The 72,089-nt window shown below is 43.5% G+C and overlaps 1 protein-coding gene across 1 annotated transcript; it reads right to left on the reverse strand.

Moving 5' to 3' along the window:
- Positions 1 to 3,818: 3,818 nt before the first annotated feature.
- On the reverse strand, positions 3,819 to 25,154 carry LOC310789519 (protein NLRC3-like; the record flags this gene model as incomplete). The annotated part of the gene is made up of 6 exons (XM_083651156.1): positions 3,819 to 4,655; positions 11,136 to 11,182; positions 12,365 to 12,535; positions 13,550 to 13,723; positions 13,823 to 15,614; positions 24,878 to 25,154. 6 exons carry the CDS (start codon positions 25,152 to 25,154, stop codon positions 4,084 to 4,086), a joined length of 3,033 nt encoding a protein of 1,010 aa, XP_083507282.1. The 3' UTR covers positions 3,819 to 4,083.
- Between the last annotated feature and the right edge of the window lie 46,935 nt (positions 25,155 to 72,089).

Raw genomic sequence — 72,089 nt, forward strand, 5'->3', positions numbered from 1 at the left:
GAATTGAAATAGAGTCGCCGGATTATTATTTTTTATTTATTTTTACACCACAGACAATCTTAAGGGTCTTTCACACCGGCCATGAAAGCCGAAAAATGCGCGGAAATTAGGATTCGCGGCTCCGATGTGAAAGGCATAAACGCGCGTTGGTGGGTAATTCTTGTACGCCTTTTGTCCCGGCACCAAAGGTTGTCACATCGCCGTATTGGCGGACAACCCGCTTCCACTTGAAAGGTCGTCGCAGCGAGCCGGAAAAGGTGCGAATGGTCAGCTCATTCATAAAAAAAATTACAGGGGAAATCACCTCATGTATCAAGAAAGTGACGAGTGAAAGTAAAAAAAGTAGACTGATAGACAGACCTATCTCCACACACCACACTGTGCGAGGCAGCGCTTCATACGAATCGCTCATAAGATCGTGGTGTTTTTGCAATGTCAGCGTAGGTAATTATTATGTATATTAACCTTATTACAACTTTGGCATGACAATATCTGCTGCTTTACCTTAACACAGTGTGAGTGTTACAGTTACAACAGCCAACTAGTCCGCTGCTCTCGCTTCAGGCAGCCTCGCACTGTCCCCCTGTCTAGTGCAGGCTGCGGCTGAACAGAAAGCACTGAGGTGAGGTGTCAAGATTTCATCTCTGAGCTCTCTGATAGGCTATTGCTTGATGTGTAACCAATCAGATAGCGCTGTGGGCGGGACATTGCTCCAGACACAGAACTACTGTAGGAGGGGATTCTTCCAGGTGCAGCAGCCGCAAATTAGCGCATTTTTTTTATTAAGTTATGATATCGGCAAACAGCCAATGAAAATGCCGATACAGATCTCCTCAGCGGACTAGGAGAAGGAGGAAAGTCTGTTGTTGAATTGAATTCGTTCATCATACAGTAGCCTAGGCTACACTAACCTATGAAAATATTAATTTGGGCTAGGAGGAGCTGGAAATCCCTCTGCTCGCCTTTCAATGCGGGAGCGGGGGATTTCACCTGAAAGTACAGAGCAGCACGGTAATGTGGCCGTGCTGCTTGGCTCTGTGTGAAAGCAATTTCTGTGGCGAGGCGGCTCGCTTTACGGGACTCCTAAACGGATATTTTTCCGCGATCTGTGTATGAAAGAGCCTTTATATTACCGAAGATGATTAGGGTCACTTGCATTTTTTTATTTTTTTATTTTTTAGTTTAAAGTGATAATCTCTAAGATTTCAGTTTTGTTCTCTTGGGTGACACCTATGGCGGTGGGTGGTAATTGCAGGTGAGATCTAAACAGTGTAATGTTGTCACATAATGTCACTATACTGCAAAGGCTTCATCCAAATGGACATAGCCTCAATCAACGTGAGTGACTCTTTTTTTTAGATGAAAATCTTTTAGATTATAACTTTAAATCAAAAAAGTCCAAATTCTTAGATTAAAGTCAGAATTCTCAGATTAAAGTCAGAATTATGCGGGGAAAAAGAAGCATATGTGACATCACTGATGTCACTGATGATATTATCGATGGTCTACCAGAATTTGAAATGTCTCGGGTCCCTAGATTTTTGTGAATAGCCTTGTAACCAAAATAGGGTCACAAACAAAAAAGTTTGGGAACCCCTGTTTTAATCTGTTGTTGACAAAATTGATTCTAGCTTCTGATCGTCCTACACAGCATGCTTTCTGTTTGCTATTTGAACTTGTTAGGGGACAGTTTCAGCGCAAGCAGCAGTTAATTACACACACACCTCACATTTCCTCATGCATAAAATACATAAGTAGTACTGAAATAAACAGTTATGGATAAGATTTGTTTAATGTCAACTGTCACTACTTTTATGCACACACTCATCTCCTCCTCCTTATACAGTTACATTATGGAACAAGATATTAATTGATTTTAGCAAAATTATAATCACATATGAAGTAAAAAAAAACTACAATAAAAATGAAATACAATTTTTGTTTCTTTATACAATCAATGCTATTTTTTTATTTTTTAGAAAGAAGAGGTCCAAATGGCTCAGAGGTTCAAACAGGTGTTATGAAGGTGGTCTTTGGTGGCGATAAAAAAATATAACAAAAGAAAGGTCCAATAAGGCTCTTCTGGCAAACGCATAGCTGCACAAACAGCCGGTAACCCACACATAGAGGCACAAACAGCCAGTACATTAACCCACATATAGCAGCACAAACAGCCAGTACATTAACCCACACATAGAGACACAAACAGCCAGTACATTAACCCACACATAGAGGCACAAACAGCCAGTACATTAACCCACACATAGAGACACAAACAGCCAGTACATTAACCCACACATAGAGGCACAAACAGCCAGTACATTAACCCACACATAGAGACACAAACAGCCAGTACATTAACCCACACATAGAGGCACAAACAGCCAGTACATTAACACACACATAGAGGCACAAACAGCCAGTACATTAACACACACATAGAGGCACAAACAGCCAGTACATTAACCCACACATAGAGGCACAAACAGCCAGTACATTAACACACACACATAGTTAGAAACTTCATTGAACCTGTGGGGAAATTGCTTTGTTAACACATTAAGTGCCAGAGACTGACTAATTCGTCTTACATAATCCAGCGCTTAAGTGCCAAGGACGGACTAACTCGTCTTACATAAAGATTTTTTTTTTTTGACAGTGGGACATCAATCAACCCCTTTTACATCTCTGAGATAACTATTTGGAGCAAGAGCATGTGTGTAATCTATTTTACCGACCACTAAGTGGCGACAGAGACCGAGAGAAGTCACAGCCACGGGACCCAAAAGCCACAAAAGCAGCCGCCTCCCGCGGACATCGCTTGGCGATTTTACAGTCATTAGCCCGGACACACACACACAGAACGGACAGAGATCCCTTCCCCCCAGAGCCGCGCAGCAACGCGCGAACACACACACACACACACACACACACACACACACACACACACACACACACACACACCGCGGAAGCAAGCCATTCAAGGAAATGGCGACGCGATTTTACAGTAATCCAATTCAGACTCGTCTTGCCCGACAGGCAGACAGGCAGGCAGGCAGCACAACGCGCTTCTGACACGCTCCTCCTTCCTCCTGGCTCTAGAGCCAGGAGGAAGGAGGAGAAGACACACGGAGGGAGGAGTTTGAATGAGAGGGGTGTTTCCTGTTGTTATGGAGGAAATTACTGTTCAAAACTATTGTTTAGAATGTCTGACGGTCTTACTGATGCCAAAAATGAATGGTTAAAGTGACTGTTTCACAAAAAGCCATTTATCTCTGAATAAATTTCCAGACGCTGAAACCATGCTGTACTCAACGGCTAATATCTACATAACTACTAACTCTGCAAACTAACTCTTTTAGACAGAGAAAGCACACATTCTATTAGTTATTTTTAGATGATTGATGTTCATGAATTCTTAACAGAAAAGAATCCTCGGCTGTTCTAAAATGAGCCAGAATCGTCAAAAACACCCCTGGCACAACTTACCTACAGGAATGAAAACATGGCTGGCATTCAATGTGTTAAAAGGAAACAACACAAATGGACAATTACACCATGGAACAAAATGAACTACAGCTCTACCAGGTGAGCCACCGGGGGGCGCTCCAACACAGACATTTTCAAGCATCCTGAAGTGAATGTCTCTGAGGGCGGAGACTGTCCACTGTTACACCCAAATCTGCACGTGTGCAGCAGCCAGTGTCACAATCACAATGATTTATTTCACCAAGGAAATCCACTTGGTGTGGTTGGTGCACAAGTAACATAATGATAAATCAGAACAAATATACAAGATATCAACTAATGTGAGATATAAAGAATATAAAAACATTTAAAATGTATCAACAGATATAAAGATATAGACAGTATTAACAGATATAAACAGCCTTATCAACCAAGTGGTAGCCTAACAGTGTTGGGGGTAACTCATTACAAAAGTAACACATTACATATTACTTTTAGCAGTAACTCAGTCATCTAACAAACATTAATTTAATTTTAATTTAATTTGTATTTATTTATACAGGGGGAGTGTCACTGAGAGCAATGCTGTCTTTTTCAGGAGCGCCCTGTTCACATTCACAGCTGGAAGCTGACCAGTACAACCACAGTCTGATCTGATGGCCACTGAGCAGCTCCACTGGGAGACCTGTCTAACCTAAACCCAGGGTACAGAGGTTCAGTGAAGGTGGAGTTGAACGTGTGGAGATGAATCAGTTTGTCAGAGGAAACGTTGTAGAAGGACAGAGAGCCAGCAGGCCAGTCAAGATACACTGCGACTCTGTTAGAGACAGAGGAGGAGGAGAGAGGTATGGTTGTGTCTCTGTTATTGTGCCAGGCTCTGTAACTGTTATCAGAGCAGCTCAGACTCCAGGACTTTTCATTCCCTCCAAGCTCACAGTCAAGACCCCGTCCTCTCCTGCTGATTCCTCTGTAAGTCACTCCTATATAAACCCCTCCTTCCCTCTTCACCTCCCAATAACAGCGACCAGTCAGACCATCTCTACACAGCAGCTGATGCTTGTAGTCAAATCTCTCTGGGTGATCAGGATATGGCTGCTCCTCTTCCACCCCCGTCACCTTTCTGTTGTCTTCAGACAGGAGGAGCTCTCTGTGTGCTGTGTTTGGGTCCAGTGTGAAGTTACAGGCATCTGATGAGAGAACAAGACTCAATACAGAAACTATTCATACTCTATTTAGATCTGTTGATGATGTGTTGATTTATTAACAGCTCAACCTTTAACTTCTTCAGTTTCATGATGACACATTATATCCAACATCTTCATTCTCAGTAGTAGAGGTCTGCACATGTGTTTTGCTGAAGCTTGTGATCGTCCTACACAGCATGCTTTCTGTTTGCTATCTGAACTTGTTAGGGGTCAGTTTCAGCGCGAGCAGCAGTTAATGAAGCTGCCACAGGTGTCTTCATTACACACAGTCTGTCTGAACCTTCTTATCCTGCATCATTGGATTTGACCTCTGGGTAAAGTGTGAATTATAACTGATGCATCTGTGAGTGTCTGTGCGTCCAGTTTTCACCTGGCCGTGCACACCCCACACCTGACCTGGCTGGGCGGACAAAGTGGAGATCTTTAAAATAACGCTCACTTCAGAGAGGAGAAACCTGCACAGAGTATAAAGCTCAAAACGTTTTCTCATCAGGATTCTGTGTCTCTCATCTCCGTGTGACAGTTCATACGTTTAAGAATTCAAGCTTGAGTCATTGAGTTTTCCTTATTGTTGTACAGTGAAGAACATTAATGTACCATAGAAGAGCGCTTGTGTCTCTTTTTTGGAGTGAAGATGTGACTGTTGCTAAATAGCAGCTCTCTCATCTCATCTCCAACATATCAATTATTTAAGCCACATTGATTCATGTTTCCTCTATTTTCTTATAGCTGACATGGTGATAAATCACTAGCAAACTTATTAATATAGCCTTGACTTATATGGCTAAAATACAGAACAGTGGGATGTAGACTGTCAATCAGTGCATCTGTTAAAAAGCTCAACACATTTCTGATAAATGTTTGATCTGATATATTTAATATTGATAATGCTTTGGAAGTGTTTTGTAAGATTTTGATTTAATAAGTAATTTAAAATTGATCAAACAGGTTTAGCTTTAGGCTGTGTGAACGCCCACACACACACACATGCGCACACGCACGCACACACGCGCACACACACATGCGCACACACACACACGCACGCACGCACGCACGCACGCACGCGCACGCACGCACACACACACACACACACACACACACACACACACATACACACACACACAAAGTGGGTTGGGGTGCTGCTGTCTTGCACTGAAGATTCTGGTAAGCGTAAAGCCAAATGTCCAGCAGCTCCATGTGTCTCTGGTACCGCTGCCTGAACAGACCCACGCTGCATGTTAACACATCTATACCAATCATGGTCCAGTGCTGAATCATCCTGGATGATTTCTTCAGCTGAATCAGCGTCTGGACTCGCTAGATGTTTTTACCACCTTTTGCTGAGGCCAGTGTCTTCAGTTCTCCCTGTGGCTGCTATAGGGGAAGTCTCACTACTGAAAATAATCTATAGTCGAATGTAGAGAATGGAGAAGAATGACTGTTGTGATCATAGTGTCTCTGTGCTCTGTGTTTTATCTGTACAGTCATGGAACTCTGGACAAATTGATATCAGAAAAATATTCTGATTTTGCTTTGAGAGAGGTTTGGGGTTACTGTAAGCAAACACATGTTCAGAACTATGTGCTGTTTTCTGGTTGTGCATAAAATGGCCCCAAAACTTGCAGTAGCCTATGTGGTGCCATGGGATGGAGCCCTGTGAAGTGCAGTATGGGGGTGACATGGTGCGACTGTGGAACAGATTGATTAATATGCCCGATAACACACTTATTAAACAAATCTTTCTCTGGGATCTTTCAAATAATTATTCTTGGGCAAGTGAGCTTACAAAAATATTTGTTATGGCAGGTCTTCAATGTATAAATAAATTAGCTTGTTCTTTTAGTCAAATTAAAACAATATTATTTGAAAATTATAAACAGAAATGATCAGAAGAAGTTCTGTGTAAACCAAAACTGAGAAGGTACAGTCTGATTAAAGGTACCTACCACCCAGAGCACTATGTCATCTTAACCTGAGCAGAGCTCAGAGGTCAGTTTGTGCCCAGCTGAGATGTGCTATCCGGCCTCTGGCTCTGGAAAAACAAACACATTCTCACTCTGAAGTCGTCAAGCGTCAGACGTTATGGCCACACTCCTAGTCGTCACTTTCAGAAGAGAAAGGTGCCCCTTCTTGTCAGAGGACGATTGGGGGCGGACATTTTAGTTGTGACTTCGGAGTGAGAATGTGTTGGGAAACCGGACGCTTCCACTCAATCCCTGAGGAGGACAGAAAGTGTCACCTGTGATCTGGGGAGGTTGAAAATGAAATACACTTTTTGTTCTACTGTTTGTTCCATTATATCACAATCTTAAACAGAGGCTTTTTTGTAAAATTTCATTTGATGAAGGTCCTGATTTTCTTTCTATGTTTGATGATTGTGGACATATGAAAATTTAATATCACGATTATAGTGACCAAAATGATCACGGTTATCAGTATTATCAAGTATTATTTGTTAAAATGTGCTGAAAATGTTCAAAAAGTACTAATACTGAAACTGAAATCACTGAAATCATTTCTCCAAGGCTGCACGTTTGCATCTGGGAGACTGTTACCAACTTTGGTTGATGATGGACAGTATTGACCATGTTTTTCAAAGCACTGTAATCATGAGGCTCTTTCATACACAGATCGCGGAAAAATAGCCGTTTAGGAGTCCCGTAAAGCCAGCCGCCTCGCCACAGAAATTGCTTTCACACAGAGCCAAGCAGCACGGCCACATTACCGTGCTGCTCTGTACTTTCAGGTGAAATCCCCCGCTCCCGCATTGAAAGGCGAGCAGAGGGATTTCCAGCTCCTCCTAGCCCAAATTAATATTTTCATAGGTTAGTGTAGCCTAGGCTACTGTATGATGAACGAATTCAATTCAACAACAGACTTTCCTCATTCTCCTAGTCCGCTGAGGAGATCTGTATCGGCATTTTCATTGGCTGTTTGCCGATATCATAACTTAATAAAAAAATGCGCTAATTTGCGGCTGCTGCACCTGGAAGAATCCCCTCCTACAGTAGTTCTGTGTCTGGAGCAATGTCCCGCCCACAGCGCTATCTGATTGGTTACACATCAAGCAATAGCCTATCAGAGAGCTCAGAGATGAAATCTTGACACCTCACCTCAGTGCTTTCTGTTCAGCCGCAGCCTGCACTAGACAGGGGGACAGTGCGAGGCTGCCTGAAGCGAGAGCAGCGGACTAGTTGGCTGTTGTAACTGTAACACTCACACTGTGTTAAGGTAAAGCAGCAGATATTGTCATGCCAAAGTTGTAATAAAGTTAATATACGTAATAATTACCTACGCTGACATTGCAAAAACACCACGATCTTATGAGCGATTCGTATGAAGCGCTGCCTCGCACAGTGTGGTGTGTGGAGATAGGTCTGTCTATCAGTCTACTTTTTTTACTTTCACTCGTCACTTTCTTGATACATGAGGTGATTTCCCCTGTAATTTTTTTATGAATGAGCTGACCATTCGCACCTTTTCCGGCTCGCTGCGACGACCTTTCAAGTGGAGGCGGGTTGTCCGCCAATACGGCGATGTGACAACCTTTGGTGCCGGGACAAAAGGCGTACAAGAATTACCCACCAACGCGCGTTTATGCCTTTCACATCGGAGCCGCGAATCCTAATTTCCGCGCATTTTTCGGCTTTCATGGCCGGTGTGAAAGACCCTATGGTAACACGGTAATCATGGTAACACAGTTTTAATGATAATGACAATTTGAAACGGTACAGTTATCATAAGGAATTTTATCAGGGTTATCATTAAAACAGGTTATCATTAAAACAGGTTATCATTACATCCTTAGTTGACTTCAGTACCTGTTTACTGAAGAAGTGTTCCAGGTAGCCCTAACCCTTCATCTCTCTCTCTCTCCCTCAGTCTCCCCCCCCCTCTCAATTTTAAATTTCAATTTCAAATAGCTTTATTACCCCTCTCTCTCTCCCTCAGTTTCTCCCCTCTCTCTCTCCCTCAGTTTCTCCCCTCTCTCTCTCTCCCTCAGTCTCCACATCTCTCGCTCTCTCCCTCAGTCTCTCCCCCTCTCTCTCTCCCTCAGTCTCCACCCCTCTCTCTCTCTCTCCCTCAGTCTCTCCCCCCTCTCTCTCTCTCCCTCAGTCTCCACCCCTCTCTCTCCCTCAGTCTCCACCCCTCTCTCTCTCTCTCCCTCAGTCTCTCTCCCCTCTCTCTCTCTCTCCCTCAGTCTCTCCCCCCTCTCTCTCTCCCTCAGTCTCTCTCCCTCAGTCTCTCCCCCCTCTCTCTCTCTCTCTCTCTCTCTCAGTCTCTCTCCCCCCTCTCTCTTCCTCAGACTCTCCCCCCTCTCTCTCTCTCCCTCAGTCTCTCCCCCCCCTCTCTCTCTCTCTCCCTCAGGGACAGATAGAGAAACAGACAGAGCCATAGCTCCCATTTATATACTGATGATGATAATGAACTAGGGGTGGGCGATATGATGATCTTAGATCGTTAACGATCAGAATGGCTCCACGATCTGCCTTTCCAGACAGATCATTAGAATCGCGCTACATGCAGTGCACATTCTATCAGTTGCATTTCTATGTCTGAAAGACCACTCCAAAGGTCCCCCCCCCTTCACAACACAGAGGAGGAGTTGGTTTGGCTTGTCATGTGAACACTCACACACACTTAACATAGCAGGCTGGCATCTTTGAACAAGTTATATAGTTAAAGTTAAATAATAATAATAATTAGCCGCCATCAGCGGCCACCGTCGCGTTGCCTCCACAGTTCAGACTTAATTTTTCGGTCACGCTGCCTGCTTGATACTGTAGCTGACGAGAGAGAGACGTGCTGCTCGGTGATATGATAGCAGTTCGCTTGCTGTGGTCAGAACCTCAGTCCAGTGATGCAGTAACGTTACCTAACGAGCAGCAGCGCCTTTCATGTTTGCCTCATTTGCTCGTGGCCGCCGCCTCTCTCATGTTCAAAATATTGAATGTTTTCACACAACACAACCTGCATTTTGCTTTGCCTGGGCGGTCTGTTGCAGTTGCCCATGACATGATGTAGGCAGGCTATTTCTCCATTAACCAAGCGGGTAGTCTGCCTGCCTCCCTCACAGAGTTGATGGAACTGTGTCAGGCCACCACCAAACTAGTTTTCAGCTAACGTTATTGAGCGCGTGCCTGCTTGTCAACGTTATTATTTCTTAGTGTTTCCCAAACTATGGGTCGGGACCCAATTTGGGTCGCGGACCCGTGGGGGGTGGGTCGCCAACTGGTCGTTATGGCAACTCATTACAGTATGTTTTTTTCGGCCCGAGGCAGACACAAAATTTATCTTTTGGGTCCCAAGATAAAAGTTTGGGAAACAAACATGAATTATTGTAAACTCAGCGTAAAAAATGAACCACATAAAAATATTTATGAAACTAATTTCCATGACTTTTCCCAAACTTTCAATAACTTTTCCAGGACCTGGGAATTGTATTTAAAATTGGGCTTTTCCAGGTTTTTCATGACCGTACGAACCCTGAAATTAGTTTGGATGTACTTGTACTGTTCAGTAAATAGCAAGATAGTCTTAAAAACCAAGATGAAAAAGAATCGTGATAAGATCGTGGATCGTGATCCTGCCTGAAAAAATCGTGATATATTTTTGCCACCCCTATGATGAACCATATTGTGATATATGTGAGGGTTAATGCCCTACGAGGTGTACATTATGTAAGCGTTAATGCATGACGAGGTGTTCATTATCAGCTTCGTGGAGGCAACCATCCTCGGCTTCGCTTCGGACGGTTCACGCCTCCGCGTCGTCCATTAATTTCTGATAATGGACACCTCGAAGTGCATTAACCCGCTTATACCATGGTCACTTGCCAAAGAAACAAAACAAGACCATTCATTTATATTTTCATGCATTTTGCAATCAAAATCTATTTTTCATAACCTAGGATATGAGTTAAGAACCGGCGAGACAAAATAGTCCCCCCGGCTGCTCAAGATTATCATTGGATAAAATGGCCGCTTAGTGCCTGCACCTGGCAGAATTTCTAGACCATAAACTAACTAATAATTTGGCCAATTGTATGTAACATACAAAATTAAGCAAACGCCAATGTCTAAGAATGCAACACCATGTAACTGCCTGTTAAACTCGCATTCTAGGGAATTACGTTAACGTCCGCAGGTCTTAAGATGTAAGTGGCGTGCGCTGTGCTCAGAGGAGACTGAAAACCATCTGAAGCTTTCTATGTTGGAGTCCAGGTATGTTTTGTACAAGGAATTCTCTCAGTGTGTTGCTGTTAACTGCCCATTTTGTTGTGTGGGTCTGTTCAGACAGCCACATGGAGCTGGTGGACATTTGGCTCTATAGGAGCCAGGCTTCACTGTCTACTCAGTAGGTCTTGAATGAATATGTCACATGCTGCTGTGTAGAGGGACTTTCCATCTCAATTGTTAAATGTGTGTTTTGTTTTATGAATTAACCTAAATACACACTTACATTTCCTCAGACCTGGATTCAACCTCTGGACTCCACCATGGTCCACTCTGTGGGAAAAAACAAAGTCAGAGCAGCAGAATCTCTTTGATGATGAAACATGAACATTATGCTTTCATCTTTAAGTCCATAAGTATCCTTAGCGTATAAGATTGATAATCAATAGCTGTCCTACAAATATTATCTATCAATGTATCTTCAGACCTTTTTTAGTCAGCTAAAACTTGACTAAATAAAAACAGGATGAGGTTGACTAAATATGATAAAAACTAATAAGGATAGACACAGGACTCAGACTAAGACTAAAACAAAAATAATTAACACTAAGTTGCCCCAGCATTATTGGGTTAGACCCCCCTCCGACTGCCCCACTGTTAAAAAAAACAACAACTTTGTAACAAAATGTATTTGTTGTGAAACACAACAGCCAGTCCCCCTGACTCCCCCACTGTAAGAAAGGGGGTAAAACTCTGTAACAAAATGTATTTGTTTTAAAACACAAAATAGAGCAATTGGTGTAAAAAAGTGAAAAACAGCAGCAAACATAGTGCAAACACTGGTGCTTCCCACATAGCACACACCCCCTCCCTCCGCTGAGAGCAAGGACTGTTCGATAGGGTCCACTTGTAGTAACTTGTAGTTGTTACCAGTGTGTAACAGATCTGCCACAGGTGGGCGGAGTCACCAGTTAATATTAAAATGGGCCTTATATTGGTAAAGCACATTATAATGTGACATCATGTGGTGACTTCTAGCAACTTTCTGAGCAGCCATTAACTAGTTTCCTTGGAAAAGAGTTGGCTACACTGCAGGCCAGCTATATACTAACTAGGTTTTACCCAGATAGTTTAACTAGATTAAGTTGTATGAACTGTCTGAAACCCCCCCCCCTCCCCCACATACCCCCCCTATGCCCCCCAACCCCCGCCCCCAACAAATGGGTTAGTGTGAGCTATGTCAAAATCCCATGAAACCTATGGCTGATATATACAGCATGTTACATCTTAAACTGTTTAACATTGACTGAAATATAAGGTAAAACGTCTATATTACTTCAATATTTTTGACAGGTTTTTTTAATGGGAGCAAACGACATGTTTTAAGCTTAATTTTGATGTATAGGTTACGGATGTTTGAAAGAAATCATAGCTACCACACCAGGCTTTCAGAATAATTGACTCGGGTACATCTACTCTCATCCTTCTACAGTAGGTAATGTTGCCTCTCCATACCTGAGAGAGTCCAGTCTGCAGTGTGGATCCTCCAGCCTAGCAGAGAGCAGCTTCACTGAGGCTCCTGGATGATTGTAACTCAGGTCCAGCTCTCGCAGATGGGAGGGGTTGGAGCTCAGAGCTGAGGCCAGAGAAGCACAGCCTTTCTCTGTGAGCAGGCAGCCAGACAGCCTGCGTGCGCATGCGCGCGGGCACACACACACACACACACACACACACACACACGCACGCGCGCGCGCGCGCACGCACGCACGCACACACACACACACACACACACACACGCACACCCACACACAAATGGTAAATCCCTCAAAGTTGACTAGCTGCTCCACATTGTGGTTTAATTTGGTCCAGTTTGAGTTAGTTCTCCACTCACTTTGTGAGAGAATATCAGAAGTCCTTTCTGGTATTTTTGGGGCAACACTATATCTTTCATTTATTTCTTGTACATGTTCTCATGTTTATACATATAAAATATATGAATATATATTTTTTCTTGTTCATGTTCATAACTGATCTGATCAGCTGATCTGTTATCTCTGACATGGTATGCTATATTTTATTTGTTATGTCATGCTGTTACGTTATCTTGTCATGTCTGTCAGGAGTATTTGTTGCTCGCCTATGTGAGCTTTTAAGGTGTTGGCTAGGCTGTGAAAATGAATTGCCCTTCTGGGATAAATAAAGTAATCTGAATCTGAATCTGAATCCAAGGAGATGAAACAATGAAATTTCCTCATTGGAAGTAATTCACATAGAGTAGGAAGTCTTGATAAATATTGGATTCACAATTGGTTTTAAAATGACATGAACAGAGATAATCCTCCACATGATATGTGTTTATGTGAGCTGTACATCATCCTGCTTATTACACGGTTACTAACTAAATAAATCAAAATGCATCTAGGAGAGCCACTCCCATTGTTAATTTGATTATTAAAGCAACAGCATTTACTGGACTTCTTTCTGCAGATTCATATGATCTACGGCCTCTGGAGTCTGTGATCAGAACTGTCTGTTATACATAGTAATGGTCTGATACACAGAAATAACAGACTGTAGAATGCAGTGATTGACCAATCACAATCAAGTATTCAACAAAGCCATATAATAATTGCTGATAGTAATATGTATGTAAAGCAAGATTTAAATGGTTGTCCGTTGAACACGAAGAGGAATACTGACCTGAGAGTCTCCAGTCTACAGTGTGGACTCTCCAGTCCAGCAGAGATCAGCTTCACACCTGCATCTTTCAGGATGTTGTCACTCAGGTCCAGCTCTCTCAGACTGGAGGACTGGGAGCTCAGCACTGAGGCCAGAGCTTCACAACTTCTCTCTGACAGCTGACAGCCACTCAGCCTGAAGAAGAATTAGTGAGAGAGAGAGATACAACAAGTTTGAAAATGTATATATATTTTATTTAATATATTTGATCTACCCACTTATGTATGAACCTACAGAGCTTTATTGGAGGCTTTGACCACTGGCAGCAGCCTCAGAAGGGCCTTGTCTGAAGCGGAGTATTTCTTCAGGTCAAACTCGTCCAGCTCTTCTTCTGATGACAGTAAGATGAAGACCAGAGCTGACCACTGAGCAGGCGAGATTTTGACTGTGGAGAGACTTCCTGATCTCAGGTATTGTTGGATCTCCTCCACTAGAGAACGGTCATTCAGCTCATTCAGACAGTGGAACAGATTGATGCTTCTCTCTGCAGAGGGATTCTTCTTGATCGTCTTCTTGATGTACTGGACTGTTTCCTGATTGGTCTGTGAGCTGTTTCCTGTCTGTGGCAGCAGGCCTCGTAGGAGAGTCTGATTCGTCTCCAGTGAAAGGCCCAGGAGGAAGCGGAGGAACAAGTCCAGATGTCCATTTGGACTCATTAAGGCCTTGTCCACAGCACTCTGGTAGAGATATTTTACTGCTGATCTGCCTCTGAATAGCCTAGACAACCTGGAGGCTTCTGACAGTGGATTGACACCAGTGTTGATGAATGAGACCATGACATGAACAGCAGCCAGAAACTCCTGAATGCTCAGATGGACAAAGCAGAAGACCTGGTCCTGGTACAGCCCACATTCCTCTTTTTTAAAGATTTGTGTGAACACTCCTGAGTAAACTGAGGCTGCTTTGATATCAATACCACACTGTTTCAGGTCGTCTTCATAGAAGATCAGGTGGCCTTCCTCCAGCTTCTCAAAAGCCAGTTTTCCCAGAGAGAGAATCATGTCGCTGCTATGTGTCCAGTGTGGATCTGTTTCAGTTCTCCCATGATACTTGACGTTCTGCAATTTGGACTGAACCACCAGGAAGTGGATGTACATCGCAGTCAGGGTCTTGGGCAGGTTTTCTGTGTCACAAGTTTTCAACAGATGCTTCAGAACTTTAGCAGTGATCAAGCAGAAGACTGGGATGTGGCACATGTTGTGGAGGCTCCGTGAATTCCTGATGTGGGAGATGATTCTGCTGGCCTGCTCCTCATCTCTGAATCTCTTCCTGAAGTAGTCCTCTTTCTGTGGGTCAGTGAAGCCTCTTACCTCTGTTACCATATCAACATACTCAGAAGGGATCTGATTGGCTGCTGCAGGTCGTGTGGTTATCCAGATGTGAGCAAGCGGAAGCAGATTCCCCTTGATGAGGTTTGTCAGCAACACATCCACTGAGGTCGACTCTGTAACATCATCCAGGATCTCGTTGTTCTTGAAGTCTAGAGGAAGCCGACACTCATCCAGACCATCAAAGATTAACATAACTGGGAATTTGTCAAACCTGCAGATTCCTGCTTTTTTGGTCTCAGGAAAGAAGCGGTGAAGAAGTTTCACCAAGCTGAACTGTTTCTCTTTCAGTAGATTCAACTCTCGGAAAGTGAATGGAAATATGAATTGCATATCCTGGTTGGCTTTGTCTTCAGCCCAGTCCAGAGTGAGCTTCTGTGTTAAGACTGTTTTCCCAATGCCAGCCACTCCCTTTGTCAGCACTGTTCTGGCTGGTTTATCTCTTCCAGGTAAGGGTTTAAAGATGTCTTCACTTTTGATTGTGTTTTCTGGGCTCACTGGTTTCCTGGATGCCGTTTCAATCTGCCTGACTTCATGTTCGTTGTCGGCCTCTCCAGTCTCTTCCTCTGTGAGGAAGAGCTCTGTGAAGATCTCATTCAGAAGTATCAACTTTTCTGAGTTTGTGATTCCCTCAAACAAACGCTGAAACTTCTTCTTCAAGTTGGATTTGTGTTTACTCTGGCACTCAGCAAGCATCTCTGAATGAACAGACAAGAATGAGAGAATGGAATAGTAATTATGAGTAATGCTAAGATTTCCTGTTAAATGTCCATATTCTGAACTTATTTAGTCAGCTCATCCTGGCTGAGCTTAAGGTATAAGCTGTTGTACAGTCAGTTATTATTACTCAACAGGGAGTTACGGTTAGCGTCATGCAACAGGGAGTTTCATGCAACCAATCAGATTGTCTAAAGACACTTTTCCACTGTGCTGATAATTCCCACAAACTGTGCTTTATTGTTTGTGTTGGCAACTTTTGTGTTGAACAAGCAGATACTTTCTATACTAAAATGGCAGCCTGCACCTCTTCACAAATCTATTGTCTGGACATAGGCTAATAAAAGTAGACTCACACTCTATATACATTTCATTTAGGGCTGTCAATCAATTAAAATATTTAATCGCTATTAATTTGCATGATTCTCTATAGTTAATCATGATTAATCGCAAATTAATCACACTTTTTTTTTATTGGTTCTAAATCCTTCCTTAAACAGAGGTACCTTAAATCTGGCATTTTCTTGTGCCAGTTCACAACACTTGAGAGTTGCATGGGTAGTATTATCATTAGCTATTATCATTAGTATGGGTAAGTATTTGGCCATTGGTATTGTTATTATTGCTACTAGTTACTGGGAATACGCATCTCTCAGGCTGCACTCTGTGAAGTTAACTGTGCTATCCTCCACATCTCCCGAGCCACAGTGTGTGCAGACAAGAGCAGCTGCATACCTGCTCTCCCCCCCCCCTCTCTCTCTCCCCCTGTCTCTCTCTCTCTCTGCCTCGTTCTATATATATAAGGGCAGAGAGAGAGTCAGATGATTGTAATTGTAATATATATATATATATATATATATATATATATATATATATATATATATATATAGACGGTTTTAACTTGACAACAAAAACATTCTAAATTGAACCCCCGCTCACTTCCTGTTGCAGTGTTTGCTATGGACATAAAAGAAAAAAAAACATTCAAGTGCAGGACTGACTATTCCGTGAAAACCGTCTATACAGCTGAGCGGCGAAAACAAAAGTAACGATGTCGAGTGAATATTTCTGCAGTTTGCCGAATGCTGAGAAAAAGGAAGTGCTGTGGGGTTGCGCTCTGGTGAAAACCGTCTATAAATATATATATTATTTATTAATTAATACACAGGACACGATGTTACTATCCCTTGTGCCAAAATCTGAGGAAAAACACATTTAGAAGCCCAATCCAGAATAAAACAAGCTAACAGGCTAACAAACTAATAAACAAGACACAAATCACCAGTTACCTACCCTAGCCAACAGCAGTATGAAGCATGTCATTGGGGTTTTCAAGTGGGCACCTTCCTTCACCGACGTTTCGTTAAGTTAGGCCCACGACACCTCAAGAAGGCTTAACGGTGTAATCCGGCGTCCTGGAAACACCCCCCTCCATGCTACCACCGCACAACTGCATAATACCTCATTATCTAAGCCTAGCTATCCAGGTCGGTTCGGTATGACATTCCTGACTACACCACCACTGTCAATGATTCAGCCCTGTTGATGCAGACCGTCAATCAGGACCAACAACAAACAATCCCTAACTACACCACCACTGTCAATGATTCAGCCCTGTTGATGCGGACCGTTAATCATGACCAACAACAAACAATCAATCTGACCTGCTATGCTAGCTGGGGAGCGAGCTCCCCAGCTAGCATGTTTCCTCCTTATCCACAGCCATTCACTTGCTCGTTCTGCTGCCTGAGACATGTTGCTAACCGCAAGTTTCAGGCTCCGTCCCCGAATGCCCAACTCAGTAAGGCAATAACGGACTTTGCCACAAAACCACGGCAGCCCACCTCTACAGGCCGCACTCGAGCCCTCCAACCTCGCTGCTCTGCCTCTGCTGCCATTTCAGCATACCTAGCTTTCTTGCGCTCATAAGCCTCCTCAACTCGATCTTCCCACGGGACTGTGAGTTCGATAGAATAAACTCTCTTCTCTACCTCAGACCACAGTAACAAGTCCGGACGTAGCCGGGTGCTAACTATATATGCTGGGATGACTAGCTGTTCATTCAAGTCAACCCTCATTTCCCAGGCTCCACCTACACTTAGCTGCCCTAACTTGTGCCTGACCTTAATTGGTCTAATCTTTTCTCCCTCACGTACAAATTTGATCTGTCTAGTCTGTTTGCTAGCAACTAGAGAATTTACTTCTAGCCGCTTTTCCTCAACTGCAGCTGCCAAACATTTCAACACCTGGTTGTGACGCCAGGTGTATCGCCCCTGGGAGAGACTGACCTTACACCCTGACAGTATATGCCTCAGTGTACATACACTAGAACACAACGGGCAGGCACCATCCTCGCCCAACCACTGATTTAAGTTCTGGGGAGATGGCAGCACATCATAAGTAGCCCCTAGAATAAATCTAATTCTGCTGGCCTCCATGCTCCACAACTCTCTCCACTTCAACTTTCTCTTCTCTACACTCTCCCAGTTCACCCACTGTCCTTGCTTTGCCTGCGACACTGCCTTAGTACATCTTACTGCCTCCTCTTGCCTATGTACTTCTTCAACTACCATCTTCCTCTTTTCTATTACTGATGCCTTGTTCCACACAGGTTTCCCTATGCACAACCCTAAGCCTCCACGCCCATGCTGCACCTGACCTATGATATCCCTGTGTCTAAGAGCTGACTGTGCTTGCTGTACTGCCTCCTTTGGGTTCCACTTCCTCCCTGTTTTAACTGTGGGCGCTACACTCCTAACCACTGGATCCTTTGACTGAGTCAGAGTCATTTCCAGTCTAACTTAGCACACTTGAACTCCTCTGTCAGGCTAGATAATGGCAATTCCAATATGCCTTTCCCATATAAGGCTACACTGCTTAGGCAGTGTGGGACTCCGAGCCATTTTCTAATGAATGAGTTAATCATCCTTTCTAGCTTTTCTACCTTTGAAAGGGGAACCTCATACACTGTCAGTGGCCACATCAACCGAGGCAACAATCCAAACTGCAAACACCACAACTTTAGCTTTCCTGGGAGCCCTGACTTGTCTATACTTGAAATACCTTGAATCATTTCCTGCCTCACCTCCTCAAACTGTCCCTTATCACTGAGACTTGCATCATACCATCTTCCCAAACTCTTGACTGGTTTCTCTAACACTGTAGGCACCACCTCATCATTTATAACAAACTTCTTACCTACTACCCTCCCTTTAATGATTGAAATACTCCTGGACTTACTTGGCTTCACTTTCATTCTAGCCCACTGCAGATTACTATTTAACTTATCCAACAATCTGCTAGTACATGGAGCGGTTTACGTCATAGTCGTCATGTCATCCATGTATGCCCTAATTAGAGGGAGCCGCAGCCCTCCCTGCCGCCTTTCTCCACCCACTACCCATTTTGAAGCCCTAATAATGATCTCCATTGCCATGGTAAAAGCTAATGGGGAAATTGTACACCCTGCCATAATGCCTATCTCCAGCTGCTGCCAAGCTGTAGTGTACTCTGCTGTGGTAAAGCAGAGTTGAATATCTAAGAAGTAGGCTTTAACTAAGCTCTTTATACTACCTGGCACTCTAAAGAAATCAAAGGCCTCCCATAACAGACTATGCGGCACTGACCCGATAGCATTAGCCAGGTCCAAGAATACTACATGCAGGTCTCTCTTCTCACGCCTAGCTGACTGGATTTGGTGCCAGATCATGCTGGTGTGCTCTAAGCACCCGGAGAAGCCGGGAATTCCAGCCTTTTGCACCGAAGTATCTATTAGCCTATTATTTTCTAGATAACTAGACAGCCTCTGTGCCACAACACTAAAGAAAACCTTCCCTTCACATATATATATAAAATATATATATTTGAGAGAGACTGAGAGAGAGTAGACTGAGACTAGTTATTGCGTATTCCCAGTAACTAGTACAGGTAGCAAGCAATAATAACAATAATAATGGCCAAATACTTACCCATATTAATAAAGAAAAAAAACATTGCATGGATGCATAACTGGGACGTATCCTCAGTGATGTACCCTGGGGTCATAGGATGTTTCGGGTCTCGCAACATCATACACCCTCGCCCAGGTGACCCAGCCGGGGCTGGCCAAGCCCCAACTTACGTCCCAGTAGCTACCCACGGTCAGCCCTCTAGGAAGGGTCGAAGGTGGTCACGCGGTCAGGGCCACTCAATCCGCTGCTCCGGAACTACTCTGCCGGGACCGGGGGAGGGGGAGGGCTCTGGTACGTAGAGGGACCGGGCTCTGTGGGTTGCCACCCGGCCGGGTTCCTCCCTCGTCTCACCAGGTCTAGGACCTGTGCGCTGCACCAGACTCCCCCACTCCAAACATCTCATTCCGAGGTGATGGTATCTTGGTGGATACCATGCAGTACCAGTACTTGGTGGTAGGGATGGGCATTTCTAGCAAAAACACTATTCGAAATTCGCTGGCCAAATTCGAATTTAATTCGAATTTCGAAAATAAATAAATAAATGTAAAAAAAAAAAATTTTTTTTTTTTTTTTTTTTTGTGAGTGAAATGTTGCATTGTCTCCCCTGATTCTAAGTCTACGGCTTTATTAATTAATATAAAAAGCTTCTGCTGTGGATTTTTAGCTCAAACAAGCATTGCACCACTGAAGTAAAGAACATGTTACATGACATTGACATTTTCGAAAATAAAAAACAGTTTTGACAATCATGAGTGGTTCATTAAATATTTAGTAGGCTCAGGTCTGAGTGCCAAAGGGGTGCCAAAGTCACCCCCTCTCCCTCTTCATGGGATTTCATCTGCCATTCATTTTTCCATAAACCTTGCTTAAAATGCTTATAAAAATTGTTTTACTTGCTCAAACCAAGCGATTTGACTATACTTAGAATCAGGGGAGACAATGCAACATTTCACTCAAAAAAAAAAAAAAATTTTTTTTTTTTTTTTTTTTTTTTTTTTCGAATTTCGAATTTCAATAATAAAAGTCGACCTTGATAATAACAACGATTATTCGAAAATTCGAAATTCGATGCCCATCCCTACTTGGTGGCACTGCAGTCTCCACTTGCGGCTTGAATGGCCCTCCTAAAAGGCCTCTCGTGGGTTGTTGGGCTTCTTCCTCACGGAAGACGCAGGCTGGGGAGCTAACCCATACTGCTACCCGGGTGCCGTCCCTGTTCCGGCTGTCAACTGACTCTCCAGTAGTCACTAGTCTTTCCTGGTTGTCACGTAGTCTATTCCTATGAGTCACTGGCTAAGCCAGGCTAACTAATAAAGAAAAAAAACATTGCATGGATGCATAACGGGGACGTATCCTCAGTGATGTACCCTGGGGTCATAGGATGTTTCGGGTCTCGCAACATCATACACCCTCGCCCAGGTGACCCAGCCGGGGCTGGCCAAACCCCAACTTACGTCCCAGTAGCTACCCACGGTCAGCCCTCTAGGAAGGGTCGAAGGTGGGCACGCGGTCAGGGCCACTCAATCCGCTGCTCCGGAACTACTCTGCCGGGACTGGGGGAGGGGGAGGGCTCTGGTACGTAGAGGGACCGGGCTCTGTGGGTTGCCACCCGGCTACTAATGATAATAGCTAATGATAATAACTACTCCGCATGCAACATAGTCAGCTGCAAATATGGTTTGACCCTAAAAAAATTGTAACAAAAGGTTTCTCAATGGTTTATTGTAGTATCAGGTGTACTTAATAACATATCAAAAGTCTACACAAATCTGACCACTAGAAAGGTCTAATTTTCAAGATGGCCGCTGCCAGTTCCTTAAAAGACCATTACTCCTTCATTATTCATCCTAGACAAGTCATTTTGGTGCCTAACCCCATGTTTTGGTGATCTAGGAATCCAATAGCATAGATTATAGTGAAGTGATTACAAGTACAAGTATATATTAAAGCAATTGGTTATAAGCATATTTATGTTAAAAGTGAAGAAAATGTTCCAATATAATTGGACATTTCTCCTTTTCCCACGTGCCATAATGCATAATGGTGATTTCACTTATAATTCACATTCTGTTGAAGCTTTCAGGAGATTTCTTTTGATACCAATAAGGAATACATTAATTATTACTGTGTGGTACTGTGAAATTAGTCAAAACAGGGCCACCACTGATCGAACTTAATAATGGGCTGAACATGGTGTTTGATAGCGAGATCACAAATGAAATTCAGCGTGGACAGAATGCATGTCTTGTCCGCAGAGTACAAGTCAATCATAGGCATAAACACAACAGATGATTGGCCTGGGTGTTCTAATCCTTGATGAATGGTATGCATCATTCCCTGCCACCCAGGGGTTTCTTGTTTGAAGTTTAGTGAGAGCTCCCACACTACATCAACTGTCCTATCACAGTCGATCAATGCTGGGAGTAGTTTGAACACGATGGTTTGGCACACGTTTCGCAAATGATTTTGCGATGTTCGGTGATTGGAATTTTACTTTGCAGTGAAAAATCCTTGTTGGTAACGTGTCTCATTGGAATGCCACAATCCTTTCGCCCTGGAGTGAGTGATGCTATGATACCCGTTCAGTGGGAGGTCCCCCTGCCATCGATAGTAAGGATATTGTGGTCAAGATTGTCACCAGCAAAAAGAAGAGCCATGTCATCCGTTAACATATCTGGGGCAACTGAAGCTGCTGCATTTTCAAAATGCAAGACTTCTTCATAAGATTAACTAAATCCCATCCCATGAAGGGTATCCACAAGGAATTGTGACCGATAGAAATGATGTGCCTGCACTGCAAGGCCAACTTAAGGGAGCTAACAACGGCATGTGGTCGAACTGCTTGGACAATTGGCTGTCCAATTGCGGCAACCTTTCGGCTTGTCTCCTTACCCACAAAAAGACAATTTAACAATGTCCGCAGAGTGTCAGAACAAACGAAAGGGCAGAATCAAGCTCAAGCGACTTTGCACTTGGATACTGATTTGTAAGGGACGGAACATTGAACTTTATATAACTTTTAATCAATCCCGCCGCTCTTTCAATGGTCACTTGTTTCTGTGATTCTTCGTCCTTTGCTTGGATTTTGTTTATTTTAATGTTTTTTTTCCCGATTTTTTTATCCCATTTTATCCCCCGTTTAGTGCTCATTTTGATTACTCAATCCTGGTTGCTACTCCATCCTCTGCCGATCTGGGGAGAGCCGAGACTGATTCCATGCATCCTCCGAGACATGGGCAGTCAAGTCAGCCGCTTCTTTTCACCTGCCCGAGGGAGCTTCACCGGTAGGACATAGCACGTGGGAGGTTCACGCTATTCCAACCAGTTCCCCTCCCTCTGAACAGGCGCCCTTAACGATCAGAGGAGGAACCATATAAGCAACCAGGATGTTGCATGTTTTTGTGAAGGGGGTTCCTATATGAAGGAGACCCCCGGGAGGCACGGGGAGAACATGCAAACTCCACACAGAAAGGCCATTTTGCCGACCCCACCCAGGCGGTGGGCACTCGAGGACATGCGGACGGGCACGCATTCCTTCAGTGTTCACATCGGTCCAGGTGGGAATCGAACCCACGACCTTCGAGCTGTGAGGCGATAGTGCTTACCACTGCACCACCGTACCTCCACTTGCTTGGATTTTGAAATAAGATCTCAGTATCTGTGATGTCCTCATTGTCACGATGTCTTGGAGACCTGCCTTTTCCTTCAGCAAAATGTACACTGTCCCCATACTTTTCTTTTTGTCTTGAGGTAGGCCTTTCCAAATGGTTCGGAATCTGTATTTGTCAGAAATACCTCCATTTTATCTCGTAAATGTGTAACTGTCAACTGTTCCTCTTCAGTATTCTCAAGGTAAGAGCAAACCTTCACAAATGCTGCTCCTGATCTTTGTTTTTGGGCTGGCCAGACTTTCTGCGCTTTGCGTCGGGGACTTTGTGGAACTGTAGTGGCCCATTACGGAAATGAACACTGCATGTGTGATGGTAAATCCACTCCACAGCATGTAGATCACAGCAATAATATTCAATCCTGCCTTTCACGGTGAAGGCCTATTCATCTGAAAGATTAGTCACAACACTCAAGAATGGACTTCACGAACGTATCGGTCTTTACATAACTAGAGTCTGCACTTCCATGTGTTATGTAGTCCCAAAGAATAGACAATCGGTTTTGCTGTTGAAAGGACTAGTTGCTACTCTGGCACTTCTCTTTGGTGGCTCAACTTTCTTTTTTATGGCTTTTAATGTCTTTTAGATTGATTTACTGCTTTCAACATTTTGAGTGTGCTTTTTCACCAGCTGAAATGACTGTCATCCCCTCTTTGCACACTTGCACTGTTGATTCCATCAGCTCCCTTCTGATGAACTTCAACCACATAGAAGCATCTCCTAATTCTTCATGGCAGATTTTGCAAGTCTCTTGGTTTATGACACCAGCAGTCATGGTCAGGCTACAATTGTATAGGGTGTATAGTCAAATATGAATTTTGTTTGAGCCAAATTTGATCCACAGAGCTAGCCACAACTTTTCAATAATGCAAACAATATCTATCGACTGCCAGTATTCTCTGCCACCACCTTCTGAATTGCTGAAAATTGTGACAATTAGTTTTGTTCTGTTTAGCTGTTTTTGAGGATACCATGAAGCCTTGTTCCAGTAAAAAAAAAAAAAAAAAAATGTATTTATTACATATTACGTTTTAATAGAGTCACACACAAAATATTGGATTTCACAATTATGTAATTGTATCTCTGCAATTTGGACAAGTCCAATGGATTTCTAGGCCCCAAGAACATAGGGTTAGACACAAAAATTACTTGTCTAGGATAAATAATGAAGGAGTTAGGGTATTTTTGCTCATCTTGGACGCCATCTTGAAAATTACACCTTTCCAGTGGTCGGATTTTAGTAGACTTTTAGTATGTTATTAAGGACACCTAATACTACAAAAAACAATTGAGAAAGCTTTTGTTACAAATTTTTTAGGGTAAGGTGTTTTTTTTCCATATATGCAGCCGCCTAACAGTGCTTCTTTGCATAAAGCTCTCAAGTGTTGTTAACCGGCACAACAAAATGTCAGGTTTAAGGTACCTCGGTTTAAGGTAGATTTACAACAGATAAAAAAAAGTTGTGCGATCAATCGCTCCACAGTTAATCTGACTCACACTCTATGTACATTGTTGGCACAAAGTGTTTTTAAATAATTTTGTCACATAATATGTCATATCGTAGAAATCATGTTAGGTGATGCATGCTTGCATAATGTGCAATTTTATAAGTGTCCCATTACTTACCTTTGGGTCCTGAACTGGTGTTTAATAATCGTTGCAGTAGATCATTCTTGAGGATCTTCCTCAGAACCTCTTTGGTCACCTCCAGAGTGTATTCGCTGTAGGTCTGGAACATGTGATCTACTGTGTCCAGCCTGTCTGCCTTCTCCAGGCGGCTCTTTGGGATGGCTGGGAAGTCTTCCAGGATGCCAGTCTGTTGCAGGAACCACTTGAACCTCTTGAACTCGTCATCTCCCAAATCATCCAAAGTTCCCAAGAGCAGCTCTACGGGCGTCGCCATTATTGCTCCCTGATGAGAAAACATTAGGGTTAGTTGACCATACTATAAATGCAGTAACTGTGAGCTTGCAGATAATAGCGCGCTCATCTGACTGGCAGTTCTCACTTTTGAATGGCTCCGGTTCCAGGAAGTCATTTCCCCATTCATTCGTTTCAGAACATTCTTATCAAGTTTTAATCCTGGAACCAAGCCAACCAGCTAAGATATGAATCATGACTATGAAACAACAACAAAAAGGGGGGTGGGGTAAATGGCAAATGTTTTATTTTTATTGTTTGCCTTTTTTAGTTTTTTCTTTTTTCTTCTTCTTTATTGTGTGGCTCATAATACTGTCAATTAGTGGCGTAAAATTAATTTGTGGTTTATACTGCAGTGCTTATATATCGTTCCCCCACAGAGGTGCTGAATCGAGTCGAGTCGAGTAGTCTTAAGTAATAATCATGATAGTAATAATATAATAAGAATCTCTGTGTGTGAGTCAGCAAATTATGTTCGGCCACAGCTATGCCATCTTATGTGCGACCGTGCAGAGCCGGATTTTTAATTAGGGACGATTAATGTTTGAAAGTCCAAATGCCAGAAATGGTACAGCAGCAGTGCTACACTTGGCGTCACAAAATAAAATAAATACACAGCGTTCAAATTTGCCACCAAGCGCTGCGCTCCAAGTTCAAATTATTTCAACTTTGACCTCGTTACCGCTGACCTTTCATGAGTGCATGACACATGTGGAAGGAACCTGGGTCCAGAGATGGGAAGTAACGAAGTACCATACTTCGTTACTGTACTTAAATTTCGGGTATCTGTAGTGCTGAGTATTTATTTTTCTGACAAGTTTTTACTTTTACTCCCTACATTTTAACACAAGTATCTGTACTTTCTATTCCTTACATTTTCAAAACAAGCTTGTTACTTAAGTTTTAATGCACAACAACAACGATTAAAGAAAGACAGAGAAGAAACGGGCAGAATCAATAGAGATAGCTCATTCCAGGCTCCGCCAATAGTATGGAATGCACTCGTACGGTCCCCTAAATGTCAGCTTGTGATTGGCTCTCTGTCAATGTTACGAAACTTCATTGGCTAGACAGTCTCCTAAGGGGGAGTTGACCTAACCTGGAAAAAAAGTGCAGGTAACGCTTTATATTAAGGTTCTATTAAGAAGCGTTAATTACTAGGTAATAAGGCTCTTATAAGGTGCTTATTAACACTATTATTATGTTAATAAGACTATATAAGTGTTAATAAAAAAACAAAAAAAACGGACAAGCCCGTCTTTTATTGTCACACGAACACCACAATACATGCATGCGGCCACAACACACTCATGCTGACGGTGGCTGGTGAAAAGTGTCCATCTAACCCATCCATTTAACCCATCCAGGCATGTCCTTTCCTCCGGGGGGCAGGCCAGGAGCAGTGGTCGCTTTCTCGTACAGCGCCCGGGGACCAACTTCGGATGTTGTCATCACTGGTCGGATGACGATGACGATCTGATCTTCTGCATGTTTTTAGTGGGGGGGTTATATACGGAGGAACCCCCTGGGGGAGCACGGGGAGAACATGCAAACTCCACACAGAGAGAAAGGCCCTTACGACGAGATAACCCACCTGGGCAGTAGGCACTGAAGATATAGGGGGGGACACAACCACAGCGCCCACATAATCGCCCAAGGTAATCGCCCAATAATCGCATTATAAACATATTTATTGGTAGCTTATAAGACATTTATAAGCACTTTATAACCACCTTTACTAGCTGGTTTTGTTACTTTATTAAGCCTAATAAATAGTTTGTCATTACCTTATTAGCAGTTAACTATGCACTTATTAACAGTTAACTATGCTTTTTGCAGGTACCTCATGAGCCCATGCTCACTTTCTGGATAAGCGATGAAAATTTCAGAAATATCCAAGCGTCGGCTCCAGAGTTATTCAAGAAAAACCTCTTATTGGCTGTTTAGAAGACTCTGGGAGGCTTAATTTGCATTTTTGTCCCATCATGCAATTCTGACCCTCTTAGAGACACAAAACCCTGAGTGAAACACACATCTCTCAGAATCATTCCCCTGGCCGTTTGGCCATTCAGACATCTGCCTCCATTGAGGCAGGATAATAAGTGCATAATAAAGGATGTATTAACCTTAATAAGGCACGTTTCTCGCTTTAGATCTGGTACCTGCAAAAAGCATATATTTACCTGTTAATAAGTGCATAGTTAACTGCTAATAAGGTAATAACAAACTATTTATTAAGCTTAATGAAGTAACAAAACCAGCTAGTAAAGGTGGTTATAAAGTGCTTATAAATGTCTTATAAGCTACCAATAAATATGTTTATAATGCAATTATTACCACTTATATAGTATTATTAACATAATAATAGTGTTAATAAGCACCTTATAAGAGCCTTATTACCTATTAATTAATCCTTATTAATAGAACCTTAATATAAAGCGTTACCAAAGTGCACAGTCCACCCACCACACCACATCATGTATCGATGTATCAGAGCCACACACCAAACGTGAGAACGCTGCCATAAGAGAGACGAGCGACGGACACTTGGTCACACTGAGAAATTACGTTTGTGAATAGTGATGTTCATGTCAGCCAGAGGAACCAGCAACATGAGCGATGCCACTGAAAGTGAGGTTGAAGTTGTCAACACGCCGGTCACACCGCCACTGTTGTCAAAAAGGCCCAACAGCGACTACACGGACTCAGGCGCCTAAAGAAATTTGGGCTAAGGCCAGAAATCCTTAGGGACTTCTACAGAGGCACCATTGAAAGCCTGCTGACTGGCTGCTTCACCACCTGGTACGGGAACTGTACCACCATGGACCGCAGGGCGCTACGGAGAGTGAGACGCGCGGCCCAGCACGTAACAGGATGTGAGCTGCCAGAACTGCAGGAACTGTATAAACAGCGGTACCTCAGGAGGTCCCTGAAGATCATCAAAGACACAAACCATCCCCACAACAGCCTGTTCTCCCTGTTACCCTCAGGGAGAAGATACAGGGTCCCAAAAGCACGCACAAATCGCTTGAGGGACAGTTTCTTCCCGCAGGCCACGAGACTCCTTAACATACACAAATAGTGTAGTAGCTGTACTGTACCGCACTGTAGATGCTACCATTATGTATGTCTAATGTTTAATTGTATGTTTAATTAGGTATATGCTATTTGCACCTGTACGTCAAATACGTCAAATTCAAAATGTCTAAGTATGTCCAAGTATGCACATGACATGTGCACCTATGTGCAGTGAATATGCCACTGTCTCTGACTTGTCTCATCACTCTACTGCCTTATTGCTTGTTGTGTCTTTTGTTGTTTTTGCACTCATATGCCCTGTTATATTTGTACTATGTTGTAAACGGAGTTCACAGCACAAGAATTTCACACGTGATACTTGTACTACGGAGTGACAATAAAAATCTTGAATCTTGAATCTTGAACACTGCAGACTCGAACGAGCCAGAGGCTCTGGCAGTGTAGCTTTTTCTTTTTCCAAGTCTCTTGTGTACATGGCGTAATAATTGTCTGATCAGACACTAGAGAAAGAAACACAGGACAAGCAGGGTATAGTTACATCTTGTCTTGTGTTTTCAAAACTCACTGTTTGTATGTGCTCCAGAGGCTTCAATAAAGTAGGAGACACCTTGTATCCAACAGTTAAACTTTTGTGATTAACGATTTGCATATTCATATATCCTGGAAATATTAATGAGGGAGGATTAGATGTCATTTTAAGGATTTTAATGGAATAATTTGACTGTTTTTGTGGAAAAACTACAGCACACATTATTAATCAAAGTAGAGTTTTAACACATTCACTGCCAGCCGTTTTTTTTTTACTGTAGGTAGCTTCTGCCAATGGGTTTTTTGAGGATTCTGGCTCATCTTACAAGAGCCGAGGATTATTTTCTGCTTGGACTTTGTGAACACAAAATATCTCAAAAGTACTAATAGAATGTGTGCTTTTTCTGTCTAAAAGAGTTAGTTTGTAGAGTTAGTAGTTATGTAGATATTAGCCGTTGAGTACAGCATGGTTTCAGCGTCTGAGACAGAAAGCTGAGATAATCGCAGTTTTGTGAAATTCAATCAAACAGGCAGAACAGTCACTTTAACCATTTATTTTTGGCATCAGTGAGACATCAGACATCTAAACAATATAGTTCTGAACCCCCTCTCCTTCAAACTCCTCCCTCCGTGGGCGTGTCTCTGGTGGCTTTCAGCAGCGTTTGTCACAAGCGAGTTTCTCCTGCCTGTCTGAGCAGCCTCCCTCCCTGGCGGCCCCCTCGTCGGCGAGTCTGGATGGGGCTCGCTCGTTTCTTGGGTTTTCGGTTGAGAGCTTTGATGAAGCTTTGTGCGATTCTAGGCTTTATGCTGCGTGTTTCAAAGTGTGTTTTGCACCGTCTATTTTTGGAACCCCCCACCGTTGTGCGCCACCGTTGTGCACCAGCGCAAAAGCGTTTTCGCCTACAGTATGAGAATGAGGCTCGTTCGTTTTTGGGTTTTCGGTTGTGAGCTCAGCTGGAATGAAGCTGCGTGCGATTCTGGGCTTTCTGCTGGTGTTTCAAAGTGTGTTGCACCCATAATCTATTATGCAAATTTGCAATCCCCCACCGCCAGCTCCCAGCGCGAAAGCAAAAGCGTTTTCGCCAATCCATTTTCATGAGAATGGCTTCCTCAAGCTGCTGTTTTTGCTTGGCTTCCTCTAGTCTGGAGAGCACTGTCGCCACTTAGTGGGTCGGTGGAATGGGTGGTACACGTTCAGTGGCTCCCATATTATAATAGGAGATGTAAAAGGGTTAGATCCACGTCCCACCGTCAAAAACATTTTTTTTTTTTTTTGACGAGTTAACTCGTCCACGGCAGTCAACCGTTGGATTTTTTTTGACGAGTTAACTGGTCCACGGCAGTGAACGTGTTTTAAGATGTATAAAAACACGTTTGTAGGGGATATTTTAAGTTCAATAGTCTTTCAATTATATTATTAATATATGATGTGAGGTTCAGTTAGCTTTGCACAGAAACAGCCGGTAAAAATACTTTTTACTTTTACTCATTGAGTACATTTTATAGCCTGTACTTTTTTACTTTTACTTGAGTAAATAGTTGAATCAGTACTTCTACTTTTACCAGTCGTTTTGCGTCAAATCGTTTAGCGGAGGTATACGGTAGTGCTATGGTTGTGAGGAAATGTAGTGCCGAATGAGAGGGCTGTTGACGGTAAAGTAAAGCACTGAAAATTGTCAAAATAGAGCGTGCATGTACACTGATATTGATTTGTTTAGGTGGGCGTTGTTTTAGGTGGCTAAATTACGTTTTAGTTCTTGGCCCCCTGTACTAGAGAGACAGAGCTGTGGAGCCTGTTGCTTCAGAGTGCTGGGTCTTGATAGACGGTGCGCTCAGCGTCCAGAACACTGTACCTATTTCAGTTAGTGTATGAACTAGCTGATAGGACCCCACTTCAAACAAACCGAACTATCCCTTTAAGTAATATTTTTCAGACACACTAAAGTTCAGTTGGTGCACATTTGTTCAGTTTAAATGTTAGTGTAGAGCTAGTCTCGACGCCAGAGCCATGAGAGTTATTACGCTCATACACTATGTTACTGCATGCTGCAGAGCTCTCTCTGGGTCTGATACACTACGTTACTGCATGCTGCAGAGCTCTCTCTGGGTCTGATACACTATGTTACTGCATGCTGCAGATCTCTCTCTGGGTCTGATACACTATGTTACTGCATGCTGCAGAGCACTCTCTGGGTGTGGGACGCTTTCCCACAGCCGGCTGGTAATTGGAGGGAACCGTTCACTTGGCCAGTCATATGCCAGGGATGGATACAGTCCTGCCCAATCAGCAATGACTTTGCGGTGACGCAAGGTCAACCCACCCACGGGAGGCACAGCCCATTTTTCTAACCACTCCCTCATTGCTGCTACGACCTGTCACTCATTCAATTTCACCCCCCTAGACGCGCCCTCAAACCCCAGCAGTGGCTGTGAAGTGGTACAGACTAATTTATGTAGTATGCAGAGCGCAGCGATTCAACGTAATATTTGAGTCTGGGGAGAGCCTAGTGTAGAGCTGACTGACAGTACAAGACAATTAAGCACACTAATATTCAGTTCGTGCACATTTGTTAAATTTTATTATATAACAGTAACATACTTGAGACACACACACACACACACACACACACACACACACACACACACACACACACGCCAGTTACTGTATGTTAAAAAGTAATGTAATTGTTAAATAAAAAGCTTTCAATATCTTAAGTTTTTGTTTTAATCCTTACTTCATAATGTTACATTTCACCCCAGGGTGTGTTACAACTAACCCAGACTATGGGGTCGATTGTAACATTTCACTCCTTGTGTTTGAGACTAAGCCATGCATTTTCTGTATGTGTTGCAGAGGTAACAGCTACACTATGTGATAGCAGACACATCTAATTAGTTTGTATACAATTTTGAATGCACTGGCTTTAAAGAGCTGCAAGATACAGACAGAAATGTCCAAAATGTTACAACTATCCCCGGTCTCCCTTACTTAAGTACAGAATGTGGGTACTTTTCCCATCTCTGCCTGGGTCTACCATGTCTCTGTTCAAGCTACAGACTAGTTAGCTGTAGGATCCACCTCCTCCACCAGAGCAATTTAGAGAGAGAGTGGCATCAGTGGAGGACCAAAATGCGTGACTCATTAGCCAATGAACAGCCAGGAAGGGGTCTCGCTCTACTTTTGAATGCTAAATGTGTGACTCATTAGCCAATGAACAGCCAGTAAGGGGTCTCGCTCTACTTTTGAATGCTAAATGTATGACTCATTTGCCAATGAACAGCCAGGAAGGGGTCTCGCTCTACTTTTGAATGCTAAAATGAAGCTGGTAACGTACAATTTGATTCTATACACGGCTCTGGCTGTGACTAGTCATCTGTTTACTGTGCTACACTCTGTTCACCAGTAGAGGGTGATATTTCTCATCTCATATGAAGCTCTGAGTGCTCAACACATTTTAGACCCAGTGTGTCAGAAACCCACAATGCTTCAGAAAGTTGCTAATTTCACCATCACTAGTGGTTTCCTGTCTTCACTTCCTGTATTTCTGTGTGCTGGTAAACAGGGCTGAAAGTCACACTTCCTCTTCTAGCACAGAAATCAGCAGAAACAATATACATAAAAAATGAAATCTGAAATCTGAATGTGAATCATATTATCACATGTTGTAACATGCTGCATATCTGAGTGTAGAAACACCAGAACAGCCACTTTCCTTCACATAGACCAACCAGGTCCATCACAAAGAACCATTTTAAAGGATTTTTTTAATGTTTAATGTTAATATATTTATTTATTCTAACTAGTCAGCAGACATTTTTGAAATTAATGCAGTATTGAGCAAGATTGCATCAGCTTTGCAATGGCTACAATGTAATCACATGAGGGAAATCACACTGTACTTCCACTAAAAGTGCTTGTTTCTGCAACTGACTCGGCTCAGATTGTTATTATAAAAGAGACAGAGAAAATAAAGGCTTGTATTTACTTTGTTGACCCTCTCTCTGTCTGCTGTCCATCACATTGAGATATAAACGCTTGTATTTACTTTGTTGACCCTCTCTCTGTCTGCTGTCCATCACATTGAGATATAAACGCTTGTATTTACTTTGTTGACCCTCTCTCTGTCTGCTGTCCGTCACATTGAGATATCAACACGTGTATTTACTTTGTTGACCCTCTCTCTGTCTGCTGTCTGTCACATTGAGATATAAACACGTGTATTTACTTTGTTGACCCTCTCTCTGTCTGCTGTCCATCACATTGAGATATAAACATGTGTATTTACCCTCTGTCTGCTGTCCCTCACATGTCTGCTGCTCTACACTACAGGGTTGGGGAGTCAAGAGCAGGTACATAGACGTCTGTTCAGATGTGCGTTTACTGCGGGTGTTAAATCCCCGATCCTGTCTGCCTGGGCTGGGCTAGCAGCTAAATGCTAATGTAACGGCGTTGTGTCGGTGCTACTTGCAGCAACCCATGTTAAGGGCTTGCCCAGGGGTGGGTACGAACCGCCGACCTTCGGCTTAGGGAGTCAAAGACTCTAACCACTCCACCAAGAGAGCTAGCTCCCTTGGTGGAGCTGATTAACATGCCTTTATACCTGGGAGTGAGTTTAACCAATCAACTCGCTACCACTCGGGACTCACAAGGAATCCGTGCTGATTCACCTCAGTTACACTAACTATCCTGAATGGGAGAACGGGAGGATTTCCCCCCATGTTGACCCATAAACCATGCGTCTATGACAAGACACCGCCTGAATGTATAGAGCATCGCAGGGATGACATATTTTTGTAGGCTTAACCAGAAATCTCCGCCAAGTTGCTTCTAAGGGGGACAGAGATGGGAAAGTATACCAACATTCTGTACTTAAAGTGTAACTAACCCCCAAAACACTTTTTTCAGCTTTGAACCAATATATATGACTTTTGGGGTGGTGTGTGAAGATTTCTGGTCAAAATTTCCACATTTGAGACCAAACTGTTACCATTGTACCATTTGTATAATTTTCAGCTGCAGAAGTGCCCTCTATGGGTTAAAACCTGCTTTTTTTTGCCCTCAAAAATGCCCAAAATGTGGTACAACCTGACATCACAATGAACCAAAGACTATGGGATTTCAAGATAGTAACTCCCGTACTCCCCTTTTCTGGCTCCTCCCAACTCCAAGCCTAAAAGCCACTATAATCATAAATAGAAATAAAAGGAAGGAAATGGCATTGTGTTGCTGTAAATCATTCCCAACCTTTTTCATATTAAGGGACCCTAATTTAGTTCACATTGGGGCAATGGACCCCCATATGATGAGATTTGGTCTCTCAGATGCAAATCAGATTTTATTTTTATTTTTTATGTAGCCTAGATTTTGTCCAGAATTCCATATATATTAGGTTGAGAGATAACAGAGAATCCTGGAATCCTCTCAAGGACCACTGGTTGTCCCCGGACCTGACATTGAGAACCACTCAACCACTTTGATTGTGGAGAGAGAGAAGAGAGAGAGGAGGAAGGAGGGGGGAGAATGTTGTGTTTTGTACTGCGGGCCGCAAACTGTCATGGCGTCGTTTTCCGGTCAAAAATGTCCGAAGTTTCCTGTCTGAGCACAGCCAAAGAGTATAGTGAGACAAGAAAAGACGAACTTCGCCTTCATTTCTTGGTTTTTCCCATAGGTTTTTTCAAATCAAGCAGCATGCCGTTTTGTCACATGTTTGGGGGGGTAAGTCCCCCTTTAAGTAGAAGTACAGTTACTTGTGTAAAAAAACGACTCTGGTAAAAGTATAAGTACCGATTCAACTATTTACTCAAGTAAAAGTAAAAAAGTACAGGCTATGAAATGTACTCAAAGAGTAAAAGTAAGTACCGTAAATTCCGGACTATAAGGCGCACCGGTCTATAAGCCGCACCTTCAAAGGTGACTATTTTTTTCTTATATAAGCCGCACCGGACTATAAGCCGCGGGTGTTTTAATGGTATTTTTTTTTTTTTTACAGTGCACACAGTGTCCGCGGTGTGGTGAAAAGAGGGCAAGAGAGGAAATTAAAACAGAAGTGGATTTATAGTTAGAAAGAGTGCTAAAGAAGAGAGAATTCCGTTTTTTATTTTTTTATTTTAGTTACAGTACTATTGACCAGTCCAACTCAAAAGATATTCGGCAGTTTCACTTTGAGCTCTTGTTCCGCCGCTGTCCATCAATGGTTATGACGAGTCTCGCTGGGTACAGTACGCCAAAGCGATATCCATTGACTTTAACCTTTTCGATGATGCTGTTGTATGTTGCGCGTTTCTGTTGCACCAACGCGGAGAGGTCCTGCCGGACGAAAAAGCGCGTACCCTCCCAGGTGAGGGGCTTCTTCCCCGCAGCCTGGAGGATGAGTTGACGGTCAGGCCAGCGGAGTAGGCAGATGAAGATGGCCCTCGGTGGCAGGCCGGGGTCTGGACGTGGCCGAGGCGCCCGGTGTGCCCTGTCCACCTCTGGTGGTTTCTCGCCTTCCTTCAGGTCCAGGATGTAACACAGGATTTTGCCACGAAAGCGTCCATGTCACCAATCTCAGCTCCCTCTTTTACATTGATCAGGCGAATGTTATTTCTTTTACTCCTGCTGATTAAGTCATCAACCTGCGTGTGCAGCGTTTCGATGTTTTTGCATTTTATCCACTTTCGGACTCACTGTGTTGTTTTTGTCCTCCAGTGCGCTGATGCGCTTTTCCGCATTATAAACTCTGTTCACGGTTGCATTATTTTCTTTAGTGAGTGAGTGGATGGACTTCTGCACGTTTTCAAACTTGTTTTCAAGCTGCTCAAACCTCTGAGCGATGTCGGACTTAATCGATAGTGTTTCACGGAGTAAAAGTTTAGCCCAAGCCGTGTATCTCCAGCCTCCAGCAGGTGAGTAATTTCCTCATTCATGGCGGTGATTGCTTCTTTCTTTCTTTCGTCTTTTTCTTTCTGCTTACCTGTGTTGTGTTATGTTATGTTATGTTATGTTATGTTGTTAAAAGAGGGCAAGAGAGGAAATTAAAACAGAAGTGGATTTATAGTTAGAAAGAGTGCTAAAAAAGAGAGATTTTTTTTTTTGGGGGGAAAAAATCCATAGATAAGCCGCACCGTTATATAAGCCGCAGGGGCCAAAAAAGGCCAAAAAACGGGAAAAAAGCCGCGGCTTATAGTCCGGAATTTACGGTAAGTATTTTTACCGGATGTTTCTGTGCAAAGCTAACTGAACCTCACGTCATATTAATAATATAATTTGAAGACTATTGAACTTAAAATATCCCCTACAAACATGTTTTTATACATCTTAAAACTCTACTTTGATTAATAATGGGTGCTGTGGTTTTTCCACAAAAACGGTCAAATTATCCCATTAAAATCCTTAAAATGACATCATTAATATTTCCAGGATATATGAATATGCAAATAGTTAATCACAAAAGTTTAACTGTTCGATACAAGGTGTCTCCTACTTTATTGAAGCCTCTAGACTAGAGCACATACACTGAGATTCAAAAACACAAGACAAGATGTAACTATCCTTTGTGCAAGAATTATAACCCTCTGCTTGTCCTGTTTTTTTTTTTTTTTGCTATGCTCACGTTAGAAAGTAGGCTATTCACTTAACGTACCTCTAGCAAAGGTAATTATTTAATAATGAAATTTTAAAAATGCCTGCAAGTTGTAGCCTTTCGGAGATTAACTGCTAAATGATAACATAGTTTAAAACAACATAATAAATTGAGTGGTTCAGCGAGTATAACTGCTGGTCTGGAGTCAGCTCGAGCAGAGCTGAGCTGACCGGGCTCTGCGTATCGGTTCAGCGGGTGCGAGTATGACTGCTGGTCTGGAGTCAGCTGAGCTGAGCTGAGCTGGATACATGCTTTTGAGCGTCGCAATCACAACACAGCCCCCGCGAAATGACTCATTTCACTATCAGAATTTGATCCATTTGGTCAAATAACATTTGGAATGTCTAGAAGTGCCGCATGATTAAATTATTTTAGCCCATTCAAGTTAGCAGACTCAGAGTAAGTCAAGGGCTGAACCGAAAGTTACCCAGCAGACTGCAGAGCCTGGTGAGCTGCTCTGGGCGGGGGAGGGGAGACAGAGAGCCAATCACAAGCTGACATTAAGGGGAATGAGCTATCTCTATTTAGTCTGGGCACCTTTTACTCCGCTTTGTGTCATGGGGGCGTAAACCAAGGAAACAGGAAACAACACCGGAAATAAGCGCGCCAAAAAACGTCTGTTGCCGTTAGCTTGACGCGGCGAGGTTACGTTAGCTAGAGCCTGAAAAGAACAACAACACAAGTTGTATAGTAGCGTTAGCACATTTCTAGTCACTGCCGAGGAAGGTTTCTGGAGAGCCAAAGACAATGGAGTACTCGCCATGTGAAATCTTATGATCAATGTCCATGTCTTTCCCAGCACAGGCAGCAGAGATGCTTGTACTTTTGAACTGTTGTACTTGATCCTCCATTATCGATAACAGCGGACAGACAACTTTATAACTATTCCATCAACTGGCCATTTGTTTGAAAAGTAAAGCTTCTGTATTGGCTTAAAATATGTGATATTGTGAATCCGCGATGATTCTACAAGAACTTCTTCAAAAACTCTGTTCGGTACGTCCATCTTTTGTTTTGTTGTTTGCCGTTTTATTTTCTCATTCGTTGTGTCTGATTGTCAAGTTAACAACCTATTTCCGCTGTTATTTCCTGTCTAGGGTGGGCTCTAGGCCGGAAACAGGCAGGGTGACAAAATCACTTGTAAAGGGAGGCCATGCTCTTTCTCGCCGAGAAGAGCCTGATGACGCGAGGTCAAGGGCGCGGGAAGCTGGGTGCGGTGGGTGCTGCAGCACCCCCTGGTGGCAAGAGATGTAATTTTTTTTTTATTTTTTTTTTACAGTGCACCTGAACGCAACATGCAAAATACCCGCTGAATAAGTGTCCAAATGTTCATGTAATTCTGGCCAATACTCCACTTCTGTTATAACATTTCAGTCTGGAAGATATAATCTTTATGACTAAAAGGCTAAATGAATAGCTTAGAAAATGAATAGCCCCGGGGGCCCATTGTACTATTAATCCGGCCCTGGATATATGGGAGGAATAGCAGGTAGGCTATCACTGTCCCTGATTCCTGAGGGTAAATTGAGTAATGCTGCAGAGAAGAGGAGAAGACACTGAATAATGACATCACAACAGTATAATCCTAATGTTAATTTAAAATTAAATATTCCTCTAAATATGGCTAAAAGTCCAAAAAGGGTGGGAGAGAGAATGAGGAATCCAACACAGCAGTGGGAGCAAGTGGTGACATGGAGGTGAGTGAGAAAAGGTGACTGAATAATGACACAACAGTCTAATCTTAATGTTAATATTCCTCTAATCTGGCGACAAAGTGGCCAAAAATTTGGCCAAACATTTTCCAGCGCCCTCTGGGCGCCGGCAGCCGTCCCCCCCCAATGTTGAATTGGTGGCTACGGCCTTGCAGCACCCCTTACCTAAAAGTACTTCCAGCGCCACTGCGCGAGGTTAATCTCTATTAATTCTACCCCGTTTCTTCTCGGTTTATTCGTTGTTGTCATGCATTAAAACTAAAGCAACAAGCTTGTTTTGGAAATGTAAGGAGAAGAAAGTACAGATACTTGTGGTAAAATGTAGGGAGTAAAAGTCAAAAGTCAAAAGTAAATACTCAGTAAAGTACAGATACCCGAAAAATCTACTTAAGTACAGTAACAAAGTATTTGTACTTCGTTACTTCCCATCTCTGAAGGGGGAAATGTATGGGGTTTTAGAATGGGGATTTCACTTAGCCTAAATCAGGGGTGTCCAAACTTTTTTGAATTGGGGCCAGATTAGATCTTGTGAAAATGTCGGGGGGCCAGGTGCTTCTCGCATTAGGGATGCACCGATGTGAAAATTTTGGCCGATGTCGATAACCGATAATAATATCGGTGTTAGGGCCGATAGCCGATATTTGCCGATGTCGATATTTGTATTAAAAAATATATAAAAAGTTCTTATGATAATCAAATCTTGTAGATACTGAAAAACACATGTAAACAATGTGAATTTGAAGAAGTAATGTCTTTCTTTATTTCCAAAACTTGTGGAAAAGCCCATCTGATGTACTGCATCATTTCCTCAACAAATACAGGGCCACAATAACAAAATAAAATACATTTACATTACATTACATTCAAAAGACAGATCAACTAACAGTGTTAGTTTTCTCTTTAGGCTACTTTCACAACTTGCAGCAAGGTATAACCTAATGAAAGTCCAGTTCAACTCACCAAATCCAGTTCAAAAGTTTGGCTCTCATAAATCAAAAATAAGGATCATAAATCAAAATATCCTGACAAGGTTTTATGAATAATGTCAACCAAACTATTAAATTGTAAAACTGGTTTCAATTCAAGTATATTCTCACAAACAGAATACTTTTGACACTGTAGTCTGTGCAACTTACATTTTGTTCTCAAAAGAAAAGTTCTGAAACACTGAAACTGAAAGTAACACTGCGGTTGCAGTGCAAAAAACAAAGTGCAAATGAGTTTCAACTCACATCTATGAAATAGCTTAATGAAAAATATCAGAAACCTGTCGTAACTCCTCCTGACAATAACAGACACTGTAGTCTTACTCTTTGCACATTTCCCAACTTATGGTAATCTTCTTCTAAAGTAATAAATGTCCCAGACACTGAACTGGTATATCAAACTGCAAAAATAATATAATAAAGTGCAAAGAATAATGTTCTTCTCAAAGTAAATGTCCCAAACACTGACTGAAACAATGTTTCCACCTGACACTGTAGTCTAGGCCTACTTCATGGGGCAGAGAGGCAGGTTTCTTTTGACAAAGAGAAGCATTTCTGCTTTCTCGCATAGGAGCCTATTTCTCTTTTCGTCGACGATATTTGATGCAGCGGAGAAGAGGCGTTCACTGTCCACACTTGTACATGGAGCGGAGAGGTACTTGCGTGCTGCTGGAGCCACGGCGGGGAAGCGGGACATGTTGCTTTTCCAGTACTGCAGTGGGCTCTCACTTGGGTCGATGGGAGGGTCACTCAGGTAGCCCTGCACCTATAGGAAAAATATAGACAAGTGTATAACTATACATGCCTGGTAAATAATCAGGAATCAGAACATTATAACATTATCCACCTCCCCTCTGTTGAACTCTGTTCTGAGCAGATGAGCAGGACTAGAGGTCAACCTCAAGAGGGCACTGCCCCCTTGAATTTGACCTCTAGCCCTGCTCATCTGCTCAGAGCAGAGTTCAACAAAGCTCTTAGGGGGTCAGAGGTGGATAAAGTTATAATTTAAACAAGGAAGAGCCTTTGCACAAATCAGCTTTTTCATTTAGTAAATGATGTGGAAAATGCACAGTATATGCAACTTTAATCCTTGTATACTTTGTTCTTCTATATTATTGTCTTTCTTGTCGTTAATGTGTGTTGTTTTATCAGACTATGTGTGAACTGCTGGACACTTGAATTTCCCCAAGGGGATTAATAAAGTATCTATCTATCTATCTATCTATCTATCTATCTATCTATCTATCTATCTGTTAATAATAACATATAGATAGATAGATAGATAGATAGATAGATAGATAATTTGACTACACAAGGGGATTTAACAGACTTGATTATTTGAATAAAAGATTGTGTATGACAATACCTGCACACCCGTTGCGCTTGTCAGGCCAGCCTGCTCTTCCATGGTCGAGTTTTCCTTCATAATTTCCACATACATGTCCTTCAACGACGGTCCACCTCCACCCCCATCACTTTCTGCACGCCTCCTCTTCTCTTGGGGTTCTTCAGTGGCAGGTTCTGTGGCGGGTGTCTCTGTGGCACTGTTGCTCATCCTGTCCACTTCCTTCTGTAGCATGGTGATAGCCTCTCGCTTGGTTGCTGTGTCAAAATAGAGGGTTTTGTGCCTTGGGTCCAGGATCGTTGCCAAGTAGTACAGTGGCTCAGAGAAAATGTCTGCAAATCTGTCTGTCACAGCTTTAAGTAGAGTGCTCTTTGTTGTGCGGACACCACTATCTGTTTCTACTACTTGGCTCAACAAACGTTTCAGTGCCACAATGTGAGGAATCACGTCAGCAGTAGTAGCCATATGTGAGCTTATCTCTTTGGTCAGCTCTTCGAATGGAGAGAGAAGCGTTTTCATGTTTTCAATGAGGCCCCACTGGTATGCACTGAGAGAGGAGGGAAGCTCGTAATCTGCACCATACATAACAAGTGCACGCTTCTGATCCAGTAGAGTTTTCATCATATAAAAAGTACTATTCCATCTTGTCACTACATCTTGTTGTAGCATAATGGGTTTCAGGTTGGGCAGCTCCTTCTGTATGGCTCTCAGCCGAGAGGTCGCAAGTGGAGAGTGCCTGAAATGGCCGACTATCTTCCTTCCAATAGCCACACAGTCAGAGATGCTACGCTGGCTTAACATTCCATCGTTTACGGCTAGCTGTAGTGTGTGGGCCATACAGCCCAGGCTTGCAACACCACAGTCGTCCATTCCTTTCTTCATATTCTTTGCGTTGTCACGAAGCACGACGTGCACTTTATCTTTCGGGATCTTCCACTTAGCAAACATGCCATCAAACTCAGCGGCTATGGCTAGCCCTGTATGTGAGCCTGAAAACTCTTGCGCGTGCAACACAGCTCGTTTCATTTCAAAGTTGTCATCGATCCACTGAGCAGTAAGGCTTAGCATACTCATTTGACTTACGTCTGAGCTCCATATATCCGTCGTGAAGCTGATGTCATTCACATTGCTGTCCAACAACTTGTGGATATGTGTGGCCACGATATCGTACAAAGCCGGGAGGGACATGTCGGCAAAGTAACGCCGGCTTGGTAGCCTGTAGCGCGGTTCCATGTGGTGTAGCAAGTTGCGAAACCCGCGGTCCTCCACGATGGAAAATGGCTGGTCGTCAACAGCAATCATCTCCATTACTTTGTTTGTGATTGACTTGAATTTCGCGCTATCCCTTGAAAAGATCTTTGCTTTCTCGAGTGCTTCCACTATCGAGTTACCGGCTGCGGCTTCTACTGCTTTCTTCTGCGGCTGCTTGCTAGCAACTTTTTGCTGGTATTCTTGGTACAATTGTGGATGGCGACTCTTCAAATGTGTAATCAAATTGGTGGTGTTGAATGACTTCACACGGCACCCTCCACGCATTACTTCGCCCTCGCAAGTATTGCATATTGCAACGCGAGTGTCGTCTTTTTTCACAGCGAAAAACTTCCAGACAGCAGACATTATTCCTCGGCAATGTGCTAGTATGTTTACGCTCGCTCACAGCCACACACACGCCCACAATCCTGTGCTGCGTGACTGCGTCACTACCAGAGAGTATCAACTAAGAGAGATGTTCAACATCCAGTCACTTCCTGTATCTGTTTCGCCACTGCAACGCCCCTTAGGACACTGGTCTAGCCAATGAAGTTTGATAACACTGACAAGACAGCCAATCACTGAGAGGTGACCCGGAATGGAGCCTGGAATGAGGAATCTATATAGCTGATTGTCTCTGGTGAAACTCTCCATTGCAAAAAATTATAATGATGATAATAAAACACACGTGGCATCATCGGCTGTTCACATCGGCTACTTTTGCTCATCGGACCGATGCCGATGTATTAAAAAATGACCAAAATCGGCCGATACCGATATCATTGCCGATATATCGTGCATCCCTATCTCGCATCATATGGGTTATAAAATAATTAAATCAAAAATCACATACAAATGTACTCTAAATATTTTGTTTACCATCTGAAAACATTAGTTCTGCATGTGCTGTTCCTACTTGGTTCCTGTACAAACTGTATGATAGTGCTGTCATCGTTAGGTGAAGGGAAAAAATGCTAATTAGGCTTGCTTGATTACCAATACTATGTGTAGAGGGGGGCCACATATAGTATATTTTGAGAGACAATCCAATAAGGGCCACTTAAAATCTGTCCGTGGGCCACAATTGGCCCCAGGGCCGGACTTTGGACATGCCTGGCCTAAATGCATCAAATAAGGTCTGTGGCTAACAAAAGTTTATAAGCGTGGTCATTTGTGTTCAGCAATATAATTTTCACACACGTGGGCGACTTTTATGACTTTGAAACATCAATGTTTGTTTTTAACACTTAGTCCAGGTCCTTATGTATTTTCGTTCAAATTTTTTGGAGAGTTTGTAAACTATACATTTTTGGAAAGCTTAGAGTGTGACGAAACCCAAAACCAATGTTGCCATTTTTTTCAAAGTCACTATGGTGGCCATCTTGGCCTTTCAAAATGGCGACCACCAAAATTAAACACCTGCACTGGAAATCCCTATATGACCCAGCAATGTAGTTTCCTATGAGCTTTTATGAATGGAATGTCATCTATAGGCCTAGTGGATGAAATTGAACTTGGTTGCTAAGAGTTGCATGTTGAGAAATTTTAGTAATTCGCATAATGAGCCAATTAATTGCAGAAAACTGGAAAATGGCTATAATTTTGCTTCCAGTTAACTTAGAAAGATGATTTAAGAGTCTAACTCCATGTTTGTTATGTGCAGGAATTCATCTATTACCATAGTGCAGTCATGCAACCTTTCCTAATTAGCATAATTAGTATAAATTTGATTAAAAAAAAGGTAACAATCAGGAAATCTTCTGTTTTGGGCAACTTAGAACGATTATCTTAGAGTCTAAGTCTATGTTTTGATGTCTAGAAATTAATGTCTTGCCATAACTAAATCATGCAACCTTTGTTCATTAGCATAATTAGCATAAATTATATAATTAGGCTGAAATGGACATCTATATTTTGGCTTTAGTCAATTCCATTTTGGATTTTAAAAACGACAAATGTTCAAAACACTTTAAGGAAAAAGGGAAGGAAAATCAATTGGATATAATATAAAGTAAATATATTTATAATTTGAATTCAAGCATCCATAACAAATGGATTGTAACAAAAATCTCTGTACGTCAAGGCATATTGAAATTCATCATTTGCAATTATAACTAACTTCTGTTAATTAAAAACCCATCTAATTCAAGATCTTCAGCATCCCTGCCATCTGAATCCCGGTTTTCAGATCTTGAGTCCTCATCGTTCTCACATTGTGTACTGCAAAGGCAAAGGTCAGTGCATTGTAAGTTTCTCTTCCTACAGGAGCATCTTTGTGTTGAACAATCTCCTTTGCAGCGGCATCTCACCATTTCAATGATAGACTCAGGAGCTGGTAGTACATCAGTGGTAGTTGGTCTTAACTGGCCTTTATCATCCTTGAAGTAGCCATTTTTGAGAGGATTTAACAGTACTTGCTGCTCAACGCTTGCCTGTCCCCAAACATGAGCTTGCACATGTACCCTATCAATGTGCTTTTCCAAGGCACCCTCTGTAGGTGGTAGCCTTTAACTCTCTGCCATATACTTGCAGAACATATGCCAATGCAGCTCTGGAATGTTTCTTAATGTTTATCCCTTTTGGGCAGTAGGCAGCACACACAAACCTAGCCAAGCATTTTTGTTGTTCCTCCGTTACCCTGGAGTCATCTGAAAGCTTCCGTACTTTAGCACGCATAGTGCACAGACTTGAATGCTCTTACCTTTTATTCCATAAAAGTTAACCTTTCAAACCACCCAGGTGATGTGACGATGACGTGGAACACCGCAGCCGCACCTGAAGGCATCACCTGGCCGAACCCTGTCTGTGATTGGATGTGACCGTCAGCCATTTTGTAGCGGCCCACCAGACAGGGAACCCCACTCCAAGCATTCAACATTGAGCCAAGTATATACCCGGACAGCAAGGATGGATAGTGAGAGCTCTCGCTTTCACTCGTAAAACCTGGGTTGTTGCACAACCCCTACGTTTTACTTTGCTTCAGCTTGAGCTCTCACTAATGCTACCTACAACCGTCCTTGCTTCAACGAAGCACCGCGGTGCGACCTTCGGACAAAAAAGGGCCGTCATGGCATAGCGCACGGGAAGAAGATAAGACGGTGTGAGCGAACGTCGTGCCTACCACGTCCAAGCTATAATACCTCACGAAGGTGTTGTGGGTTGACCATGATGCCGCAGCACACATGTCCTCTACTGATACACCGCGCAATAGCGCCCAAGGTGAAGCAACACCCCGCATAGAGTGAGCTTTAATGCCCTCCGGTGGAATCTTCCCAACGGCAGAGTAGGCCAGAGTAATGGCCTCAACTATCCAATGCGACATGCGCTCCTTGGACAGAGGCTTACCTAAAGCCTGAGCTCCATGGCATACCAAGAGCTGGTTAGAAGTGCGCAATGTGCGCGTCTTATTCACATAGGCTAGAAGCGCCCGTACGGGGCAAAGCGCCTGGAGTCTCCTCTTCTCCATTGGATCCGAGTAAGGAGGGTTAAACGCTACCAGATCTATGGTCATAGACCTGAACCCGGCCCTAATGTTCTTGGGCTGGTAAGCAGGGTTGGGGCGAAGCGTGACCCTGCGCTCATCATCAGAGAACACCATGCATGACTGTTGCACCGACAGGGCAATCAAGTCACCAACTCTTGCCGGAAGACAAAGCTAGCAGCAATGCCGTCTTCAGCGAAAGGTGTTTCAGACTGATTGTGTCAATCGGTTCGAAGGGAGGTCCCGAGAGACCCTCCAACACCGTAACCAAGTCCCATTTAGGGAAGACGCTCCTTGTATGGGGGCGAAGCACACAAGCGCGCGAAGGACCGCCACTTGTGAGTACACTGTGCATGAGTGGAGCTAGCTCTAGCGCTCTGTATGGTCTGTACCACGTTCATCGGTAGGCCCTGGGCTCACCGTTCCCCTTCAGGAACCAAGCTGCCAACTTCCACTTGTGTGGGGAAGGGTGCAGAATCTCCCCGCCCGCCTGCGACAGTAGGTCCACTCGACGTGGCAAAAGCCACGGAGCCTCCTGCGCCAGAGCAATCAGGTCCGTGAACCAGATCTGCGACGGCCAATGTGGGGCTACCAGAATGAGCTGCAGGCCCTGCTGCCTCACCCTGGCCAGCACCTGTGGGATCAGGGGGATTGGGGGGAACGCGTAGAGGGCCTTCCCCGGCCAGCATCGTGGCCCAACGGTGGGTCGTCCCCGAGGACAGAGAACCACTGGGGGCAATGGTGTGCGAGCCGCGATGCGAAGAGATCGACGCCGGCTCGACCGAACTTGGCCCAAATTTGTTCCACCACCTGTGGGTGGAGAACCCATTCAGAGTTGTGCAGGTTGCCCCGCGACAACAAGTCTGTGCCCAGGTTGAGGTGGCCCCGAATGTGGGCCGCCGACAGGGATAGCAGGTGAACACAAGCCCACTCGTGGATGTCCGTCGCTAGTTCGTTCAAGGCCTGTGACCGGACACCGCCCTGGCGATTGATATACGCCACCGTGGCAGTGTTGTCCAAGCGTATCAGTATATGGTGACCCAATATCAAAGAAAGATCATCATTCTAAGAGGACTAAAAGTGAAAGATCTAGCCATTTCCTAATTGTGACCTAATTTTTGCATACCTTATGCAAATCATGCAAATTAGGAAATGTTACATGTCTGCACTATGGTAATAGATGCATTTCTGGACATGACAAACATGGACTTGGACTCTTAGATCGCCTTTCTAGGTTAACTTGAAGCAAAATTATAGCGATTTGGCGATTACCTTAACCTGCAATACAAAGTGTCAGTACCTCTGGTGTACAGTCTAAAGGCCGTTTCACACAGATGCGGTGCGGAATGCGTCGCGAAATGCGATGCGAAATTTCGTACGGATTTTCCGCATTGCAAACTATACACACAGGTCCGGGTGCGAATTATTCGCATTCCCACGTTCATTTTCCGTCTGCGGAAAAACAGTGAGCAGAGACCACGATGGAGTCAAGCAGTAGTAGTAGCAGTGATGATGACCTGCTCCTCATTTTGCTGAGAAAACAAACGAGAAAGAGGAAAATAAGGTTCTGGGTTCACCCAATTTGAGAGAGGCGCACAGAACATGGCGAGTTTCATCAGCTGGTCCAGGAGCTGCGCCTGTATCACGGTCGCTTCAGGCAGTATTTCAGAATGGGAGTTGAGCAATTTGAGGCAATTAATTGGCTCATTATGCGAATTACTAAAATTTCTCAACATGCAACTCTTAGCAACCAAGTTCAATTTCATCCACTAGGCCTATAGATGACATTCCATTCATAAAAGCTCATAGGAAACTACATTGCTGGGTCATATAGGGATTTCCAGTGCAGGTGTTTAATTTTGGTGGTCGCCATTTTGAAAGGCCAAGATGGCCACCATAGTGACTTTGAAAAAAATGGCAACATTGGTTTTGGATTTCGTCACACTCTAAGCTTTCCAAAAATGTATAGTTTACAAACTCTCCAAAAATTTTGAACGAAGGTTGAAATCAGAACATTGGGAACCTGACTAACTGTTCAGTAAACATTTAACACTGTTCAGTAAACATTTGACACTCTTCAATAAACATTTCACACTGTTCAGTAAACATTTAACACTCTTCAGTAAACATTTAACACTGTTCAGTAAACATTTAACACTGTTCAGTAAACATTTAACACTGTTCAGTAAACATTTCAAAAGCCATAAAAGTGGCCCACATGTATTAACCAAGAAGAAAATCCCTCTGAAGGTTAACATTTGTCTGAAATATTCGACTACCATTAAGCATGACAGACTCTAGAATACAATCTGAAGGGATAAACATGAATGTACCTGTGGCAGAGGCTTGTTGGGACCAGTTACATCACAGATCTGTGTCTTAGGCAGCAGAGGTTGTGAGTCCTCCATGGTAGTAGCTGCATCGCCGTCTGTCTGTAAACACATATTAAGGACAATATCTTAGATTATGAAAATATAAGAAAAGAAATGCCAATTTGATGTAAACACTGCATAACACACAATTAGATTGATGACTTGTTCAGACAAAAGCTCTAAGATGAGATGCATGCCAATATGCACAAGACTTCAAAGAGAAACTAGAACGACCACACGGCGGATATATGCCTCCACCAACAAGTGAGCAGTCAACATGCATGCCTGTCCAGACTTTGGTGTTTGAGCCAAATGTGAAGAAATGTCGTCAAGGTGTTCTGAGATATAGCGTTACTGAGCTTGAAAATGGCGTCCGTGAGGTCACAGTGACCTTGACCTTTGATCACATAAACATGAATGTACCTGTGGCAGAAGCTTGTTGGGACCAGTTCCATCACCGATCTGTGTCTTTGGCAGGAGAGGTTGTGAGTCCTCCATGGGATCAGCTGCATCGATGTCTGTCTGTAAACACACATATTGACAAGGACGATATCTTAGATTATGAAAATATAAGAAACAAATGGCCAATTTGATGCATAAGACTTCTAACATTTTTTGCTGTCCAGGCCATGCTCTCTGCATTCACACATCTTGAAACCAAAAACAGGCTTTGTGGGGACAACACACACACTCATTGTCAAAGTTACTTTTGGGGACTCGAATTTTCCACAAACTACTCAAACACAGAGAAAAGGTTAGTTAAACACTGAGTGAAGGTGGGTTGTGGGGACGCCGTCAGTGTCCAGATTAGAGTGATGTGAAGATTATCTTGCTGAACACATGACCACGTCCATAAACTTTTGTTAACAACAGACCTTATTTGATGCATTTAAGCTAAGTCCCCATAGACCTTTCTGCTGACGAACCCAAGTGCTACTTCCGGACTCATTCCTGCAGTGCTCTTCGATAGATACTAGGCAGTAAAAAAGGTTAGACTTTTGAGATTAAAGTCAGAATTCTGCAGGGGAAAAGAAGCATACTGTGTGACATCACTGACAATGTCACTGATGATATTATCGATGGTGTACCGGAATTTGAATGTCTGGGGTCCCTAGATTTTTGTGACGTCAAAGTAGGGTCACGAGCCAAAAAAGGTTGTGAACCCCTGGGGTACAGTTACATCTTCCATCATCATCACCAACACTGGAGCCCTCCAGGGCTGCGTGCTGTGCCCTTTCCTGTACATACTCTCCACCAACGACTGCACCAGCCCCTCACCCATCATCACATACATCAAATAGTCTGATGACACGGCCATACTTAAAGGCTTGTATTTACTTTGTTTACCCTCTCTCTGTCTGCTGTCTATCACATTGGGATATAAACACGTGTATTTACTTTGTTTACTCTCTCTCTGTCTGCTGTCCGTCACATTGAGATATAAAGGCTTGTATTTACTTTGTTTACCCTCTCTCTGTCTGCTGTCCGTCACATTGAGATATAAAGGCTTGTATTTACTTTGTTTACCCTCTCTCTGTCTGCTGTCCATCACATTGAGATATAAAGGCTTGTATTTACTTTGTTCACCCTCTCTCTGTCTGCTGTCCATCACATTGAGATATAAAGGCTTGTATTTACTTTGTTTACCCTCTCTCTGTCTGCTGTCCATCACATTGAGATATAAAGGCTTGTATTTACTTTGTTTACCCTGTCTCTGTCTGCTGTCCATCACATTGAGATATAAAGGCTTGTATTTACTTTGTTTACCCTGTCTCTGTCTGCTGTCCATCACATTGAGATATAAAGGCTTGTATTTACTTTGTTTACCCTCTCTCTGTCTGCTGTCCGTCACATTGAGATATAAACATGTGTATTTACTTTGTTGACCCTCTGTCTGCTGTCCATCACATTGAGATATAAACATGTGTATTTACTTTGTTGACCCTCTCTCTGTCTGCTGTCCGTCACATTGAGATATAAACATGTGTATTTACTTTGTTGACCCTCTCTCTGTCTGCTGTCAATCACATTGAGATATAAAGGCTTGTATTTACTTTGTTGACCCTCTCTCTGTCTGCTGTCCATCACATTGAGATATAAAGGCTTGTATTTACTTTGTTGACCCTCTCTCTGTCTGCTGTCCATCACATTGAGATATAAAGGCTTGTATTTACTTTGTTTACCCTCTCTCTGTCTGCTGTCCATCACATTGAGATATAAACACGTGTATTTATTTTGTTGACCCTCTCTCTGTCTGCTGTCTGTCACATTGAGAAATAAACACGTGTATTTACTTTGTTGACCCTCTCTCTGTCTGCTGTCTGTCACATTGAGATAGAAGCTTCCGTTGCTGCTCTTCAGTTTGTAACGCGTATAATGTTAATCCTGCTCAAATAAATACGGGCAGCCATCAAATTCAAATGCCTACAGGTGGTTTTAGACCTTTTTTGGGTGGGCTCAAGCACCCCTAAATTTAATCTCAGCACCCCTAAGGAAATAGAGAATAATAAAACAGCGCACTGAGCACAGTCACTGTTCACAGGCTCCCCTTTGCTCCTTTCGTTACTGTTTGTCCTTCATCATTTGCCGGACCACAGTAGACTAGTGCTGCTGAAACTGCCAAGCTGTAAGAGAGAGGCGCACGTATTTACAAGTGTCACAGAAACATTTCAAAGCCACCTACCAAAGCAGAAGGGTTCATTGCTTCTCGGCGGCAGGGTTTCATGCTCAATGCTGCTAATAAGTGCCTCTTTTTATCCAAATTCTGTGCCTGTGATATAATTTTTTTCCCCCAAATGCCAAGATGTTCTCTATCTGTTCTTCCATGTGCTTCTGACCAGAGGGGCGCTGTGGAGCGCTATTCAAGATTCAAGATTCAATAAATGTATTGCCATATCAACATAGTTGATAGGAATTTGTCTTGGTTCACTGTCAGACAAAGACAGTGCAGCAGCACACAATATACAAACAACCATTAAACACAGGAAAAAACATTCAGGAACAGTACCCAGCAGTGTCGTATTCAGCACAACGTGCATACAGTTTAAAGTGCTCTAGGTAAAACTAGAGCCCGACCGTCCACCGATATTATTAGCCGATAACCGATATATCGTATCGGACGATATGTTGGCCGATAGGCCAACATATTAGGAAGGTTCCTAAACAGTGGCGTGAAGCTGAGGTCATCCAATACCCAAATCACGCCCTGCCCACATAGACCAATTAAGACCAATATCACTGACATCTCAGTTTGCCAAGATTGCAGAAAAATTTGCCCTCCAGTGGATTTTAAAGGACATTACATTTGATTCCAGACAGTTTGGCAGCCTTAAGGGTCGGTCTACCACACACGCTCTTGTCAGCCTCATAGATAGTCTGTATAAAAATACTCACCAGGCTAGCTCAATCTGCTCCCTCGTAGCTACAGACTTTAGCAAGGCTTTCGACAGAGTTAACCATAACATAGCCATCAGTAAAATACTTGCAATGGGACTAAGACCTGAACTAGCCCTATGGCTCTGTAATTTCATCTCTGACAGAAGGCAGAGGGTCCGCTACCAGGGTGCACTATCTGATTGGGAGCATCTTGCATGTGGTGTTGCCCAAGGGACATTGCTCGGAGCAGTACTCTTCCTGGCGCTTATTGACGATGCTGCCCAGGACTCCACCTGCCCTGTATGGAAGTATGTAGACCAGTGGTTCTCAACCTTTTTACACCAAGTACCACCTGAGAAAGTAGTTGGCTCTCCAAGTACCACCATATGACCAATGTTAAAATACAGTCTATTCAGCTATGCACAGTTCACGCAGGAGGCAAATTTATTCCAACCTGCTGCAGCCTATGTGCAACCTGCAGCAGCTGCACTTGTGCTGGGTTGACTGCTGTCTTCACCTCCTTGTGCTTCATCGTTGCTGCTCTCTACTACAGCTCTTTTACAATTCCCTCCCGTTTTGATCCACTTTAGCATCCCTCCTCGTCTTTGTTCACCACTTGTGTAACCATGCGGGGCGGGCAGGTAATTGTGCATGCGCAACAGGTATAGTGTCCGTCAGAAACAAATATTTGTTTCTAAATCTCAAGACAACAAAATAAACCTCAATTTCAATGATCACAAGTTTATTTTCATTCGTAGTATTATTTTGATAGATAAACATGTTTTACAATTGATTTTAAAGTTGGGTTTATTTCATAATTTAAACATTGGGATTCCAGGGATCAAGTACCACCAGCAGGGGGGGGGGCGCAAGTACCACCTACCTTGAGAAACACTGCCAATAATATTAATAATTAGGGGTCCAAGCACGAAGTGCGTGGATCCCTATTGTATCTGTTCCGTTTATTATTAGGGGTCCAAGCACGAAGTGACGATAGCTGACCACAACACCCATACTGACCACAACGCCCATACTGACCACAATGTCCATACTGACCACAACATCCATACTGACCACCACACCCATACTGATCACCACGCCCATACTGACCACCACGCCCTGACTGAACACCACGCCCTGACTGACCACCACGCCCTGACTGACCACAACGCCCTGACTGACCACAATGCCCTGACTGACCACAATGAAACCACAGATAAACTGGGGTCAGATATAACCTCTTCAGAGACATTCACTGCCTCTGAGTTAGGCCCTGCCCACTCCAGGGCAACTTCACAGCAGCCACATAAGTCATTCAGGTCAGGCCAGTCAGACCACATGCCAAAGCCAGGGGAATGACTGTCCAGCTTCCCGCTAGGTTTCGTCTTGAATCCCAGGAAGTTAGGATCTGACCCACAGAAGTGCAACTGTAATCCAGGTCACCAATGGTTACCATGTAAACATTAAAGTGGGCAGAAACATGTAGTAATGCAATGTGACTGACACCCCTATCAGCCAATCAGAGTGGGCTGTGTGGTAGAGCTCTGTTGATAGCTGCAGCAGGTGCCCTGAATCACTGAGATGAAGGTGACTGCTGGAGAAAGCAGAGCTGCAGGTTTGTGGAGCTGGTTTTAACATCTTACAATCAATTCAATCTATAATGTTTGAACTTGAACTTGCCAATACTTGACAGAAACCTGTTGAATCTAAACTCTGAAGCTGAATTGGTGAGTTATTGTTTGTGTGTTTGCACCCCCCCCCCCCCCCACCCACCCACATTCTTGAAGTAATTTGTCCAACACTGACACACACACACACACACACACACACACACACACACACACACACACACACACACACACACACACACACACACACAAACACACACACACACACACACAGACAGCCCCTGGTGCAAGAGATGAGCCAGGGAATGGGATTACTCTCACAAAAAACTACACTTCCCAAGATGCAGCAGCAAAATGGCCGCTCATTACCAGATTGAGAACACCTGAAAAGGAATACATTCTCTCAGTCATACATTCAAACAGACAGCAACCAGAAGCACCAAGCTCTACTCAGAGTTTAATTTCAAAGACGCCAATGGTCGGTGAATATGTTTACATTCCTGTTGTTTTAAAATGCTGCTTAAATGTTTGATGCAATGCTGCTTAATTTATTTGTTGGATTGGAATTGGAAGGAACCATTGTATTGCAGCACTGATTTCATTTTTGTGTTTGCATCTTTGAATTCATATTGTGTTTTAGTTTAATAAGTTAACACATTGACTGCCAGCCGTTTTTTTCTTGCTGTAGGTAGCTTCTGCCAAGCCGTTTTTTGAGGATTGTGGCTCATTTTACAAGCGCAGAGGATTATTTTCTGCTTGGAGTTTGTGAACATACAATATCTCAAAAGTACTAATAGAATGTGTACTTTCTCTGTCTAAAAGAGTTAGTTTGTAGAGTTAGTAGTTATGTAAGCATTATCAGTTGAATACAGCATGGTTTTAGCATCAGAAAAAATATTCAGAGATAAACGGCTTTTTGTGAAATTCGATAGAGCTGTCACTTTAACCATTCATTTTTGGCTCTCTCTCTCTCTCTCTCTCCCTCCCCCTCTCGCTCTCTCTCTCTCTCTCTCTCTCTCCCTTCCCCTCGCTCTCCCTCCCTCTCTCTCTCTCTCTCTCTCTCTCTCCCTCCCTCTCGCTCTCCCTCCCTCTCTCTCTCTCTCCCTCCCTCTCGGGAGGGAGACGCACTAGGTTTAATCCTAGTGAGAGGGGGAGAGGGAGAGAGAGAGAGAGAGAGAGAGAGAGAGGGAGGGAGGGAGAGAGAGAGAGCGAGAGAGAGAGAGAGGGAGAGAGCGAGAGGCAGAGTTGCTTCAACTCCTCCCTCTTCTTGGCTGCAGCGGCCGTCAGTCTCAGTGCTTTTGCTGCTCTCCTGTGCCTGTCTGCAGGCTGCTGTTTGAGGAAGTCGGCATGGACTCGCTCGCTTCTTGGGAGTTTTGGTTGAGAGAAGCTTTTGCGATTCTGGTCATATTTATGCTGCGTGTTTCAAAGTGTGTTCCACCTGTAATGTATTATGTAGATTTGCAATCCCGCATCGCCAGCAATCAGCGCGAAAACGAGAGCGTTTTCCCCCAACCATTTTCATGAGAATGTAATACTGTAAAATCGCCTCGCCATTTCCTTGAATGGCTTGCTCCCTTTTTCTTTGATTTCGCTCGTCTGGGGGAGCACTGTCAACACTTAGTGGGTCGGTAAAATAGATTATACACATTCAATACCTCCAATAATTGTATAGGAGACGTAAAAGGGATTGATCAACGCCCCACCGTCAAAAAAAAAAAAACGATTTTTTTGACGTATCCATACGTCGCTGGCAGTCAACGGTTGGATTCTGCTTGACGTATCAGTACGTCGTTGGCAGTTAACGTGTTAAAAGCATAAGTTAAAAGTATAAATTACAAAAGAATAACACAAAGTTAAAAATGTTAAATTTATGTTTAAAACGCTACTAAAAATGTGGACATGAATGTACCATGTTAATGTTAATGTTTGAACTTGAAGTGATTGGTTGCGCCTTTACTGATCTGTAGATATCCACCGTGCCAATGGTGCCCTGTTGAATCTAAACTCTGAAGCTGAATTGGTGAGTTATTGTTTGTGTGTTTGCATCCCCCCCCCCTGGGAAGATGGGTGGAGCTATGGGTATAAAAATTTGAAATGTATTCCTATCTTGTGTGTTTAATTAAAGCCAAGTAAGATGTTAAGAGTTTTGGCCTTAAAGGGACACTCCACCGAAAAACAATGCTGATTTATTTTGCACATCTCACACATCCGAAAACAGTTTCGCAGGCATTCATTTAGTTTGACACTTATTGAGTTGATATGTGAAAGGTATAGTTTGGTTTATTTGAAGTGTGGTACTATGCGGTACTTGTAATGTCTAAACTTTTAATGCCACCTGCTGTGACACCCCCCCCCCCCCCCCCCATTCCCACACACACACACACACACACACACACACACACACACACACGTGTGAGCCACCTAATTGACTCAGGGCTTGGAGACTCGGACTCAAATTCCCATAATCCATCACTCCCTGGGTGGCTATTCACATGCAACCACCACCATTCTGAATGAAGGACGCCACTTCGAAAAAGTAAGTCTACTATCTTTTTTTGCACCCTATGCCACAGTAGTGACATTAGATAAAACATACAATATCATGCAAAAACAAAATGCCACCTACTGAACCTTGGCCTTGAATCTTTGAATTTGAATTACATACTCCAGATTTTCTAAAGTCAACCTATATGCAAATAGTGTCATGTCAATGTGAAGTTATAAAAGCTAAACATACTACTTCCTATGACTAATTTGTCTGTTTATGCCATGCTCTTCCACAGATCAACATCACTTGCAAAGTAATCAAACTGGTAAAACCCACAACTGAAGCAACACCCACCACTGCACTTGAATCATACACAGAACCACCACCATCCACCACTCAAAGCATCTATAGTGAAGTCTCTTCTGCCACCGTCACAAACAAGTACTTCTGTTTTTGGCACCTATCACTACTGTAAACTTTGACTCACATACAAATGTCACAAATGCAATCAATGCCATAAAACAGAAACCGCAAAACACATATCCAATTCTCTCTGTCCATCAATAACCAGGAAACATCATACACCATCCCACTCGCACTTATCACACCACTGCTTACAAAATCACCAACTCAAATGACTACAGACGAAATGGAAGAAGCTATCCTCATGCTCAATCACATCTGAGTTGACATAATAGACAAATCATAGCCCTGACTCAGACTTGACTCCAAGACTCAACAGTCCCTCCACACAGTCCAGAAACCCCGACTCAGCCCCACACAAGGACAAAATGGATTGATATATTTTAAGTTTTTCATTTCATAAAAACTATTATTTGCAATAAAAACTTATTGTTTGAATCATATATCTGCCTCCTTTGCTGTCTTTTGTCCCAGTTTTTTATGCATTATATCCTAACTCCTTTAGTCAACCTTGAGCTTACACTTTTATTGCCAACTTGTAGATGTCCACTGTGCCCAAGCTTACCCTTTTAAAACATCTGAATAACAGACAAGTAACTTGTTAACTGATAACCTATTAAGCCACTAACAGTTTGACTTAAAGGGTGATTTACACAACCTGAATATTAATCTTGTTATATCTATACAGAGACACTATGAATGTACCATGTGGAGTATCTAGTAATAGTTAGGATTTTACATTAATTTCAAGACAAATGGTTCAAATTCTGGCCTTGTGCTTATGCAGACCAGATTTATGACTACCACCACTACTACAAAAGCATTGGCTTTTCATTGTGACAACCAATTACTTAGATCACCATTCAGGAACAGTTTGTTTAATCCTTTCCTCACTGAGCACATCTATAACCATGATCAGAAGTGTACAGTAGAAGCAGCACACTATCTTCATCCAATGGACTCGGAACACCACAAAAGCAACACCTCAGTAAGCTGTCCACTCATGGCTAACACATCTAAGCTTATCAGGAAGCTAGGATTTGAAATTATGACAGTTTGCCTAGAAAAAGTCCATTGCTTAATAAGCCTCTTTGACAGCCACCATTTGGCTTACCAACCACCACTGCTACTTACTACATATTACTTGCAAACTTGGTACACTTGTGCACCTATCAACTCTGACTAAATGTGCAATTCAGTATCTATATTATCTGACATATAACCCCCAAGTCACCAGAAGCTTGGACCCCGCATCGCCGCTTGCGGCTATATTTAGGGGTCCAAGCACGAAGTGCGTGGATCCCTATTGTATCTGTTCCGATTTTTTTTTTTTTTTCTTCTTCTCCGGTAAAACTGTATGTACAGCAGAAACTGTAATGCTCAGCGTAGCCAGATTGGGCACATAGATTGTAAATGTGCCTCACTACTCAAAAACAAAAAATTACCCATATCGGCCAGATGGTGGCGCTATAACAGACCATTTCGCGTTATGGTCCATATCTTCTGAACCGTGAGGCGTAGAATCAAAATTCCACTTCGGCTGTATTCCCTGGATCAATACGCATCTATCCATATAGGCCACGCCCATTTGCGTGTGCCTAGATTTTCCGCCATTTTGAATTTTATCAAAAACCTACTTTTGCTATCTCCTCCCAGGCCATTTGCCTGAATGAGCCTAAACTTTTTCTGTGGCATCCCTGGACTTACCTGACTCAAAGTTATTAAAGGATTTTGGATACCTGAAACCGTCTTGAAATGATAAATGTTTAAACTTTTGTGTATTTACTTTTGTTCTTTTCCTGCCCTAAAAGTGTGTGGATCTCAGAAACCATACACCCCCCATCACCCAAACTTTCCACACAGGTTCACGACATCACCCACTACTCAGAGTAAAAAAATTACACCAATCCACCAGATGGTGGCGCTATAACAGCCAATTTCACGTTTGTCGGTCCATAACTTCTGAACTGCGAGCTGTAGAATCAAAATTCCACATCTACTGGTTTCCCTGGAGCATCATGTATCTAACCCACTAGGCCACGCCCATTTCTGCGTGGTAGATTTTCCGCCATTTTGAATTTGATCAAAAACCTACTTTTGCGAGCTCCTCCTAGACCGTTTGGCCAAATCACACAAAACTTTTTCTGGGCCATCTATGGACTACCCCGACCTAAGGTTAGTAAAGGATTTTGGATACGTGAAACCGTTTTGAAATGCTAAATCTCGAAACTTTTAATGAAACACACGCCAACACTAAATTGCCCACAACTCATTAACCGGTCAATTACAACTACTGCTGCTACTACTGCTACCACTCCCACTACTACCAACACTACTACTACTACTATTACTACTTCTGCTACTATTACTACTACTACTACTACTACTACTACTACTGGAAGTTGGAATGTAGCATTTTGGGTGGGGTTAATGTGTTTTGGGGTTCTGCATCTGCTGTAACATAATACACAGTTGGTTTAGATGTCACACAGTAATGCCCGATCCACAAAGACTTGACACCCACGTTTGAATAAAAACAAGTTTATGCCATAATAAGGTTACATCCGTGCCTCGTCATTGCTGTGGAAGGATGGTGTAGGGGTAAAGTAGCAGACCCCAAAGCTGGAGGTCCTGGGTTCAAACCACGGCCAGGTAACTGTTTTATTTTTTGAAAATGTAGAATAAAAGTTAATCTGGATATAATTATGTATAACGCTGCTGAATACACACTGTGTACATAGCAGAATAACTGAATATGCCTATTCATGGTAATGTCATATTTCGACGTCATCTTGACATTCCTGTGTAGATGTCTAAATGATCCTCAAATCGGCTGTGATTTGGCCTAGTCCTGGACGTCACTGAAAGATGATATCAGAACATCATCATGATGTAATTGTGTTTGCTGGGAGCCTTCTTTCAGATGAGAGAGGAAAAACATTCCAATACATTATTGTGTCTTCACATGTGAAAGGTCCAAAAAGAGAATTCAATCTGAATTATCCTTGTCACTCATGTGCTCATTGTAACAGCACAACCCACACCAATTAGTTCAAACACCTCCATTCAGGGCATACTTTTAATGTAAAGTGGTGCATTATGTGTGTAATACAAAAATGTCCTTAATGGTAAATGGACTGCATGACAAGCTGCCATGCAGGGTGCTGGCTATAGTCACCAAAAGCAATTTCAGGGATAAACCCCATCAACCTTCTGTAGTGGACGCCACTACGCCCTATGGTTTGATGTGTGTGTGGGAAAGACACAATGACAACTGAAAATTCTGATTTCAGAACACAAAAGCTCCATCATGAGACAAGAACTAACCTCTCCTGTTGCAAAACACGTTCTTGAACACAGCCACGCAATCTCCAGCTAACATTTCCAAGATATTGAAAAAGTTCATGAAACACCGCAAAATAAGGAGGCAGCATGTGGGGTTTTAATTAATGTCACTGACTTAACTGTCTGAAGTTGAAAGTTTTTCATCCCACATGGGGTTTGAACTTTGAGCGGCAATGGTCTTTAGTTAGCATAAGTCATGTGCTTTACCAAGTGAGCTATCCAGACTGTTGTATTTAACTTTGTAGACCATATTATATGTATCTGCAGAGCCAGAGAAGTACTTGTCGTATTGACAGTATGTTCTATAGGGCTGTGCCGATTCACTTATCTCCCGATTCGATACTATCACGATACTTTGGTGCCGATTCGATATATATTGCGATTCACGATTATTGCGATTCTACGATTATTGCGATTCGATATTACGATTTATTGCGATTTTTGTTTATTTTTTTCTTTTATTTTTTCAGTTTGTTTGCTTTTTTACACTAGATTAGAACATGGGAAAAGTTGAATCATACACTAGAGACTGTATATTATATATCATGAGTAGGGCTGGGCGATATAGTTAAAAACAGGGGCGGACTGGGATCATAATTCAGGCCGGGCATTAGATACCAAGCAGGCCAGGCCGATATGGGCCAACGCGCGTGAAATTTGGGCCGTTTGAAGCCAGATTTGGGTCCAATTTTACAATGAGATGCACCCACTTTAACCCTGAAGTGTAATTATTACTTCAGACTAACTAATAAAGTAATAAAACCACTAGTAAACCAGTAGGCGGCGCCTGGCCTGCTGTTCAGTGAGTGGCCTGACTGCAAGCACCCAAAAAAAAAATTTTTTTTTTTTTTTTTTTTTTTTTTTTTTTAATTTGCGATTATCGATTCTGGAATAAAAAATCGATCCAAAAAATCGTGACATTAAAAATCGCGATACTTAGGTGAATCGATTTTTTCCCCCACCCCTAATGTTCTACCCAAATACCACTTTCTGTCCAGATACTTAAAGGGATATTGTACACAAAAACTGCTTTCTATCCAAGTACTACTTCAAGTTTCAAGACATCACCCACTACTCAGAGGAAAAAATTACACCAATCTACCAGATGGTGGCGCTATAACAGCCAACCACCACTACTACTACTGCTGCTGCTGCTACTACTACTACTACTATTGGCTACTAGTGGCAGCTGTGGCTCAGGAGGTAGAGTGGGTTGTCCACTAATTAGAAGGTTGGTGGTTCGTTCCCCGGCTCCTCCAGTCCGCACGTCGAAGTGTCCTTGGGCAAGACACTGAACCCCAAATTGCTCCCGATGGCTGTGCCAGCACCCTGCGTGGCAGCTGGCTGCCTTCGGTGTGTGAATGGGTGAATGTAGGCACATTGTAAAGCGCTTTGGATAAAAGCGCTATATAAATGCAGTCCATTTACCATTTACTATTCTTAGTACTTCTGCTGCTACTACTGCTACCACTCCCTCTACTACCAACACTATTACTACTACTGCTACTACTGCTTGGAAACCGTCAGGTCACCGGATCTCAACCAAACTTTGTTTACTTGTGCATATTAGTCTGAATAAATGTGCACTATCTGACATATACCCCCCAAGTCACCGGAAGCTTGGACCCCGCATCGCCGCTTGCGGCTATATTGTCTATTTGTTTTTCTTCTTTTTCTGCCCTAAAAGTGTGTGGATCTCAGAAACCATACCCTCCACATCACCTAAACTTTCCACATAGGTTCAAGAGGTCACCCCCTACTCGGAGAAAAAAAAATACACCAATCCACCAGATGGTGGCGCTATAACAGACCATTTCGCCTTATGGTCCATATCTTCTGAACCGTGTGTCCTATACTCAAAATTTCACTTATCCTGGATTCCTTGGATCAATATGCATCTATCCATATAGGCCACGCCCATTTGCGTGTGCCTAGATTTTCCGCCATTTTGAATTTTATCAAAAACATACTTTTGCGAGCTCCTCCTAGACTGTTTGGCCAAATCACACTAAACTTTTTCTGGGTTATCTATGGACTACCCCGACCTAAAGTTATTAAAGGATTTTGGATACGTGAAACCGTTTTGAAATGATAAATGTCTAAACTTGTGTGTATTTGCTTTTGTTCTTTTCCTGCCCTAAAAGTGTGTGGATCTCAGAAACCATACGCCCCACATCACCCACCTTTCCACATAGTTTCAAGACATCACCCACTACTCAGAGGAAAAAATTACACCAATCCACCAGATGGTGGCGCTATAACAGCCAACCACCACTACTACTGCTGCTGCTGCTACTACTACTACTACTATTCTTAGTACTTCTGCTGCTACTACTGCTACCACTCCCACTACTACCAACACTACTACTACTACTATTACTACTACTGCTACTACTACTACTACTAGTACTGCTTGGAAACCGTCAGGTCACCGGATCTCAACCAAACTTTGTTTACTTGTGCACATACCAAGTCTGAATAAATGTGCACTATCTGACATATACGCCCCAAGTCACCAGAAGCTTGGACCCCGCATCGCCGCTTGCGGCTATATTTATTATTATTATTTCACTTTCACATGTTTGAAAACTACTACTAATGACCACCATGGATTTTACACAAAAACTAAAAACTAAAAAAAAAAAAAAAAAATCACAGAGCCTTCCAAGTACCACCAGCAGGGGGCGCAAGTACCACCTACGGTACGCGTACCGTAGGTTGGGAACCACTGATGTAGACAACATGAACCTGCTGGAAGCTAGAAAACACATGCAACCATCACAATTACAAAGCCAAATTGACAATCTCCATACATGGACAACCTCCAATGACATGCTTCTCAATGAGAAGAAATGTCTGGTCATGCATATAACATTCAGCAGAAACCCACCTTCACCTCCACCGCTCTCCATCAACAACACTGTTCTTAAAGCTGTCCCTAAACTCAAAATCCTTGGCCTCATCATTCAGAATGACCTTCGCTGGAACAGCCAGGTGGATGCCATAACATCAAATGCAAATAGGAAATTGTTCTTCTTGAAGCGCCTCAGGCGTTTTTCTGTCTCCACTGATGACCTTCTAACCATATGTGACACCAGCTGGCCTTTTGACCCTCAATTAGGCCGAGGGCATTTTTCTGATTTTTACAGATTCTGAAATGGCAGACTGTAAGCTTTCAAATGATGTGTCACACATTGTAATCTGAAAAAAAATGAAGGAGATATGCTTATTTGATTGTTCACACTCTGAAAAGCAGGAACTGAGAAAAAAGCCCTCAAAGTTTGAGAAGTTTTTCACACCTGGACAGCCAGCCAAGGGGGGAGTGAACAATGCCTCCTCATTTAAATTAACCACTCCCCACAGCTGATCACTGTCACTCTGACACACTGGGACACTGGCCACAAGTAAGACAATGATAGAATGTAATAGCATCTGAAAGCAAAAATCTTATCAAATGGGGTACGCACGGTCTAATTTGGTGGTATCCATGCTTTTATCACTTCTCATCTGGATTATTGTAATTATTATTACATGTGTGCCTATTATGTTCTTTTTGGGCTCCTTGTGCAGAGAAAATTCCCTGAGGGGCAATAAAGGTTTCATTTATATAATAATAATAATAGGATATAATATGAATAAAGATTTGATAAGAGACAGGAGCTGCTGAACAAAAATAAAACACACACACACACACACACACACACACACACACACACACACACAATAATCTATGGTTTATGTCCCGCCAAAGAACTTATTGATAAGAAGCGCTGGAGAGGCTCAATCGCACACAAGAAACCCGCCATTTTGGAGACACCCATGACGATGACACCACGCAAAAGGGGACGATTTTCGGGCCAAAATGGCGGCAGCGCTGAGCTAAACCTCACTTCTTTCTTTGCTTCTTTGTGTACTCTTCGAAAACATTTATATTATACAGTCTATGGCTAAAACACACATCTATCCATAACTATATGTTCGCACAGTCCTAAAACAGAAACAAAACGTAACGTTAGGGCTTTCCATGACTTTTCCATAAGTTCTTAACCTGTATTTTATGCACACCTGGGGTAGCTAACATTACAGCAAGCTAACGTAGCTAGCTAGCTTCACGTTACCTTGCATGTAACGTTAGCGGTTGCTTTTGGAGACACAAACCCTGGACGTTTCATTTTGAGTAATGCATGAGGTTCTCTATGGTTTACGCAAGCTCTGGGAGTATGAAGTGCTTTAAATGCGGGGATTTTGGTCACAACAAGCTTGTGGACCGCTGCTGAACTACTAGCTAGGTAGGCCACAACCAGCTAGCCACCACACAACAGCTAACATTAAGACGGCCATGTTTCGCTTCTCTGCTTGGGTTGTCACTTGTAAACAGAGCTTTGCACCCCGCCCCCCCCCCCCCCCATGTAACAGATGTGGCTCATTGGCCGAAACTCGGAACAATAGCAGACATAGCCAGTGAAACGCCGCATGCAAATTAATGAAAAACCCCCCTCAGCTAGGACTCAAGCCTGAAATCTTGATTTTTTAAATCGCTAAATATACCTATTTACTGATCCCAAAACGTCTTCATTTTATATGGAATGGATAGTTCAAATAATATATTTTGTACTATTGTAAAAAAAGCAAAACCACATTTTTTCAAAAAAAAACTTTGATCCTCTGCTGTGAAGAACGGCCACGGCCGAATTACGGTCCCTGACACCAGCTGCTGTCACATATACCTTGGATATGTACGACCTTTACTGGAGTATGCTGCCCCCATCTGGAATGCTGGCATCACACAAGCTCTTTCATCCCAATTGGAGCGGGTACAGAAGAGGGCCTGTCGCGTCATCCTCGGCCCCAACTATGACCACTACCCAACCACCCTGTTAAAGCTAGGGCTCACTGACCTGGCTTCCCGACGTGAGCAGATCTGTCTGTCATTTGCCCAAAACCTCCAAACCTCCCAATTCGCCAACTGGCTATACCCCCAACACGTCTGCAGATCTATCTCTGGCCGTATAACCCGGAACTGTCATAAACTGAACAATCCCCTCACAAAAACACGCCGCCATCAGAACTCTCCCATACCATATCTGACTAGACTCCTGAACCAACATACTATCCCATAACATGTCCTGTTGATTTAGTTTGCTTTTGTCTATGCCTGAAGTCCTTTTTTAGTTATGTGCTGTTTTGAATTTTAACTTGTCAATGTCTGCTTTTTAACCTGTAAATTGGTAATTAATTCAGCCTACGGACTGGTATATGCCAATAAAGTACTACTACTACTACTACTATATTGCAGATATTTTTATTTTTTAAGTTTTTATTTTCTATTTAATTTTTTTATTTAGCCTTTATTTAAACAGGTAAAATCACATTGAGACCGAAGTCTCATTTACAAGTGTGACCTGTTCATACAGCAGCTCATACAACAGTTACACATGTAAAGACAGCAACAGTACAATAGTAGTAGTAGTAGTAGTTTATTTGACACAATGTAAAATCCACATAAAACAAGTGTAACGGGCGTGCCTGGCCTGCCACTTCAGTCTGGCTGGCTGCGCATCCGTTAACGTTAGTATGATCTGCGTTGTGTTCTGTGGCTGTGCAGGTGGAAGGAAGGACTCTGACACAAGCTGCGACTGGAAGACGTTTAGTGTAAACGGGATCTGGATGAAATAATAAGACAGTACAAACAAAGGCTGAAACATGCAGTCTCTCCACAGGACACGGATTCACCGGCCCCTCCTCTCAGAACGTTTAGCGCGGACTCCATTAATTTACACATCACTCTAAACATGCTAAACATTAGCAGTAACAATCGACATGTATGAAAATAAACAAAGTGCACATACCTGGATGAAATAATAAGACAGTACAAACAAAGGCTGAAACATGCAGTCTCTCCACAGGACACGGATTCACCGGCCCCTGTTAGCAATAAACACACGGGAAACCCTGTAGTACTTGGAAACACATGTCACTATAAACTTGCAAAACGCATTTACAAAGTTCAGATGTTAATGACACAGAGCTCTACATGTTCACAACCTTTAGGTTATCATTGACAAGTGCATACTGATACGTTTGTATTGTCCAAAAACCAAAATAAATGCTTATTCATGACACTGAAAATAATACATACCTCCTCTCAGAACGTTTAGCGCGGACTGAGGGAGTCGCAGCAGTGACGTCAAAAACAACGGACGTCTTAAAGTGACAGTACAGGTTTGAGCACACCATTGGATAAAACTATGAAATACAAATTGAACATAACAAAACAGATGTTATTCAACATTGATCAGGATTTGGTGATGTTTCAAACACAAAAATAAAGGTATCATTCTAAACTGGTTACATTCACCCCTCCTGAAATTCACCAACATCCTGATTATAGGATGCCTTTTCAAGACTGCAAGCACAATGTCTACTACTGACCCAATCTGGCACAAGTGAAAAGAAAGACCTAGTCTTTACAGTCAACTCAGAAGTTACCTCACTTACAAGGTTCAAGGGAGAAAGAGGTTGATCAGATCTCTGAATCCCCTTAGATAAATGCGACGCCTGGTACGCCACACAGCACTTGGCCTTAAAACTTGTTCCATAGACACTTGCACATGTACATTCTTTTCAAAACAAAAACAAAAAAACCAAACTGTCTCTCATAAATACCTCCAACACTTATTACAGCTCACCTCTCGAAACCAGCAAGGAAAGACTGAGGACGGCTACTAAATAAGCTATTTGGACCCTTCAGAAATGGTTTCTGAACCATAGACTCTATCAGTCTGTTCACTGACTTCACCAACCTCCCTGCACGCGTTCTAACCTGGCTATCAGCCTCAGTGTGTGCATGTGTGTCAGTGGAAGCTAAGGTGTCAGTGTGAGGTGAGTGTGAAGTGTCTGTCTGTGTTGCAGGTGAGAAGGATGGATAGTCAGCAATGGCAGCGGCAGGACTGACTACTGGACTAGGCTGCACTGGCTCTTCTGACTCAGCTAAGTCGGACTCTGGCGAGTCTTCAAGTGATGAGACTACAGACTGCTCTCCATCCCCGGGATTTGACAACTCCTGTGCACCATCACCTGGAATCAGTATTCCAGACATTGAGGCTGTGTCATCACAGTCCTCCTGATCAGACTCCTCGCTGATCAATGACTGATCAGTTGCATGGGTAAGATCGCCCTGATCCACCCCAGGGAGTGGCAAGAAATTGACCTCCAGTAAGAGATTCCTGTGCACTACTCTTGTGTGTCCCTCGGCATCCTGTATCTTGTAGACATGAATGCCGGGATTCACACCAACAACTGTGTACACTCCATCCTCCCATTTGTCGGCCAACTTTCTTTTACCCCGTTCCCCCTTATTAGCGACCAACACACGATCCCCGACGGACAAGTAGGTGCCCTTGACGCGTTTGTTGTACTGTCGGGCTTGGTGTTGCTGCTCAGTGGAAGAATGTTTCTGTGCTATTTCCATAGCATTCTTCAAGCAAGAAAGCAGGGACTTGGCATACGAGTCATAATCAGCCACTGCAGGGTCATTCAAAACCTGCTTGAACATGACATCCACGGGCAGTCGAGGGACACGCCCAAACATAAGAAAGAATGGTGCATAGCCCGTAGTCTCGTGGGCGGTGGCGTTATAAGCAAACGTGAGAGTCTGGATCTGCTGTGGCCACTGGTGTTTTTCTCTAAGGGGGAGAGCACGAAGCATATTCCCCAAGGTGCGATTAAAACGCTCTGTTCCGCCATTGCCCATTGGATGGTAGGCTGTGGTGTGGGATTTTGCAATGCCAGCCAACCTGAGGAGCTCTGCAATCAAGTTGCTCTCGAAATTAGTGCCCTGATCTGAATGTATCCGCTCTGGGAAACCATAAACGCAGAACACATTATCCCAGAGCTTCTTGGCGACCTGCTTCGCTGTCTGATTGGCACAAGGAAAAGCGTGAGCGAGTTTGGTGAAGTGATCGGTGACCACTAGCACGTCCACCGACCGCTGCTTGCTGTCCTCTGCAGACCAAAAATCCATGCAGACTAACTCCATTGGAGCAGAGCTCTTGATACTTTCAAGGGGCGCACGGGCAGCTGGCTCTGGTGACTTCCCTAAGACACACCTCTGACAGCATCTGACATGTGCCCTTACATCCCTCTCCATATCGGGCCAATAAAAACGCTGCCTTGCAAGCGAGAGAGTACGGTCCTGACCCTGATGACCCGCCAGATTGTGGATGCCTGCTAACGCCTTGTCTTTTAGACTCTGAGGCAGCACATATTGGCACCTTTTCTGCTTGGACACAGGATCTCGTGTTGCCCTGTACAGTATGCCATCATGGACCTCCAGCTTGTCCCATTGCTTGAACAACCTGAGAACCTTTGAGTCAGCACCATGCCTCTCTCGCCTAGAAGGACGCTTCCTGGCTGCAACAAAGGGTAACACGGCAGAGATGCAGGGGTCCTGCTCTTGACTCAGCTGTAGCTCCTGGGCAGATAACATGGGCAACACAAATCTTGACCAGCTGATAGCTGTTGGACATGTTGGGCCAGACAGAGTGTTCTGGTCTCCGCTGCGTCAGCCCAGGCACAGTGGCCCTGACAAAGAGCCCTCATCTCAGCTGCATCACACACAATGTTGGGTATTGGGGGGTTCACAGATCTGTGGGCTTGAGACTGGCAGCTGACCCTAAAAACATCATGCACCAAATCCTCTCCCACCCCATCGGCTTCCTGAGTCAGAGTGGAATATGATTCCCTCAACAGCCTCTGGCTGATGGGTTTCGCAAATGGGTCGCGACTCAAGGCATCTGCCACCACATTTTTCTTCCCAGGCAGATGTTTGAGATCAAAGGAGTAAGCTGCAAGCTTAGACACCCAGCGGATCTCGTATGCGTCAAGCTTTGGCTTCGTTAGAAGGTATGTAAGCAGATTATTATCCGTCCAGATAGTGAAGCTACGGCCCTTCAGCCAGTGGCTGAACTTTTCACATACACTCCACTTCAGTGCCAAGAACTCCAGCCTATGGGCTGGATACCTTCGCTGTGATGCACTGAGAGTCTTGCTCGCAAAAGCAATAGGTCTGGCCTTGGATTCTCCTTGGGGCACTTGAGAGAGTACCGCTCCAAGTCCATCCAACGATGCATCAACCGTCAAGATGAACGGCTCTTCAAAGTCTGGATGGGCAAGCACTACACATTCCAGCAGCATGGCTTTCAGCCAGTCAAAAGCACTCCCACATTCCACCGTCCAATCTGCAGGGGTAAGCTTCCGATAGGTGCCTTGAGACTTCCTATCCTTAGCTGCCTTTCCCCGCCTCTTTTGCCCAGCTGTAAGTGCGAACAAGGGCTTTGCAACAGAGGAACAGTTCGGGAGGTAGTGCTGATAATAAAACACCATGCCAAGAAATGATTTGAGTCTTCGAACAGAAGGCGTGCACCCATCATTTTCCATCAGGTCTTGGACCGTCATGTTGGTGATAACCTCCACTTTGGCAGGATCGACCGACACACCATGACCATCGATGACATGGCCAAGGAATCCGACTTGCCTTTGTAGCAGATGGCACTTTTTAGGAGCCAGTTTCAAGTTGTTTTCCCGCAACCTCTGAAACACTGTCTGGAGTCTGCATAGAGCCTCTTCCTCGGTTGGCGCAAAGACAAGAAGATCGTCAAGGTAACACAGAAGTTTTGTGAAGTTCATGTCCCCAAAGATCCCGATCATCATCCTCATAAAGGACGCTGGACTATTACACAGACCCTGTGGCATGCGATTGTATTCATGCAGTCCAAGGGGAGTCGTGAAAGCTGTGTACCTTTTGTCGTCTTCATGCATTGAGATGTTGAAAAAGCCAGAGGTGAGGTCCATTGTGCTAAAGAGGCAGTTGCCACCAAGAGCAGCCAGACAGTCGGACTGGTGAGGCAAGGGATGGGCGTCTTTCAAGGTTCGGGCATTCAGCCACCTGAAGTCGTTGCAAATCCGCAACCCACCGTCTTTCTTCCATACCATCACCAAAGGCGAAGCATATTCACTCGACGACTTCCTGATAATCCCCTTCTCCTCCATATCAGTGAGAACCTGCCTCAACTTTTGATAGTGGGCTGGGGGAACTCTCCTATATGGTAGGCGAAAAGGGCGGTCGTCAGTGAGACGTATGCGATGTGTGTAACCTATGGCTTCACCACAGTCCAGCAAGTACTTGGAGAAGATGTCCTGATATTCAGCTAGCAGCCCTGCGAGCCGAGACTTACAGGCCTCGCTAACCTCACACAAGTCTATCTCTATGTCACTCAGGCCCAACTCTGACAGACTCTCAGCGAACTGAGCAGGACAGGCACTGGATGAGGCACCAGGCTGCGGTTGCCTTTTGTCAGGTTCCTGCCTCTCTGCATGAGACTGTTGTACCTGCGTGTCAGGTTGCGGTTTCTCTGAAGCCGCTCGCAGACCCTGGAAGGCATCAAGATCCTCGATTGCCAAGCATGGACACACGTCAGCCAATTTGCTATTTCTTTTTAGTGTGATGGCTTTGTCAGTTGGGTTCACAACTGTCATTGGCACCCACCTATCTCCCCAGAGAGGTGTGACAAGACGTCCCACTAGAACACCTCGTGGCATGGCTCTGGAGCTAGTCGGCTCCACGACAACAGTGCTGCCTGGTGACATAGGCACATTAGCAGGAAGTCTGCCCCAAACTAGGTGCTCGTGCTGGGGTAGGAGGGTCACTGCTTGGGTGAGCTTGACAGTGCCTATTTTGTCGGGAACCTCACTCCCTTTCCAGCGCTCAACATTGGTGAACATCGACAGAAAATGCTCAATGTCGGGTTCAGACTGATGTTCATGTCTGGACGCGATGTCCCAGTAGTCGCTTCCACCCTACAGGACATGAATCACGCGTTTGATGATATTTGAGCCCAAGATGAGATCGTCATGCTGACCGGGCACGATTAAAGTGGGTACGATGCAGCGAACACCATAAAGTTGCATCTCCAAGTCATAAAAGCCCTCGGGACGAGCCTGCAGACCACCACAGCCCACCAAGACAATGTTCTCTTTGGGGTGCTGCCTCTCAGGCAAAACACCAGCAGAGCTGAGTTTCCCCACTGCCTGTTCGCTGATGCTACATGCCATAGAGCCAGAGTCCCACATGCCTTTAAGCTGCACGGTGTGGTTGACAAGAACAGGAGCATAAGACAGCTCTCCGAAAGCTTCGATCTTCTGAGTGGCTTGAATAACTATTCGAGTCCCCCTAGGCGCTGCAGCTGTCCTCATATAACTGAGCTAGGTCACCCGCTTCAAAGAGGGATTCATCTAAGTTACCCACACCGCCCCCCTCCAGGTGTGGGTTTTCTAGTTTAACGGCTCGTTCTGTCCACCCGCGCTCTCGTTCGGCTGAGAGCGGCGCTGGCCTGTCTGCTGAGGACAGTCCCTCTTCCAGTGACCAGGAAATAAACACTTCAAACATCTGTTCTCACGCCTGCAGTGAGCCAATGTGGAATGATCAGGGCTCCTACAAACCCTGCACACCTTCTGGAAAGAATTAGGCACTGCGGCGCTGCTGTCGAAAGTAGCAGGCACTTGTGTCTGCTGTGTGACCAGGCGGTCCAACAAGCTCACTAAGCTCCTCATGCAGTCACTGTCAATACCAGCAGTAGTCGAGGGTGCCGGAGACGGCACAGATGCCACAGTGGCATTCAAGACATGTGGAGCATCACCAATGAAGGGCACATGACAATGAGAATGCACTTTGTGCTCTGCTGTGCTTGGCTTAAGTGGCCTAACCGCTGCTGCTCGAGTTTTCTTCTCCTGCATGTGCTCATCTAGCCTCTCTTGGATCTCGCAAGCTGACCACTTCTCTGCAGATTTGAACTTGAAAACACTTGCAAGAGGCTGGTCTGGGCAGTGTTTGATAAACATCATACTGACCTCATGACCAGGGTCATCGATGCTACGGCCCTGCCTTTTCAGACATTCACCTGCCACATCTACTGTCTTATTTAGCCTGATCCAATACTCCATCGCATCCTCACCTGGTATGGGCAGTGTATTATAGAAATCTGCTAACGGCATGCTTGAGTATGTCAGCTCGCTAAAGTGTTGTTTCAGAATATCAAAAATCAAATGGGGATTGGCAGTGTGGTTGATAGATGTGTTGTTACGCAACTTTATCCTCACCACATCCCCCGCTTTACCCATAAGCCTTGCTAGGACCTCTTGTGAGTGCTCATGAACTGGAATGGCCCTCTTCCTTAAGTACAAAGTCATGAGATTCTCCCACTCGTGAACTGTGAATTTATCTGAGCCATCTCCCCTGAATATAGGAGGCTCCCTTGCATCTGATTGCATGACAAACTTGACGTTAGGCAGTGTCATGTCTGAGGGCTGTTCAGGAGCTCTAGCACTGTGTGTGCTCCTATCTGATTGCAGCCGAGCTGTAATGGAGTCGCCCAGCTTCTCAGCTAACTGTGTGATGAGTGAGCCTAAGTCTGGATTCTGCTCAACTTGGCTTTGCATGGCGCGATCTACATAACGTGTCGAGGTAAGCTGTGGAGTACAAAATGCTGTGACTGTATGCCCTGGTGTCCTGGTCTCTAAGGGTCGATCCGAAAATCCCCTCCCCACACCAAACTGGGACTCAATAGAGTCACGGTCAGCACTGTCACCCTCTAACCCGACAAAATATGTCCCACCCCTTGCCATGCTTCTGTCACTCTATACACACAGAGATTTTTTTTTTTAACAATTTAGAGAAAATTTAAAATAAAATGTAAATGACTAATTCAAAATCACTATACAGAGTTGGACAACTACATCAATCGGCATTCAGCTGTACATCAGCAAATCAGAAACTTAGACGCTACTGCATATCAACACAGTCTCTTGAGTTTATCAAATAAACAATCCGTGAAGCTCTTATTTCAGTTTTCTTTCTCTTTTTTTTTTCTTTTTTTTATTATTATTTTTTTTTACCAAGAAAACATTAAACAAAAAGCCTGCAAAGTTCTTTGTCCTTCACTTATTTTTCACCAACTTGCAAGAAAACACTAAATAAAAAGTCTATAAAGCATTTTTATTTTCTTTTTTTCTCTTCTTCTTTTGTCGACCAGTCTGAGAGAACACTAAATAAAGTTTTTTTTTTTTTTTTTTTTTTTTTTCTTTTATATATCCCCAGTTCTGTAAAAATATTAAACAACCAGTCCGTGGGGTTCTTGGTTCTCTCTTCCTATCCTCTTGTTCATCAGCTCAGCCCATAGAATTAAAGGAAGTGTCCTCTGACACACCTGGGCACAGTCCAAGGAAATACCTGTGTACAGGCGAGGGATCACAGACTCCCCCCGGCGA

This window comes from Poromitra crassiceps (genome assembly GCF_964638095.1).
Source record: "Poromitra crassiceps genome assembly, chromosome: 14".
In the NCBI taxonomy this organism is placed as follows: domain Eukaryota; kingdom Metazoa; phylum Chordata; class Actinopteri; order Beryciformes; family Melamphaidae; genus Poromitra; species Poromitra crassiceps.